Here is a 60,948-nt window from a genome sequence, read left to right as displayed (position 1 = left end):
TGCCCAACCACGCTGTGGGTGAAGAACCTTTGCCTAATACTCAACCTAAACATCTTTAAGAAGGGAAGTTCCACTTGTCTGGGCACCTGCTTTTGTGTTTCCCATCAGAATTTCCTGTGTTGCAATCTGTGTCTGTCGTCTCTTGCCTTATCACTACGTATCTCTGAAAAGAGTCTGTGGTTGAAAGCAGCAGTAAAATCTTCCTTTATCCTTCTCTCCTTACAGCTGAGCAAAGGATCTCTAAGTCTCTCTCCATCTGGGTAGCTCTCCACTGCACTTTCTCCAGTATGTTGAAGAATTTACCCAGGAAAGGTAACGGGAGACTGCTTACAGAGCTTTGATTGAAATACCTGTGTCCAGTATCTTGCCTGTTGCTGTGACATATAAAGTGATTTTTAACATCATTACAGATCTCAGCTATGGAAAACAAACCATTACTGTCTTTTGTGACAGTCCTGAACCTCTCTGGGTTGACACCCGTGCTACCATACATTTCTGCCTGATTCTGGGCAGTGCAGGAAACATTTTTAGGTGTTAGTATTAGTTAGAGCAGTCTTAGAGCTCCTTTTTTTTTTTGGTTTTGGATAGCAGAAAGGAACTGCTGGAGTAGCAGGTGCACCAAACTCCCCCTCTCCCAATGCCAGCACGTCCCGTCCTTCACCTGATCAGGAAAGCGTTGTGCTCCAGTTCATTTCTCTGACACCCAGGGACTTCCCCAGAAGAATAATTAGATCAGCTCTCTCTTTTATTGTGCTGCTGGAATGGAAGCTAATATTTAGCCACTGTATTTCCTTACCTTTTCATCTCCTTAAAATATGTACAGTCTGAGCAGGAATACTGCCTATGGCTTTTGTTAGCTGAGATACACAAAACCCCCCAATCTCCAGTGGCTTCTAGAGCTTACATAATATCTTCATTAAAATGCCAATCACAGGGTGATGCTAAGAGCCAGATCAGACTGGGATCAGCTTTTTGGGCCATGCTCACTTTTGGACTTTTTGCCTGAGAAATTCCACAGGTTCACATGCTTGATTATGCAATTATTTTCTTGAATTAATTTAAAAATCTTCCCCCATGCCGAGTTCACAGCCCCAAAGCTGATCTTCCTTATGATTTATATTCTGATAGAAAAAGGTTTAGAAAGAGAAATCTGGATTTTTCTCTTAAAAATCTTGGTTGGTAATGAAAAATCTCTGGTATTTTGTGTTTTGCTTTGAGAAGACCAGCAGAGGGGGCCTGAGCCAGAGAGCAAACCCCGTCCCACATTTGTGCTGGAATTGTGAACAATAAGAGTTTAAAACATGCAAAACAAAATCCACTTTAATTTAGTTCTCTGTTAAAACCAAAGAGGAAAACATTGATGAAAATGAAGGGAAAGTAGCTGTCTTAGGGAAACTGCACTATTAAGAGGCTGTCCAAAAAGTAGTACTAATTATTAAAGGGAAAAAGATAATTTGGGGATTAGGAAAGGAATTTTAGTTATCTGATTCTGTCACTGGATAACAGTTACTAAAGGACTGGTTCCCTGAAGTATCTTTTCATGGGTTTTGGGAGACATTCCCTCCGTAAGTTGCTCCATAAATTACCTCTGTATAAGGAGATGAAGGAAAAGAAAATATTTCAGGGCGGGATTCAGAGCAGGCTCCTAATTCATGTTCCTTGGCCACCCCCACGGTGGAGTTTGTTTCTGCTGACAGGTGATCAGGGAGACAAAGCTCTGCAGAATCAGCCTCCGGGAAACCACCTTCCTTTCCTCCTCCTCTGTCTCACAATATTGAAAGCTGCAAGATAGAAAGTTTTCCCTGTTCCGTGTGAGCAGTCCTTTCAGTACTAGTGCACTGAGAGAGTCCACACAGGAAGAAACCCTTCTGGATTCATCACAACAGGTTGAAGTGGAATAAATATTGTATATATTCATACAGAGAAAGAGAGAATTCCAAATGTGGAAAGGGGATGCAAATCTTTCCATTGGATTTGGTGACCTTGAAAACCACCCTAAGATGATGGATGCAAAACAGGGATCTAAGAATCAGAATTTAAAGATCAATGATAATGTCTATCTCTTCTTCACCAGCAGAAGATGATTTGTTCTGTACCAAGAAAGCAAGAAAGCTGTTCTTTTAAAGCAAAATATAGAATCACGGAATGGTTTGGGTTGGAAGGGACATTAAAGGCCATGTAGTCTGTCAGGGACTAGATGCAGGGGCAAGGACACCCAGATCAGGTTGCTCAGAGCTCCACCCAGCCTGGCCTTGAACACTTCCAGGGATGGAACAGCCACAGCTTCTCTGGAAACCTGTGTCAGTGTCTCACCACCCTCACAGGGAAGAAGTTTTTCCTAATGTCTAATCTAACCCTGCCCTCTGTCAGTGTGAAGCCATTCCCCCTTGTCCTGTCACTCCAGGCCCTTGTCCAAAGTCCCTCTCCATCCCTCCTGTAGCCCATTTAGGCACTGGAAGGGGCTCTAATGTCTTCCCAGAGCCTTCTCTTCTCTCTTCTCCAGGCTGAACAGCCCCAACTCTCTCAGCCTGTCTCCATAGCAGAGGTGCTCCAGCCCTCTGATGAAATATTGGCTTTCCCTCACTCTCCAGATATGATTTATTCATATGGCATGGTACATTCAGGTATGTTCTACCCTTACCCATAGCCCTTCCTCTGAGGAAAAATCCTTCATATATTTCTGTCTTGACTTCTTCTAATGTTTCATTCCAATAATCATGAGGAATTATGTAGAAATAATGTCACACAAACAAAGTGCCATTATTGTCAATTCACCTGACCACGTTCCATATTTCTGATATTTATATAAACACAGGTGATTTAGTCACACCTCTTAATGTAAACTAAAGAAAGTACATTATGAAAAGGAAATGGATAATATGACTCAAGGACTCTGGGTTCCATCACTGTCCCATCATAATAAACAAACCTTATCTTCATATAAAGAGAGGCCCATCTCCTGCAGAAAAAGTTGCTTTTTTTTCCTGGATCTCTTGTTTTATTACTTCTCTGAGTAAAAGTGCTTTTAATGTCAATACATAGAAAGAGAAGTCAAAGTAATGGGGTCTAGATGAACATGCAGAGCTCAGGCAGAGCTGAATAGAGTTGACCCTTATGTGAAGGACACATCTGGGTCTCTTAAGTCACATTTGAATATCCAGTTAGGCCGGGGAGAGAGACTTGATGTGCAGGAGCTCTTTGTCTGGAGGCAAACGTTGTCCTTTAAAAGCAGTGTGCCCCCTATTAAACAGATACAGTTAATGCAGGTGCCAGTGAAGGCTCACGGAGCACTTTGCAAACAAAAACCAAAGCCAAGCAGTTTATAATCAAATTGAAAAATCATGGATGTGAAATTGGGAAGAAGGGCAGGGCCAAGCGTAGCTGCAGGTGGCAGGGATCACTGCAGAGTGATCCAGTTTTACAGCTCCAAACAAAAGGGTCACCCCAGGTACAAAGTGGAAAATGGCTCTTGCTTCTTATTTTGAGGAAATCCTGTCTAGGGAATGCCACAAGAAGTCACCAACAACCAGGAATCATCTACTTCTGTGTCTGAAGATGCTCCTATTTTTGTTCTGGCTGTCTGAATAAGCCTTGTTTTGCCACTGTGTATTTTTATATTATTATCATTATTTTGCATTTTTCTATGATGCTCTGTTGTAATCAGATGTTTTCCTATATATTTTTTTTTCTGAAGGAGGAAACAGTGAGGTGTAGGGAGGAGAGAGGAGGAGAGAATGATTTACTCACAGTTACATCACTTTAACTTATGGTTTGCATAACTAAACAGTCACAAAGACTTGTATAACCATCTTTGCTATGCCTTTGCTAGTAAGTAAAATGATCTATGGACTTTCTAGTCCTGAGACCAACTGGACTGACCTGGCTTGTGTGTGTAGCTGATGTCCCTCAGACATACCCCACATTCCTTGGGCTGGTGTTTGTGTGCAAAGCCATACCATGAACCACGATGACAGATCGAAAGCATGGATGATCAGATGCCAGTGTTCGACTCCATGCCTTGGCCCTGTTTGACTGACTGGTATAGATGCAGCTTATTCTAGCAAAAAAAGAGCAATTTCTCTGGCTTACCTTCTATTGCTTGGGAACAGGTTGTAGTAAACTGTAAAGCAGTGGCCAGGGAGCAGTGCTGACAGTTATATTTACTGCTGTAAAAATGGATAGAAGGCACAGTAGTTCAGCTTGTTCTATTTGTTCAAACTGGAGAAGGGAAGGCTTCAGGGAGGCCTTAGAGCACCTTCCAGTGCCTAAAGGGGCTCCAAGAGAGCTGGAGAGGGACTTTGGACAAGGGCCTGGAGTGACAGGACAAGGAGGAATGGCTTTAAGCTGACAGAAGGCAGAGTTAGATTAGGTCTTAGGAAGAAATTCTTTACTCTGAGGGTGGTGAGGCCCTGCCACAGGTTGTCCAGAGAAGCCATGGATGACTCATCCCTGAGAGTGTTCAAGGCCAGGCTGGATGTGGCTCTGAGAAACTTGGTCTAGTGGAAGGTCTCCCTGTCCATGGCAGGGGGGTTGGAACTGGGTGGTTTTGAAAGTCCCTTCCAACCCAAACCATTGTGTGATTCTATGATAATTGGAATTAGACTTCGAGTTTTAACTTGATGGGAGCTCACACAGAAAAGTTTAACTAAACAAACTGAAATGAAATGGATGCAAGTCATAAGTAACAATAAAGAATGATTTGAAGGAAGAAAAGATGGAAGTTATTTCCTTCAAGTCTCTGAATTGCCTGAGAAAGGCAGCAGGCAGAAGGGGCTATGTGTGAAACAACATGGAGATGGAACAACATACTAAAAGCAACAGGAACAATTTCACTGACATAGTGTCAACAGAATTGTACCTCAAATCAGTGTCAGATCACAATGATTGCCACATTTAAAAGGCACAAATGGATGTCCCTTAACTAAGATACACTTTTAGGTTTTCAGTAAATGCTATTACAAAAGAGACAACACTTCCTTAAATAAGAATTTGCAGTTAAACCAGGTATAAAATAAAAACTACAGAAAGAAGGTACATACCCACTGTCTGATCAGACAGATGGATGTAAGAAGTATTTTTGGCACTCTGTTACATTTACATGGGTCTGTCTTTGCCTGGATGTGTGTTTATGTCTCCTCTTCTAGAAACATGAAACCATATGGCACAGGTAATGTTCTGAAGCTGAGAGCCTGGAGGCATGGCCTTACTTTACTCATCATTCATTTTATGACAGATTCTCCCAAAAGTTTTGTTTTCATAAACTAAGCAAAGAGCTTTTCTCCTTATAAACTATTCTGTTGTGCTCACAGTGAAAGAGAAAATACAGGAACAGGGAATACAGTGCTGCTCTACTTACTGCAATTCATTTTAGTGTTATTGTACCCTCATAAATAATTTAGTGAAGTAAGAGCATTTATCAAATCTATGTTTTACACAGACACTGAAATAATCTCAGATAATTGCACTGGAGCTTTATTTGCTCTAACATGGATCAAAGAAATTGCAGCACAGTACTGTGGAAAATACTTACACCCAATGCTCTCACAATACTATTAGCAGGGCTGGCAGCAAGTCATGTGAGGCCCACTTTGTGAACATTCCAAGAGGAAGCACCTCACCCATAAATCTGTGAAAATGTACTCATTTTATAGAATCATAGGATCACAGAATGGTTTGGGTTGGATCTTAAAGATCTTCTCTTTCCAACCCCCCCTGCCATGGCCATCTACCTTTCACTAGACCAAGTTGATCCAAGCCCCATCCAAGCTGGCCTTGAACACTTCCAGGGATGGGGCAGCCACAGCTTCTCTGGGCAACCTGTGCCAGGGCCTCACCACCCTCACAGTCAAGAATTTCTTCCCAATATCTAATCTAAACCTGCCTTCTGTCAGTTTAATACTGTTGTCCTTTGTCCTGTCACTACTTGTCTTGTAACATGTCTGACTTCATGTTTCTTAAAAGCCCCTTTACATATTAAAAGACCACAATAAAGTCTCCCCGGAGCCTTCTCTTCTCCAGGCTGAACAACTGCAACTGTCTCAGCCTTTTGCCATAGCAGAGGTGCTCCAGCCCTCTGTTCATTTTCATGGCCCTCCTCTGAACTGCTCCAACAGTTCCACATCTTTTTTTCCCAGGAACTCTGTATCTGGACACAGTACTTCAGGTGGGGTCTCAGTAGTGCAGAGTAGAGGGGGAGTGTGGGCTGCAAGCTCACATTGCCAGCTCATGTCCAATTTTTCATCCATCAGTATCCCCAAATCTTTCTCTGCAGGACAGCTCTCAGTCCTTCCATCCTCCAGTTCCTCTTCTGCACAAGGTCTTCTCAATACCGCACAGCTGGAGCAAAATATAAATACAGAGAAAGAGCAATCCAATCAAATATTTATTTCTGCCATATTGCCTTAGAGACAGAAGGCAGCTTATCTTGCTTTTATTTACACTAATTGTGTCAATATAATTAGTGTAACTCTTGAGAATAAGGCACGTTATCATATTGTGTGCCGACTTTAATTGTTCTGTTATCTGCTGCCACCGAGGAAACACGGGAACCTCAGCAAGGGTCACAGCAGGGTGTGGAGCAAGACTGTGACCTCCCACATTAGCAACTGTTTGTGATTTTGTTTTCAGAGCCTTGTACTTCAGCTTTGCATTGGCTCTTGCACTTCCCAACCGCGGTTAAGTCCTTTGTGCAGATACTGGGATATGTTTGCTGAACTCCAAAGTGCTCTCTGCATCAGCCACAGGGCAAAGTGCAACAGAACTGTCATTCATTCTGCTGATGTTCAGGTTGACCTTGGTTGGCTTTTAAAAACTGTTAGCAGCAATGGCCTCTTCAGAAAGTGAAAATTAACTTCTCATGTGGAAACTAAGTTCAGGCATTAAAAGGAGAAATATTTTTTGTTTTCCTTGGGAATTCAGACATTAGTCAAATCCAAGGGCTTTGTTATGATGTGATCCTTTAAGAGGTCATAGGATCATAGAATCGTTAAGGTTGGAAAAGACCTCCAAGATCTTCAAGTCGAACCTTTGACTGATCACCACCTTGTCAACTAAACCACGGCACTGAGTGCCATGTCCAGTTGTTTCTTGAACACTTCCAGGGATGGTGACTCCACCACTTCCCTGGGCACCAGCTCCCCTGGTGCGGTTGAGTCCGTGTACTCTCGTCCTGTCACTTGTTATCTGGGAGAAGAGACTGACTCCCATCTGGCTACAACCTCCTATCTGGGAGTTGTAGAGAGTGATGAGGTCCCCCCTGAGCCTCCTTTTCTCCAGGCTAAATCCCCCAAGCTCTCTCAGCTGCTCCTCATACAACTTACTCTCTAGACTCTTCTCCACTGTTGCCCTTCTCTGGATTTGCTCCAGCACCTCAATGTCTTTCTTGCAGTGAAGGGCCCAGAACTGGACACAGCACTTGAGGTGTGGCCTCACCAGCACAGTACAAGGGGACAATCACTTCCCTGGTCCTGCTGGCTCCACTATTGCTGATAAAGGCCAGGATGCCATTGGCCTTCTTGGGCAGATGTTCCACTTTGCTTTGGTATTTCATGAAACAGCTCTTCTCTAAGTAGTTACTGTCCCTGAAGCAACAAAAAGAGTTTATATTACTGTCCACACTCAATGTTGAACTTCAGCAAGGAAGGCCAGAGCACTGCTGGCCATAAAGGTTGGACTGGAAGTGGCAGGAATGATTATGAGTTACCCTTTTCATAAAACCATGGAATCACAGAACGGTTTGGGTTAGAAGGGATCTTAAAGATCATCTCATTCCAAAACCCCTGGCATGGGCAGGGACACCTTCCACTAGACCAGGTTGCTCCATCCAACTTGGCCTTGAACACTTCCAGAGATGGGACATCCACAGCTCCTCTGGGCAACCTATGCCAGTGCCTCACTTACCCTCACAGGGAAGAATTTAATCCTAATACCTAATCTAAACCTACCTGCTTTCATTTTAAGGCAATTCGTCTTGTCCTATCACTGCAAGCCCTTGCAAAAAGTCCCTGTCCAGCCTCCTTTTTGCATCTGTACCTCCTGTTATGAAAGACTTTGGTACATCAAAGCAGTAAGAACGGCGTTTTTCCCCTCTGCACACAAGCACCGGTAAGTGAAGAGCTGTAGATGAGTGATGTGATGTCCACAGACGTCGCAGCCCATGTTTTTTAGCACTCGTGAGTATCCACCAACACGGATTTTTGAGCCTGGAGGTTAAATCCAAGGTGTGCAGTATTGGGTCCATGTGAGAACTAGGTTTGCGTTCACAGGTGGCAGAGCAGGAGGCACATCCAGGGGCGGCATTCCCGCAGGAACCTGGAAAGCCTGTGGTCTGTGACAGGGGCCAGGGGTGGCTGCAGGTGGGTTGGAAGCCCCCGTGGGGAGATTAATCGCCACGGGGTTCCTCAAGGGACAGCCACGGGGCTTTCCAGGAAAACGGCCAGTTTCTTTTATCTTCGAACATGGGTGTTTGAAACACCAGTGTCTGACCTCCGAGCACCAGTGTCTGATCCCCGAGCACCAGTGTCTGATCCCCGAACACCGGCGCCAAGCCCCGCAGGCCGCCCCGGTGCCCGGCGGGCAGCGCTGTTTACCCCGGGGGGAGGCCGGGCAGCCCCCGCTCGCCTGGGGGCACGGCGGGGAGGGGAAAACAGAGCGCCCCGCTCCCCAGAGCCCGACCTTCACCCCGCGGCCACACGCGCGGGCTCTGCCCTGCAAACCCCGCGCTTATGGCCGCAGCCTTGACCGCGCCAGCGGCCCGGCCGGCAGCGCCTCCCGCCTCTGAGGGAACACAGCGATGGTGGAAGGGAGGGCTCGGCAGTGGAAGGGAGGCGGGAGGCGGGCAGGAGGCCGGCGCTGGCGGCGGGCGGCGGGGGCGGCTCCCGATAAAGGGGCGCCCCGGGCGGGCGGGCTGTGGCCGCGGCTGAGGCGATGGCGTGCACGCTGTGCCTGGTGCTGGCGGGCGGGGCCCTCCTGGCGCTGCTGCTGCAGCTGCTGCGCTGGCTGCGGGCCGACGGGGACCTCACGCTGCTGTGGGCCGAGTGGCGGGGGAAGAAGCCAGGTAATGCCGCCCCCGCCTGCAGCCTCCGGGGCGCGGGGGAGAGCGGGGCGGCCGCGCCGCGGTGTGGCCGGGGCCGGGCGGGCGGGCGGCGCTGCTGCTCTGAGGTGGCGGCAGCGTGTGGGGAGTCCCCAGAGAGCTGCCGCTGCTCGGTGGCACCAACCCTCGCCGGCTGTCCCGTGGGCTTATCCAGAAAAATACCACAAATTTACCTGCCCCTATGCCTGGATAAGACCTCCCGTGGCGATAAAGCAGCTTCCCTAAAAGCCGCGCCGCGGCGTCCGTGGCGTCCCCGCGGGTCCGTGGCGGGGGCTGGAGAGTTTGCCCCAAAAGTTGCTTGTTTTGGACAGTTTCTGGGCAGGTTCCCAGTCCCGGCACGGGCCCGCGGGGAGCCCGTGGAGCGGGGGTGGTGTCGAGGGGAGGGTTGGGAAGGGGACGGGCGTGCCCGGGGCGTGCGGCGGCTTCGTCGTCTGTTTTAGCTTCTGCTTCGTCTTGTCCTGACATCTCCAAGCAAGCAGGTCTCGGTTTCGCAGGGGTGTTGAAAGTGTTTACTGCGAAGTAAACATGAATATTAATGTTGGGTTTAAAGGGGTTTCCTCTTCCGAGGATTGTGCCCTGAGCGGTGCCAGGGACCAGCCCCACGCGATGCTCTCGGGGGCTGTACATGTTTCTGTACGGTGCTGCCTTTGTCACCCGTGGGTACGAAAGTTCGATGAAATGCTGCCAAAACAGGGACTTTCAATTCTCGCTCTTGAGGAATTATGTTCTTCAAGTGTTGATCTTTCTAATCCGACTGCAACTCTTCCCACTTCTGCACAAAAATCTTCGGAAATCATAGGCTTTGTTTGCTTAATAGAGGCTTTTTTTCAGAAAAGCCATAAATTTCTGGATATCCCCCCTCAGCCTAGCCAGCAGTGGTGATTTGGGGCTGCTGTGAGCTGCTGGGTGTGGGTGGTTGAGGTGGAAGCAGGGAGTGGAGGCAGAAGCTGATCCAAAAGAGGGACGCTATAAGATGTCCCACGTGGAAGTTGAAACTGGTTGTTGGGTTGAGATAGGGAGATAGGACTGCATCAAATGAAGGTGGATCGGGAATGATGGAGTAAGGTTTGGCTTGGGACTGCGATTTGGTGGTGGGTGGTGGTGCAGGTGAAATTTGGCATTAGGAATGGCTTGAGAGAGGAGAAGGACAAACTCGTTGAAACATCCCTGTGTTTTGCTTTCAGTAGAAGGCTACTGCAAATGTGCATGCTTTTCTGTTCTCATTATGTGGACTAGCACAAGTAATAAAGCTCTAAAAATTACTAAATTTAAATCAGTGTGAACAATCTTGTGTAACTTTGGATATGCATCCCAAGGTTTTATACGAACTCCATCAGGAAGATAGTTCCCTTGCTGTAAGAAAACTACAAAAAATCTTCATGTGTGGACTTTGCCATGAGTCTTTCCATGACCTTTACAGAGAAACAAGATAAATCCTGACTAGTACAACCAGAATTGAAGCTCCATCCTGAGGGATCTACGTGCAGTGCACATCAAGGTGTAGGAGCTCTCAGGTAGACAGCATTACTGAATGTAGCCTTGAGAATTATTGGAAGCCTGGAAAGCTTTTAAGTAGTGTCTAAAAGTTACCATATAAAGAGCAATGTAGTCATTTTTTGATGGAGTTGTTTCAACATGTAATACAAGAAGAATCAGGCAGAAATTTGACTACGTAAGAGGTGAGCTGTGCTTTGGCACCCCACCCTACCCCCAGCCTCAGTGCTTGTAAGTAAGTAAAATACACAGCTGAAATGGTACCATTTGGGAAATCAGGCAGGAGAACAGAAGTGACAAACACTGGAAAAGATGTTAATTTAAATAAATTTCTCTTACTCATCCCGATATTGTGCATGTAATGTAGTGTGTCTACATAAATTACGTGTGGATCCCATAAAAAACCCCTTGATTTTTAGTTAAAACTGTTGTTAGAGCTGTCACTCTTGCAGTCATTATATTGTGTTATCACTTCTACAATATTATTATAGATGTTGAAGTTTTTGGACATGAAAATATTTGGCAGAAAGCAGACTGATCTCTTATATTTCTTGTGCTGTAAACTGTAATTACAGAGAAAGGCTTCAAAGTAGGTAGGACTGGTTCCATTTCAGTGATTCAATTCTATAGAGAAAATCGACTTCTGGATTTTTTTTATTGGCAGATGCTGGATTGCTTCCCACCTTCTGAGTATGTTTGTGGTCAGGAGAGAAGGATTTCTGGGTACCTTTCCTTGTGTGTTGTGTTTCCTTAGCTGGACAACAGTCACTCTAAACCCTGTGCTTTTTACAGGCAGCCCTGTGTTATCAAGTTAAGGGGGATCCGTTTATGTATGAAAGCCTACTCCTAAATTTGGGGATAATGGTGTGGTTCTTTAGGTCTGTGGGGAGGATGTTCTGCTGTAAACTTCCCCACCTCAAATATTTTTCCTGAATGAAATGACATGGCAGCCTTGTGCTATAAGTGCTATACAATGTTTGAAAAAAAACCTCTAAATAGAGCTACAGACCCACCTTTTGGATTACTTGCAGTGTGACTCTGTCTGACCTTTCATTTGTTATGCCTGGTAACACAGTAGTTAATGGTTAGTAATAGTATAATCTGCTTTTATTTTTTAATTTCGCACGGTTAATTTTTAAACTTACTTCCAGTAACAACAGGACACTTACTCTGGAGCAATCTGATGGTTTGATACTTGTTCTGCACCAGGATTTGAGGTTTTCCATTATGGTAACTCTCAGTAGCTCAGTGCTGGGTAACTCAGCGCTGGGGAATTGGTGGAAAACTTGCCTTATCTCAGTTAATTATTCTGTTCACAGAACAAGATCCTGAATAACTGCTGTGAAGCTGCCCAAGACAGGTTGGGAACTGGGAAACTAAGGGGTAGGAGGAAGCGGATTTGTTTTCAGTAGCAAGAGGAATGAGTGTGGTAAGCAGGGCTGAAAGTATGTCCATGTGTTGTTTTGTTCATGTAGTGTTTGTCTACTTGTGTTTTCTTGTCATTAGTTCAATGAATTGGGAATATATTGGAATAAAACTGTAGCAAAAGGGTGTGAATAAGCTTTACAGGCAGCAGCCATTTGGTATAATGATGAATACAGTGGATATTCCTACAACTTCAGCAATATCTCTTTCCATAACCTTAGAATACATCTCTCCTTTGGGAAGTGACTGTTGTTGCTGTTGTTAGTGTTTTTAGAAACAAACAAAAAACCAAACCACAAAAGCTTGTTTTTCCAAGGGATTTTTCTTTGGCTAAAATACAGTCAGCTTAAAAAAAAGACAAATACTGCCAGTCCCACAAAGTCAAGCTGAGCTCTGACAGTCAGTCTTGAGTGCTCTTGTCAAAAGAGCAGAAGGTTTTGGTGCTGATGTCTTCGTGGGTTTTTTGTCACTAAGACTCCAAAAGTAGAAATTTGAAATGCAGTGTGGTGTAGAGAAAACCAGGAAATGAATCCCTGGAGTAAGCAGGAAGTAAAAGCAGTGCCAGCCACCAGCTGCAGTGAAAAAGAAGTACTTTTGCTAAATTAAGTGATGGGTGAGTTTCAGCTTAAAAAGCTGAATAATGCTACTGTGGCCCTTTTCAGAGTGGAACTGGCCTAAGGTCTCAGGAACTGCTTTTGGCTCTGCTGTTTGAATTATGCCATGACATCTTATTGGTTGGCAAGATGTTGAAATACTCCAAGAACTTGAGAAAGAGAAGGAGGAGCTCCTGTCAGCAGTGCTCTGAGTGAGACAGATCTTCCCCAAGACTACTATTCACTAAAACTGATCTTGGAGAACACAAGTGTCAGGCAATGGTACATTCTGGAAAGTGCTGTGATATTAGTGAGTGATCATTCATCCTTAAATCATGTTCTAGAATTAAATGGGTGATTTTCAGCCATCTGTTGTATTTGATGGTTTTGGATATATGTCTGGAAAGCTAAGCCTTTTCCCAGTACCCAGGTGTACCATGGAGTGGGAATGATTGTAAACAAGGGGGAACAGGCCTATCAGCAAAGGAGTAAGAGGAGTAAGATGTTCTTATTTTTACTGCAGGTTAAAAAAGCATGTCAGGGCAGGAACTGTGACTACATGGGGAATTCACACATGAACTTACACCTCAGGAACTCTGTGTGCTGTGCTTTGGCCAGTGCAGGAACTAACCTGCATCAGATACAAAACAAAGTGAATTAACACCCATTTGGGTTTTTATGATCTGCTGTCTTTGTTCAGAGGATTCTGTTCTGTCAGCAGTTACTTAGGAACGTTATTGGGATGAAACATTATTTGGAAGGGTTTGCTTAGGCTTTTCTTTGGATTTGCAATACAGTAACTGTTTCCTGTCACTTCCAAGAATTCTCTTTTCCCTTTTCCTCTGAAGCTCTGTTTGATGAGGTTAGTGGAGCTGCTATGTGTGGATGGCTTGCAGAAATGCAATCAAATTTCTTCCATCAGGTAAATAATCCATGTTTATTCAGATTACCCTTGGGACAAAGTTCAAATGGCAACAGGACAACTATGAACAATTTCACAACTTCATGTGACTAAAAAATAAAGAAGTCAGGATTTTGTAATGCCCTCAAACTGGAGCATATCTCTTAAAAACAGTATCAGAATTCTTGAAAACAGTATCAGATTGTACTCCTGCAGTGAGTTAGATGTTTATCCTGGCATTGGCAATGTGTAAACTGCTGTCTTGATTCCTTTGACAGAAAATGAGCTGCGTGGCAAAGTTGTCTGGGTGACAGGAGCTTCAAGTGGAATTGGAGAAGAACTGACTTACCAGCTGGCAAAGATAGGAGCCCTGCTTGCCATCTCTGCAAGAAGGGAGGATGAGCTGGAGAGAGTGAAAAAGAAATGCCTTGGTAAGTACAACTTACTACTTTATGCAAACAGCTCCACTCTTGCTGTGGTGGAATTGCCACAGAAACACTAACCCACATGTCACAGGAATAAATTTAATGGTGAAAGTCAGCTTTGTACAGAGCTTCACTGTACCTTTGAAGCTGGTATTTTCTTTTTTTGAGTGAGAAGCCTTTATGTGGACTTGCATTACAAGTTCCTTCATAAGCCTCTAAAAATCTCCTTATCAACTGCAAGTGGTCTTGCAAGACACTAGATTAAGAAATGCAGTAAGTACTGTGGGGAATGGAGGAAACAATCTCAGGGGTATCATCCTGTAAAGAACCAAACCATGTGGGTGCACCCTGCTGAGAAATCTTTCTTCAGGTTTGTGTGTGTTACAGGCAGAGCAATGACTGAGTTTGCTCTTTAGAACAGGAACGAGTAGAAATGTTCAGTAGAAGTTGTTCTAAGAATGTGCAAGAAAAAGGATCTCCTGTGGATCAAAAGGGACAAATGTGAAGTGGAATGTTTAACTATTCCATTTATCTTTCATATGCCTGTGGAGTCAGTAGTCTGGTTTCATTTCTCCTGTTTCTCTTTTTCCCTCCTGTTTTCTGTTTTGGCAGCGAGAGGGATATACAGTTAATTCACACTGACAGAGGTTTTGAACATGGTTAATGTTACACCTCTTTCAGGCTGTTTATCCTCTACAGCTCAGGATGGAGTGTTTTATAGGGAATCTGTTATCACACCAGCAGTTCCTTCCTAGTAATGTTGATAGAATGTCTACAGTCTACTTGGAACGTGTGCTAAGGAACACTGAAATGTTTTTCTTGGGTTAGCACCTAAACATTTCTAGAAAGCTAAAAGCTGCAGCAGCCTACTCAGAAAATCTCTCAAGGAACTTTCAAAAATGCACAACTCCTTAGTTTTGTTTACTGATGGTTCCAAAAAGCAGCCACTTAGAGGTTTACATTTAAAAAGAATCAGAGGAGGTGTGATGACAGGGTGTCAGTCGTGACAGAATGTCAGTGCTGTGTTTAGTGGTCAGGAGAAGTCTGCAACTACATCTGCATCTGTGGCTGTTTGTTATCATTGCAAAACTGATAACACAAGATAGGCTGGCAGGAGCTCTAATCCTGGATAGGCATTTTCAGGAAATACTTGTATGAGAGGGTTATGTATCAAGGGAATATTCAGAAATATTATTTCAATTCACGAGCACCAAGAGTACAGACTTATCTGAGATGATTTCTGCTTCTGCCAACTTTTAAGTGACCCCGTGAATGTCTGAGCTGTGCTGTGTATGAGCTTTAAAGTCTTGTGTAGCCCTGTGCTTTGCAAATATTTGCTGCTAAACTTTTAACTAAAGGTCTGATTAGTAGGAATACTGGAAACTCTTCAGTAACACAGAAACAAAACAAGAGCATGAAGTGATAGAACAAGGGGGGATGGCTTTAATTTGACAGAGGACATGTTTAGATTAGATATTTGGAAGAAATTATTCCCTGGCACAGGTTGCCCAGAGAAACTGTGGCTGCCCCATCCCTGGAAGTGTTCAAGGCCAGGTTTGGTGGGGCTTGGAGCAACCTGATCTGGTGGAAGGTGTCCCTGCCAGTGGCAGAGGATTGGAACTGGATGGTCTTTAAGGTCCCTTCCAACCCAAATCATTCTCTACAATTCTATGACAGTTACTTCATGTTTTCTATCTCCAGCCTTCCAGTAGTGGAAGAGAGTAATTGAACACACTTCACTCTCATCCTTTGCTTCTCAAGGCCACATAAATCCAGCTACTACCCCTTTCCTTGACCATCTTAGTGGCCCTATTCTACACTATCTCCGGTGTATGTGTATTTGTTTTGAACTAGGGGGGGTCCAAAACTGGACACAGTGCTTCAGATACAGTCTGAGAATGCTGTGTAGAGGCTCTTAAAAATCACTTTCCCTCAGTCTGCTTTTGTTTGTGCAGTCCATTAGCATTTGTAATTGCCAGAACCAATTGCTGACTTACTCTCAGCTTGCTCAGGACCTCAGGTCTTGTTTGGGGAGCTGATCTGTAACCAGCTGGATGTTGGCCTGCAGTACTGCAGAGCATTGTGCTGACCCAGGTGGGAAGTTTGGCATTTGACTTTATTGAGCTTAATGAAGTTTGTCAGACTGTTCTTAGGGCTTGTAAGATGCCTCTCCATGGCAATCCTGCTCTGCAGCAGAGCAACTGCTCCTCTGACCTTGATGTTAACTGAAAATTTTCTCAAAACCTGTGTTTTGTCCCATCATCTGGTTCATTAATGAAGATGCTAAAATATATTGATCAGGGAGAGATACCACAGATCACAAAAAGCAATTAAGTTGATCAGGCAGCATGTGGCCATGCTAGATCCATGCAGATTTTCCCATGTACCTACTTCTCCTTCATGTACTTGGAAATTGCTTTCAGGAGGAATTGCCACATAACTTTCCCAAGGGCTGGGGTTAGGCTGCGTGACACTTCATTTTCTCCAGTCACTGGGGAGTTACTGCACTGACCAAGGACCTTCCAAAGACGAGTGATATCAGTCAGCTCTTGTAACTCTCAGATGTATATATTGTCCTGCTTATATGTTCAGTTTGTCCCTAATTTGTCTTCCTCTGACTCTGTTAGTATTTATTTCCCCCAGAGTTTAGCCTCAGGAGTGTGGGAGACTTGAGAGGAGATCTTGCCAGAGAAGACTAAGGCAAAGAAGGCAATAAGTACCTGACATTTTTCTGTGCCCCTCCTCACTTCCCCCTCCCCATCCCTGCTCAGCAGTGAGCTCAGTGTCTTTGGTTTCCTTTCTGTTGCTGCTGTGCCTGTGAAGCCTTTGTTGCCTTTCAGTTCCTCGCCAGTTGCAACTCCACCTGGTTGTTGATCTTCCTGATTCCATCCCTGCATGCTTGGGCAGTGGGTCCATGTGCTTCCTGGGTGGCTTGTCCCTGCTTCCACCTGTGTGTTTTCTCTTTGCAGTTGAGTTTAAGACCGTTCTGCAAGGTTTGAGCAGCGTGGGGTGGATTATTCACATGTAACATCAACGTGAATTTGGCTGAATTATGGGGCATAATTGGAGCTAATGGGCTGTGACATGGCTGCTGGAGAGGCTGTACACAGCAGCAACTGAACTGGGTGTCAGAAACAAGCACATATGTCTTGTTCAAAATGTAGTGACACCACCCTGTGATACAGGTTTATGCATTCTACACTGCCTAAAAGCTGAGGGACAGAGAGAAGGAAAGCCCTGTAAGAGCTATGGTAATACCTGTTGAGTCATGCATATGCCAACTCACCACTTCATTGCACTTGTGCAGGAGGGAGAGAAAACAACTTGTATAACTTACAAGGCTCCTGCAAATGGCTCCTCTGTTTCCCCCAACCACTCTCTGCAACATGAGCTGAATTTTATCAGAAATGTTGGAGGCTGCTTTCTCTCAAAACCCCTAAAAAGAATACAAGTAACTGGGATGTTTCCTGACTTGACAAAGCTCAAATATGATTTAAATATGGATAGGCCAAATGGGTGACAGGCAATCTGTAAGTTCAAGAATTGTGCAGTAATGGAGGTTGGGGAATGGACCCCAGGAGATCACATGGATCAGCCTCTGCTAAAAGCTCAACTTCTGTGTAATGGCATCACACAAGGGAGAAATAAAAGAAGAGGAAATGCTGAAGAGCTGGAAAACACTACACTGAGCAATAGTGTTTATCATGTTATGAGAAACTGAGGTCTGGGGTTCACATGTATGGAAAAGAGTCGTTGATCTGAAACCTGAACAATGAACTCTGAACTAAGGTCTCCCACTTGGGACCAAGTGTTTTTCTGGGTGTCATTATTGTTCCCTTAAACACATCAGTTTGGTAGCAGGCAAAAAAAGGCAGTGGAATGTTGGGGGTTATTAGTAAAAGCAACGAAGAACATCATTCTGGCAGTGTATAAACTGGGACGTGCCCATGCCTTTGGCACTGAGCACAGTGCTGTGCCCAGCCAGAAAAAAAAATGGGATGAGTGTCTCTTCCTCTGCTCTTTTCTTTCTCCTCTGTGCAGTTTTTGTGGCTGGGTTGAGTGTGTGGTCTTGTTAATCCAAGGCAGAAACACTCCACACCCCGACAGGTTTCAGCCCTGCAAATCTGCTTGAGGCAGCGTGAGGTGAAGATGTGTCTCTGAGAGGGCAGCTTAAACTACATGGATTTTACTGCTGTATTTCTGGAAGAAACTGAAGGGAAAATACACATGGAGGGGTTGGAGGGAGCAATAAATGGAAATACTTGTAGCGTTAAACCAGACAGATGGGTTTGTTTTAACCAGTGGCTTAAGTACTAATGACCTTTGAACAGAGGCAACTGGTGGATTTAAGTAACCTCTTTATTTCTTCATCACTGTTAAGACAAAGTCTAACCTTCCTTGTGTGTGCAAGAAGTAGTAAATAAAAAATCAAGGCCTGAGGTTGTCTGTAGAGTTCAGCTGCTTAAAGGGGAGCAGGTACACTTAGCTGTGGCTGGGAAATAATTTAGAAACAAAAATGGCACTATCAAACTAATATAAATAAAACAAAAAAATCATGCTCTGTGTAGTTAAAAAAGGCGGAAGTGACGAAGATTTTGTTTTTGTGAGTCATCTGTCCTGAACCCCCAGGGTAACAAATCAGTGCTCAGGAAATGCTTTCTATGGAAAAGGTCAGTTGTTCTGAAGAGACAGTGGTAGAAGCACTCAACATGAGGGCTGGAACTTGGTGGCAGCTGACTTTTATTTCAGGAGACGGATATGTTAAAACTGCCAGTTAAACAAAACCCTCCTGCTTCCTCCAGTAATGCCCCAATAATCCAGCTCCTCTGGACTTTGCCTCATAGCTACTCAGGTATGCATGCTGTGTTTTGGCTCTAAATTGTAGTAGTCCTGTTATCAGGAATAAACGTGCTTGACCTGTTAACATCCAAGCAGAATGTCAGGGCTGCCAGTGTGCTGTGCTTCTGATTGGCTCAGAGAAAAATTTGGATGCACATTACTCCCAACTGTTGCAATTTATTTGGAGAATTGATTTGTCTGTGTGGAGCTGCACAAGCCTGTTTTGATAAAGTCCAAGCTTTTCATGTACAAAAGCATAATGATGAGAAAAGAAGGACCTGGTAGGAACAGGTTAGAAATGGATTCTTCGTGGAGATAAAAATGAAAACAAAGCAAGCATTTAGCTTCCAACTTGGTGTTACAGTTTCTTGGTGTCTTTTTCGTGAAAATGTGGTGTGTAAAAGCATGTTACATTTCCCACAGTTGTTACATTAGCAGTCTCTTACTGGTTCCCATTCACTCCATGGTTGTTTTTAGAGATCAGCAGCTTGAGTGAAAAAGATATTCTTGTTCTGCGTCTTGACCTGACTGACAGATCCTCTCATGAAGCTGCAACCAACAGTGTTCTTAAGCATTTTGGCAAGGTAAGGCATGCTTCTGGGGTTAAACTGCTTTTTCTTCTCTACCTCCTAGACCTGCATTTGTGTTCTTATTCTACTTTTATTTTATTATATGATAAGTTCACTGGTGTCTACATCTTTATTCAGTATCAATGTTAAACTTGCCAAAAAGTCCTTGAATTTTTATCCCTTCTGTTGCTTGCTTCTGGGTTTCAGCAGGCTTTGCAGAGATGCGACAACAAACAAATAATCCCTGGGCATAACTAAAAACTAATTTGGTGTCACTGAGTTGGCTGAGGAAGCACGAGAGCCAAAGGAAATAAGTTATATTAATTTGTCTTTATCTTTCCCAAGATTGATGTTTTGGTCAACAATGGAGGACGCTCCCAGCGCTCCTTGTTTGTGGATACAAACCTGGATGTCTACAATGCCATCATAGAACTCAATTACCTAGGTACAATCTCTTTAACAAAGTATGTCCTGAATCACATGATCCAGAGGAAAAGAGGAAAGATTGTTACTGTGAGCAGTGTGATGGGTATCATGGGAGCTCCTCTTGCCACTGGGTACTGTGCCAGCAAGCACGCTCTGCAGGTAAGTTAAATTTTGGAAGTTAATTAAGTCTTGCTGTGTAATAGACCAGCATCAGTGCTATGGCAAAGGACTATTCTGTGCAGAAAACACAAATCTCCCAAGAAATTAAACACAGCATCCTCAGGTATTGAAAGTCCTGAAATTAATTTGCTCTGAAATGCAAAATAGCTCCCAGTATAGATCTATTTTCTGACTAGAATTCAAGTGCCATCTTAGTTGGTTCTTAACCACTACCTGGGTAAAATTCCACTGTGAAACACAAGACCTTGGCCCTCAGATGAGGGAATACCTAAAGAGGAGGATTATTCTGTATAGAAGTTCTCCACTCAGTGAAGGAGGAAAAATCACCAGTGAGAGTTTTAAGACTACAGGAAATCTTTAGGACAGTAAAGTGAGAAGAGTGAGTGGTAAAGCAAACTACTCAGGGAAAGGAGAATTTTTGATCCATCTGGGAATATCTGAACAAATCTTCCCAACAGTTCTAAATGTTGTTCTGGTGTGAAGAACTGGCAGCTCACAGTGTCCTAGGAAGCTTCTTCTGCCTAACACTTAACTTTCAGTATTGCTTGGAAGGGGTTTTTGAAAGTAGCGTCACTTGAGTGGAAAAACATAAAAGAGGAGCTCAGAAGAGTATCTGCCTGTATAGTTGAGGAATCATTTGTTTAACTGGTAAATTTGTTTAGACATATTTGTCTTTCACCACTGTTTGTCTTCCTGCTAATGTACATTTTGGCCTCAGTAAAACAAACTTCAGCTGTGCTCAGTGGTGGTTTAAATAAGTGGCACCTTCGCCCTCCCTGCTGCATTTAAGCACGTCAACAGAGTAAATAACTGCTTAAGCTGGGGGATCAATATCTTTTTGATGATTTGACTAACAACAACAAAAATGTAACAAGTGGCTGACGCTGCAAAGCCAGGTGAAAGAATGAAGGTGTAGGCAATGGTGACAGGTCTCTGCTGACAAAAAGTTTTCACTTAGTGGTGGGGAGGGATCTGCTGCTCTTCACTGGTGTAGCAGTGCTGAAATTGCCCATTAGAGACCAACTTTTGGGTTAAGCCTAGTAGATTTAAATTAGAAGAATGCAGTGATCAGAAGCCTGGATCCCCTTCATGCTCCTTTATTTATTAAATGTTCTTTTGGTTGAATTCTCTCTGGGTGTGGTGCAGTAGGGCTAAGCATGGCTAATTAATTGCAGAGCACAAGGAATTCATGTGCTGCTTTAAAAATACTTGGAATTCTGAATCTCATGTTAAGATTGAGAGCGTGGACAGAGCTTTAAAGAGAGAGATTTCTAAAATTAATTAAAATACGCTCTCTGAACTGCTTATATCTTCATTAGCTTCTTCCTCTGCTCAATAACCAGACCAGGCTTTAACCTCCATTCTTGTTTTTTTCACAGTAATTCTACAAATACCAATTGCAGGTTTTGAAACTTGTTATTTGCAGCATAGATTTCAAAAAGACACTGTCTGAGAGTCTCTCCTGGTCTGGAGCTAAGGCTAAGTGTGGGCAGGAAGCCCCCAAAAACTAGGAAAAGCTTTTTTTTTGAATATTGAACTTCACCAGTACAGTTCAGGTAAGGGAAGTCTGCAAGAGTGGCAGCCCTCTTCAGATAGCACTGTAGCCCATTTCTGATGGTCACCAAGAAGATATCACAGAATATTCTGAGTTGGAAGGGACCCACAAAGCTGGAGAGAAGGGAGGGGAAAAATAAGACAAAGCCTAAAGTGATGCTTTTCCTGTTGTGTTTTCCCAGCATGTATCCACCTGTATTTTAAGACCTTCTTGAAATGAAGGTTGCATTTTGGTCACCAGTTATTAAGTATGTGAGCCTGTCTGACGTGAATTCATCTGTTCTGGTTTATTGGTTTGGTTTTGGTCTTTTTAATTCATGCCTTGGAGTCCGTCACAGCTGACACCCTTAATGCTGCAATCTTAATCATACTTTTTGTGGAAAAGTCCCTCCTTTTGCTGGTTTTGTTTTGTTTTTGTTTTTGTTTTTTTTTAAATTCTTTTAAATGGCAGCTGGAGGAGGAAGGAAGGAAGGAATTCTGCTTAGAATTAGAATTTGTTCTTGAAACAATCACGCTTTGATTCATGCCAACTGGAATTCTTCATAACAATGTTCTAGTGATGAAATTATCCTTTGTTTCAATGCTGTAAGAGTGTGAGTTGAGTCCATGGGAGTCTGCATCTGACTGAAGCAGTTTCTCTCTTGGTGAGATGATGCTCATGGAGATCCCGTGCCATTCATCCAGTTGTAATTTGTCTAATTGGTGGCACGTGGAGTGGATCAGAGTGGCCTTCAAAGTGTCCCTTCATCAGGAACTTGCCTAATAAGTCCATGGACTGCACTGAGCAGCAAAAACTCCTCTTTTTGTTCAGTTCTCTGGTCATTAGTGGAATTTGTAAATGTTTCTGTCATAGGAGTCATTTCAGCCTTGCCTTCTTCAGCATCTTCTGGGATTTGTTCACCAAGCTGGAAAGGCCCAGGGGTGGCTGGGAGCAGCTCCTGTCCCACACACCCTGTGTCTGTGTGGCAGAGCTGGCTGCAGTCTGGGCTTGGTGGAGACACTCAGGTTCTTCCTCTTGCACTTGAGTTCCTTTACAGCTCCCAAATCTGGGTCTGTCCCTGCCTGAATTCAAAGAGGGCAACTGCTTTTCTTTCTTAGGAATTTAAAGCTTGTCTTCTGGGAGGAAGTGGAGGAATTTCTTACCAGCTATCTTTGGATATCAAAGATAAGTGTTGGAATTAGAGAGCATGTGCAAACTGTATATAGAGCCTCCAGAGGGGACTGAGTACATGTAAGATTCTGGTTTTCACAGCTGTGTTGGTGCCACATCTGAAGGTGCTCAGTGGGCTGGAGGAGGCTCCTCTCAGGGCAGGAGGTAATCCAAGGGAGGGCCTGGCTTTTTAATCCAAAAAATCTGGGTGGCTGGCAGATTCCTGTGGTCCAGCAGCAGATTTCTGGGCACATAAGTGTCTTTAACTTTAGAACTTGGTCCTCTCCAGGCTTTGCTACCATGCTGTGAAGGAAGGTCTGACACCAGCTCTGGGGCCTGCAGGTACTTACGACTTTAAATATGCTGTCAGGGTTTTTAGGGAACTGAACTGCAAAGCCTGTGTGCAATCCATAAACTGGAATTAGCCACCAGCAATTGGGAAATTGGAGCTCATGTTCTTGGTCAGAGTGTGCAAGAGCTTCTGTGCCTTGTCCCAGCTGATGCTTCTGTGTCATCACAGCCTCGTATCTGGCTGGTTTTAGCCCTGTATTGCTACTCAGTGAGGAGCTCTGGGTCAGCCAGCCCTCTTCCCAAGCTGGAGGGGAGTACAAGTGATAACATTTTACTACAGTGGGAGTTTATCAGCCTGTGCTCACTCTCTGTCTCTCTTGTGACACAAAATTTCATGTTGGAATAAATACAGGGAACTGCTACTAAGCAGGCCAAAGATAAGACATGATGGGGTGTTGACTAAATCATCATTACTTGACCAGTGCCTGACCAGTGCCCTCCAGAATTGCTCGTGTTTCCCATAACAGTTGCCATGTAAATGTGAAATGCTACCCAGATTCAGAAAACTTGTATCCTGTTAGCTTAAAGAAAAGAAGTACTTGCAGTTTTTGTAATTACAGTTTAACTTGGATACACTGGTGTCATATTCCTGAGCTGAAATAAGATTTATGTCTGTGTGGATGCAGATTTCAAAGTTTGCAGTGAATTCAGTGGTGCAGAACTGCCCCCTCTAAATTTGTCAGGGTGCACCTTTGACTTGCTGTGCTGAAAAGTTTTCCTCCTCCTCTTACATAAAACCAGCCACTTACTCAGTAAAGCCACTTAACCGATAGAAACCATATAAAACCTTTAATCTCACCACAAAGAGCAAATCATCTAGAAAAGGTAATTTCCATGATATTGTAGTTCTTAGAATTGGTGGCATTTCCACTATTGAATAGCAAAGCTCGTCCTCAGTACAGGGACAGCAGAATCCAGATGTAGTTCAGCAAAATTGTCCTTGTCTTCCCAAATACACAATGCACTGCACACTGGTTTGTATGTCAATGTCTGTAATTGCTGATAAAATGTTAAATTAGCCATTGGTAGTGGAAAGTCAAAGAAAGTAGTAGGAATTTTAGTGGAATACTGTTAAATTTTTACAGCATGAATTAGTATGAAAAGATGTAGTCAGTTAAACCTTGCAAAAACATGGTAAAAGGAAGATTTCATTATATTCTTTTCTTCTAGGGATTTTTTAATTCCCTACGGACTGAGCTGACTGACTACCCTGAGATCAGTATCATCAACATCTGCCCAGGGCCTGTGCAGTCCAAGATTATCCAAAATGTCTTTACAGAGAATCTTGCAAAGGTAAGAACTCAGTTCTGTTGTTATAAATCCAACTTTTGCTGCAGGGGCAGTGATCCTCTCATGGTTTTCTTTTCTTTTTCTCCTCCCAGCAAACACTGACCTCATCTTTTTACCAAGAAGTGCTTTGAGTGGTACAGAACTGTCAAGTCTGTATGATAAAAAAAAAAAAATTGAGTTTGATAATTGTTTTATGCCTTCTCTCTTCCAACACATACAACCCAAGTCTGGTAAAATTTACTGTACAGCCACTGTGCTGCAGTTCTGGGGGAAAGTCCAGGCTTTTCTGGACACAGCTCTGCCTGCAGAACACTGTCCTTGGGCACAGGTAGGGTTTTGTTTGCCCTGGTCACGCTGTGCCCTGGTGGGTGACGCTGCTGCTGGCACAGCCCCAGCTCAGCTGACAGGAGCTGTGCATTCCTTTCCTGTTAGGGATTGTTCCAGGAGGAAAAGCAAAACCTTCCAACTGCACAATGGCTTTTAATAAAGGCTGTCCTAACAAAGCAGCTGGCAAAAAATTGCCACTGTGATACATCAAACTGTAATCTGCCCTAAATTCAATCACTCTGAAGCTCAGGATAACCCACCAGTGAGAGGGAGGGGTTCTCCCATTGCTGAATCCAGTTCTGGAAGGATTTTTGGCTTGCAAAGCTTGATAATTGCGTGAAAGAAAAGATGTACTCTTTGAGCAATGGGGAAGGCTTGCAAAACACATTCCTCAGATTTCAGCGTGGCAGAAGACCAGGGAGGAAGAGCAAATCTAGACCAGAACTGCTTTTGCCCTGGGAAACAAGAACAGATTGCTAGAGCAGTGTGTTTGTGCTGCAGTGAAATGTGTGTAAGGTCACAGGGGTGGTTTATGTTCACTAAGTGATACATGGGGACAAGACCTGGGGTAGACATCCCTGCTCCAAGGCAGCCTCCTGCTTTTCCCTTGGCTGAGATTGCCCATGGAGGGAGAGTTGGCAGGAATATTTAAGTTAATGGGGAATGTGTCCTCATCAACCAACTTGATTACTGAGTAACTTGTAGCATAGCAGGGGGCAGAAAGCTGGGAATGCTCCCATTTCCCACGGGGTGTTCCCATTTCCTGGAGCTGCAGGAATGGGGGTAACCTGTTCCAATATTCTGTGTCACCATCCAGTAGAAGCTGTGCTGAAGCAGGGCAGAACTTGGAGATCCATTTTTTTTTTTTTTTTTAAACCTTTGACCCATCAATCAAGGCATTAATTAAAAGGGTGCTTTAATTAAGCCAAAGGAAGGTGGGAAGTGTTCCCACAGTGAAGACCAGCCCCAGCCTCTGCCGTGCTGGCTGGGGAGGCTGGGAGGAGTATGCCTGTCACACAGAGCTTGGCCTGTGTCATTCCCTGGGATCCAGCTCTAATCCCTGCTCGCCCTCTCTCCCGCCCAGTCCCTGGAGAGCAGCGGTGACCAGTCCCACAAGATGCCCACGGACCGGTGTGCGCGGCTCACCCTGGTGAGCACGGCCAACGACCTGAAGGAGGCCTGGATCAGCGACCACCCCTACCTGGCCGTGTGCTACCTGTGGCAGTACGCGCCCACCTGGGCCTGGTGGCTCATGAACAGGATGGGCAAGAGGAGGATACAGAACTTCAAGAGTGGAGTGGTAAGTGCTGACTGACTCTTTTCACCAAGGGAACGTTGGGATTGCATTTTGGATCCGTTCCTGGTTGGTTTGTTTGTTTGTTTTTTTTCCTCCTCGCTTCCATAGCAGCTGATGCCTGGGCAGAGTCCATCCCTGCAGCCTGCTGGTGTAGAGTTACACGGTGTGGTCACAGCACAGCAAAGTCAGCACATCTTGTAGTGCCCCAGGCCTTGCTCTGATCTCCATCACGTGGGCTGCAAGTTCAGGACTCACCATTAACGCAGAGTTATAAGTCACTGGCGTTAATTGTTTAATGCAGCTTGGAATTAGGACTGTGGAAAAAATCTCCCTTGAGTTGTGTCTAGTTTTTGTGTCAGGCACGTAACCTGAGCACCTCCCAGGAGGGTGTTACACAGTGCTATTGTCTGTCAGGGCTCTTCACCCACACTGGCAGCCCCGGGGTACAGATGTGCTGCCTTCTGTCCCTGCAGTACTGCTTGGGAGATGCTATTTATTATTACTCTGTTTTTGTTGAACTTAGCACAAAACCCCCCCGCATTAAAAGTACTCCAAAAGCAGGAAATGCAAAAATGAAACTTCCTACTTCCACAGTGTAACTGCCCCCTGTCACAAGCTCTTTCAAAGAAAAAAACACTGTGAGTGAAGAACTTTAACACAGCAGAAGGTGGGGGGTGAAATACTGATTTAATGTCTTCTCCCTTCAGGATGCTGATGCCTCTTACACAAGAAAGAAGAAATAAGGATGGGCCTGTACGACATTGTGCTGTTCTTGTGCTAAGGCTGAGAAACTTTTCATACTGTGTGACTGCAAGCACCAGCTTTTTTTTTTTTTTTGTTATATCTTTATCATCCTGTATCTTGACAAATCTATCAAGCTGATGCCACACTTGACTAAATAAAAATCTCTTTCTAAACACACCTGTTTCATGTCAAAATTCCCACGGGCTGAATTTTTAAGCTTACAAGCATTGAGACACATGAGAGGCTGGGCTGCTGTGATGCTGTTTTTCTGCTGCTATGACATTGGCAAATACCTGGTGAGCAGCCTAAAAATTATATACCCCAGGCTCCTGTTTCCCTCACTTTCATTCCTAATTCTTGTTGAGCAAAAAACCAAATGTCTAGTCTGTGCTTGTAAAGTGTTCCTTGAGGAAAATGTGTATTGAAGTTCTGAAACAATGTTTAGAAGTTACCTAATCTTTGGGTCTTGGCACCCCTCCAGGGTCCACAGGCCTCAGTCCTGTGGCTTTTGGTGAAGACAAACAGTGGATGGGGCAGTGGGGAAGGGAGGGAGCAATGCTGTTCTTGCAACCCATTTTAGGCAGTGCTTAGCCCTGTGCTAAACCTGGCACTTGTTAAAACTACAGAGCAGCAGGAGAGAGGAGCGGGGAATGTTCCTGCAGCAGGACAGCCTCTGGCACTTACAGTGTGAAAGAGAAGCTGGATTCTAGTTCCTGTACAGAGCAGAGGCCAATCTCAGCAGCACTGGTGGTGCATTGGGCAGCGGCAGCAGCCATGCGGAAGCAAGAACTGCACTTTTAAAATGCACTGACACCTAATTCAGCCCTTGGCTAAGTTACCACTCTTCTGCATTGGTTAACTCACCTGCACTTATACCCTTGGTGACCTTGCTGTTGACAAACTCCTCAGTAATCTCTGGATGTACCTCTGGCCACACACTATCCAGGTAAGAAAAATCCTTACTTCACTGAGTGATAATAAAAGACTAACAACCCATTTGTAAATTATGGGAGGTTTCCAACCAGAGCAAATCATGTTTATGCCATGACAAAGATGGAAAGTACTGTCTAGGAAGAAAAACCAAAACCCCTAATCAAACGGCAAATGTCTTGAGTGGAGGGTCCACTCCACTTGACAACACACCAGCTCCCACCTCACAGGCTCAGAAAAGGGGATGAGAAGCCTCTACAAAGGATGTAAAACTGATGTCATTTAAATAAAGGTTCTCCAAAGCCACGATGAAGGTGTCTTACACTTACCTTTGTGTGCTGAACATCACAGCCTGTAAAGCAAGGAGGTGTTGGTAAGAGTTGAGTACAGCTGGTGCACACACGTGGTTACAAAGCAGAGCAGCTCTCAGGGGTCACAGGGGGAAGTGGTGGGGTGGCCTGTGCCAAGCCCAGTCCTGCATCCTGAGTGCAGTACAGTGGTAACCCCAACAGGAGCCTGTGCACACAGACAGGGCCAGGCTGGAAGGTGCCCTGATTCCTGAATTCCTGGTAAATCAAAGAAATGCTCCAACCCAAACAGGACACGGTTCAAGAGCACGCAAACAAACCAACATGCTGAACAGGGGCAGTCAGCTGCACAGAACAAGAGGCTGTAACTTTTGTTTCTGCCAAAAAAGAATATAAAAGAGTGTAACAGGAAAGGGCATTGGGAACTGGGATCACACTGCAGCAAAAAATGCTGGGATGTGCCGATGGCTCCGTGCAGCAGTGAGTGAGGGGCGTGGGACACACTGCCTGTGATAGCAGGGGACAGGATGTTGCAGGGCATTACAGCCCAGCCCCACATTCCTGTGCACAAACAGGAATTCTGCCCATCACTAATTGTGCTCCTCCATCTGGTACCAATCAGGATCTCTGCTGAACTCCGGGGCCGGTTACCAGCAACACTCCTCAAGAAGGCTGGGTACCACATGGAGAGAACCCGAGGAAACCAAGGGAAAAGCATCACAGCTCTCATTTTTCTTCTCAACTACTTTATTCAGTTTACAAAAGACAAAGAATGAGGGCAGAAATCACAGCTATCTCTGAATAAAAGACTGCTGCTGCAAAAAAAAAGGTCATTAAATTTTCTGTGACCGTATGGAAGACAAGTATTAAGAGGTTTACAATGAGGCAGGGAGGGTTAACTGGATTCAGGAAATAACTCCCAACTTTCCAATTGCTGCAAGAATAGCAAAGAACTGGAGTGAACTACTTGAGGGGTTCGTGACACGCCTGGTATTGGAAGTTTTACATCAGAGTAAACATTTGCCAGGGTAGTTCCTTCTGAGGGAGCTGAAATAGGTTCTCTCTACAAGCCCCTTCCAGATCTCTTCCATGACTCTGAATTTCCACATGCAGCTCAGGGCCAAGCATGGCATCAAACAGGTGTCTCCTGACTGCTTTGGAATTCCACTACACCACGTGCATAGTTTTTAAAAATCATTTATAGTGACTGATCAGAAGAAATAGCCAGCACCCAAGTACACTGCTTTGTGACAATGAGGAGTAAAAGTAATAAACATGCTCCAAATCAGACTAGGCTGGGTGTTCTAAACCAGTTCTACTTCAGTTAAGGAGCAGGTCTCATTTAAATTCATTCTATAGGTTAAGGAAATATAATTACCTGCTCCCTGCTCAGCATTTGCCAGCAGTACATACATTGTAACTACTGACCTACAGAGAAACCACATTTATGTACTAAGTGGTGGTAGTGAACAGGATCAATGAGCCACTGGAGACTGGACCCAGACCTGCTTTTGAGGAGACTAATATTGCAAACCAGCTGCCAAAGTCTGTTCCAACCTGTGGTAAGGTTAAAAAAAAATAAATTACTTCTGGCATAGACAGTTGGATTTCCACCTCCCCCCCTCCATCATCAAGCTCTCACTGTATTTGTGGAAGACTGGTTAGTGAGGTGGATATAGGTTGCAAATAACATAATATATATAATATATATCATACATATGGATACTGGAAGAAGGAGATGAAATTATTCCATTTGTACTCTCCAAATTATACACATTTACTTCTTTCATCAGTAGGTCACACAGGTTATCAGTGTGTCAGAGCACACACTGTTTTATATAAACTCTCTTTACCAAAACAAATACTTTTGTAAAAATTGTCCCTTGGAACTCACTTTTGTTAAAGCATGGCTGAGAACTTAAAACAACTACAGAATATCAGTTTAAGTCATATAACAAGTGCTAGAACTGAACTCAGTCCAATAAAAAATGGCCAGAATAAAAAACCCCTCATATAAATAGTCCTATGTACACTTTGGTTGCCAACTCTGGGGTAGACAGTACTACAGGGAGCTGTAACCTGACTGGCAGTGCAAGTCACCTGTCCAAGAAAAAAAAAAAGTAAAAATGCACCAAAAATAGTTAATGATCAGAATCGTGCTGCTCCTCTCTAAACTGGAGAAGAGAATTTCAGCATCTGGCTCGTCAGCCACACAGGCAATGGTGTCTCACATTCCAGCAACAGGAAAACAATTCCAAGCTTCCTGCCTGCTGAAGGTTCTGGCCAGCACCATCTCTGTGCCAAGGACATGCGCCGGCCTGGCACCGCCACCGAGAGAAAAACCTGATCTGTAGTGCACAAATGGAGCACGAGCATTTGATTCCCAACATGCAGGTGAAAAATACAAAATAACCACAGTCGTAATAAAAAAGAGAAGGACATTCTAGAGCAGAGGGAGCTGCAGGAGCTCTGAGGAGTACACGGGGTAGCCCAGGGGCGGGTCGGCAGCCTGCACCGTCAGGTTGCGCAGCAGCACCGGGTGTGCCTGGATGCTGTACCGCTCCTCGTCGTCGTTGGTGGCATAGAGCAGCTCCCAGGACAGGTTGGCCCACTGACCTCGGACAGCCTCAGCATTCAGCTTTCCCACTTGCACCAGCAATTCCTGAAGAGTGAGGACTCGCCCGGTGTAAATTCCCTGTGAGAACAAAAAGATCACGGTGTCCAGTGCGTTCTCCGAGACGAGACACGAGCAGTTTGGTTACAAAGCTCAATGAAACCTTGGGGCTACATGCCACGAATATCATCCCTTTAAACACAGTAAAGTATATAAACCAGTCTCCTGGTTTTGACTCTTCCATCTAGGGAGATAATCAGGAAATGCTGCTGCATCTGTGGTGTGATTTTCAACAACAGTAGCGTCAGTTCCTCTCTAGTACAAACATAAACTTTGCACAGCCGTCAGGGAACACAATTACAAAGGGAAAAGAAAGAACAGTGGAAAGGAAAACCAAATTTAGACCTTTCTCACTAGTAATTCTTCTTCTTACCATGCTTGGGTCATGCCCCAGTGAGAAAAGGTATGGCTTTTCCTGCAGAACTGCCTGCTGCCACTCCAGGTCTGACACCAGCCCAATGTACCAGTCGCTGTCATATTCCTCCAGATAATTCACCAGCTCTTCAAAGTTCTCCACCGGACCCAGGCTGGCTTTGTCCACCATAAGTTTAAAAGTGTATCTGAAAGGTGCAGAACACCACATGGTCACTTGTGCAGCAAAGACAGGAGGGAGAAAGACTCTCCGGGCCACAGAAGGTGGAAAAAGGCTCCACCAAACCCTGTCAGTTACTGCTTGTCAGCTGAGCCACGGCCAGTTGGTCTGGCTGTGCTTTTAGCTCACCCAGATCTAAAACACATCAGCTTAAGCTTCTCTCATTCCCCTCCAACACCGTTCCTGCTGCCTGATAATGGAAAATGCCAAAATCCAAATCCATCACAATTCTCTTAGATATGGGGACAATGAAAATGGGTTGTTTTTTCCCCACTTAACACAGCAGATTGGAGACAGCTGCTGTTGGGAAGGGAGGAAAGAAGAAAACTCCATACCACAGGCTTCACTGCCAGGGGTCACAGGCAATGGTTATGTAGGAAGAAGCTACAAATACATTTAAATGACACGGGTTAAACATAACTTCAATGAAGTGGTATTCACTTCCAAAGCACAGGACTCTCTAATTTTTTCATATATATGAGGGAATGTTTTTCTTTTACCTGAATGCTTTTAATGCCAGCTGGAATAGCTCTGGTTTGCCTGTTAGCCAGTCCAAACCCACGGACCAGGGAATGCCCCCAGTGTAGGCCCTGAACACGTGGCTCGGGGCAGGTACAGCGTTATCCAGGCCAAACAGACCAAAGCAACACGACAGCACTCCCTGGATGTACAAGTCCTTCAAAGCTTTATCTTCCATGAGGTCTGCAAGTAAATTGGAAGGCTTTTCTTTCAGATGGAAAAAGTCCAGCTGACTCAGAACGAAGTGGTACCATTCCTCTGGAAACCTCTGCCTCATCTCACTGACTTTGGAAGGCGGTACCGGTGCTGTTCTCCATTCCTCAGGGATGCTCAACAGCTCTGAGTAAGAGCAACTAAATTCAACCCGAGGCAACACTTCTGGCTGTTTCCCTTTGTCTACAGCAGGCAGCCCAAGCACCACAGCCTTGTACAATTTATCTTCTGGTGACATTTCTTCTGTGAAGTCTTGGCTCTGTGTTTCCACAGACCCTGGAATAGACAGGTGCACTTTTGGTGTCAGTCCCAACTGCCCAGGTTCTTTTCTATCTTTTGTTCTGCCACTGGGTTCAAAATCAAAAATGTCACTATCATCAGTCCAGTCCTCCACTGTATCCACACTAAAGCTGTCTTCTTCCCTTGGAGCCCTGGACCTTCCTACTGCACCGCTGCGCTGATTTTCTGGAAATGATCCTTGTTTGTTCTTGTTGGCACTGCCTGGGCTTTCCCACATCTTTGATTTTTTATAACAATACTGGACAAGCATCCACACAAGCACTTTAATGAAATCATCTTTCAGGTGCTTTAAATTCTCATGAGAGTCAATGATTCCAGATAACACATTCCTGGCGTCGGAGTACAGCCGCACAGGTACCACAGTACAAGGAGTCAGGATGTGTCCAAAATGGGGATTGGGAGAGAGAATCTTCGTGCGCTCCTGATGTTCAAAAGCCATTTCAAAAATTTCGTCAACTCTGTGAGCTTCAGCAGCATGACAGGATGTTTCCTGCAGTTCTAGCCCCTAAAGCACACATGAAAACAACTTCCTCTTAGTCTTCACCAGGACATGTCTTTATATGCTAGCAAGCTGTTTGCTTCCAATAACATTTTTTCTGAACTAAAAGATATGTTCCATTGTCAATACTTTCCACCACTGAACCTATAAATCTAACTGGAGAGAACAGCTAGATGAGCAGATGCAATAACAGAGCACTCACTGCAATACTAGACACAGATCAATGTCTTAAATGAATCTTTGCCCCATGCAGATCTTATCTTATTGAAGATACTGTGTCACAAGCTGGATGATAAATTCCACATCTGCTACACATGACTGGCTAGTATAACCCTCATCTTAAAAAATTAACTATAGCATCAAGTAAATCAGTTACACTGATGAAATGCTACACAGCAAAATGTTTTCATGATTTCCAAACATGAATATCTCAGTGCTCAGCATACAGTTACCTTAATGTTAACACCACAGTACGTGAAGCCTTTTTCCAGCACCAATATCCACATCAGCCTGTCCTGAAAGCGGCACAAGTAATGTGATCCAGGTAGAGAGAGACCTAGACAAGGGAAAAAAACCAATAAAAACTATGTATTACTTTGGTATCATAGTGATGAAAACCTTTTCTCCCTGCCAATGAAAGGATTCAACTGCAAACACAAAATATTTCTGCATCAGCATCACAACCAGTTAAAACTGGCTAACTAGGACCTTAGAATCCTAAAGAAACCAGCTGCAAAGCTGGATCTTGAAACTGCAGTGTTAACTTTGAGAAAAGCTGTGGAAAAGTGGGAAACCCTCACTGCAGGCTACAATATTAATACTGCACTAGGGTTAAGAATTCCCTTAATTCCCTTTGTAGAGATGATTTTCATGATTAAAGATCATCTTTGGCTGCGTTTCCAACCACTCGGTTCCCACTGATGTTCTCTGGAGACCTAAAATTCTTATGACTGAATGCATTAAAGAATCATGATATAGCACATGAGTACCCCAATGGCCCAATTTGCTGTGGAGTAAGAAGTTTATTTGTTATGGGAGAAATAAATACATAACTAATCAGGATTTGTTACCTACAGCACCAGTTCCTAAACTGATTGTCTGTGTTCCAGCTTTATTAGGAAATCACAGAATCACAGAATGGTTTGGGTTGGAAGGGACCTTAAAGATCATCCAGTTCCAACCCCCTGCCATGGGCAGGGACACCTTCCACTAGACCAGGTTGCTCCAAGCCCCAGCCAACCTGACCTTGAACACTTCCAGGGATGGGGCAACCAGAGCTTCTCTGGGCAACCTGTGCCAGGTCCTCACCACCCTCACAGGCGAGAATTTCTTCCTAATATCCTGAAGTATCTTCTATATTTCTTCCTAAAATATCCCCTACAATGTGAAATCCAGAGTGTAAATGATTCTACCAAGTGTCAGCTCACCAGTGACACAACAGCACACCCATTTTACCGACACATAAATAGAGACAGGGCAAGAGCACCTGCTCATCCTTAAATATTTGTGAATCAACATCAGACACACTGAGCACGAACAGCAGATACAGAGGAAATCATCTGTAGTCAATCTGAAACACCTCTGTGTGTCTGTGCATAAATCAATCTGATCCCACTGTAGTAAGCTTGACATTGCCAAAAATACAGCCACACAAAATAAATTGGAATTTGAAAATAGGGTTCTGAATGACATTAAAGTAGTTAGTACTCAAAAATCCCACTGCAAAAATTAATGACACTCGTGTCCAAAAAAGCCACACAAAAGGTACCTTTTCTCTTTTCTACCTATTTCAATAAAAAGTGCAAGGCCAAACTTTTTAAGAACTGGTGGTTATACTGTACTTGAATTATAGCCTAATGTCAACTTCCCTAAAACAATGGTTCTATCCTTAAGCATGACTTTGCTGCCAGTTTATGACCTGCTTCTGCTGTCACTCATGTCCAGTGACCACTCACTTGCACAGAGAATTTTAGTTTTAGAACACTGTAAGATGAAATGAGTGAAACCAACCATTAAGCTGTAGTTAAAATTTAAGTAACCTTTTCTATCCCACTGAGCTAATGAAGTGCATTTTCTTGCTAACATTTTGCAAAGATTTTAATTCCTTTCTTGCTAGCTGTTAAAGCTACTAAAACTCCTTTACACAGAGAAAAAGTACGGGTTTAAATTAGTGACACACAAAGTGGTACTGCTTCATTTTGAACTCATCTGAGAACACCACATTTTTTCTTGCTTGAAGACATTCATTCACAGATTTTCCCATTAAAGAAGAGACTTTTTCTCCCCCCTCAAGACTAGTCTTTTAAATTATTTATTCTGAGGCAGACATGCCATCACAGTCATTATGGCAAAGGGGAAAAAAACCCTATAAAAATATGTATAGACATAACACAGAAGAGAGATATAAATATATATATATTATATATATATTGTATATATAAAACACAGATGGGCTGATGCTGTAGGCAAACTGAAGTATCTCTCTCTAGAGGAAAAACACTTCCTAGTTTAATACCTCCCTCTAATCAGTACTAACAGTGCAGCAAATGTAAAAGTAAAGCACTTGGTTATATTCTTCAAAAAAGCATGATTAAGGCTAACTTTCACTGCCTTCAAATATTAGTCCATTTTGTCTAATCATAAGCCATTTTCTAAGAGGCTCATGTAAATACTTGCCTCTTGTCTAAGGGCAGCAATCTTCTGATTATTTAGGTTACACAAAGGCTGTTCCTCGAGACAACGAGCTTGCAATTTTAACAGTTATCCTGTCTCCAGCTGGGAAAAAGACCAGGCATTTCTTCACCTCTGTTTCTGTAATTCTGTGAAATCCCCCTCACGATGCCTTTCACAGGCTGTAAACCCACAAGTGCTGTTACAATCCTACCCTGACTGCCTGCAAAAGATATGACATTAAGTCTTATCAACCAGTTCTGTTCTCAACCGAATACTTCTAGTTGTGCTACATCATGTATTTTACAAACATCCAGTCCATATTCACCATAACCAAGTAACAGAACCAAATCAGCAAAGCCAGCTTCTGGATCCTGAGCAATGGGATCGATGCAGAGATAGACACAGCCACAGGGAGCAGTCTGACACACATCTTCCTCTGTGCTGTCTGGCAGGAGAACTCAATTTATTGCCTCCAGTTAGGTGGGATGAACGCATTCCATCCTTTTTGTTCAGTATAAAAACATTAGGACTGAGACTGTTTCATCACCATTTAATTTCTCCTTAAAGGGAACAAACCACAGTTATTTTTTTTATGGGAATGTAAGAAGTAGAGGTCATAGAACCGTTAGGGTTGGAAGAGACCTCCAAGATCATCAGAGGCCAACCTTTGGCTGAACACCACTATGTCCACTAAAACCAGGGCACCAAGTGCCACATCTACTCGTTTTCTGAACGCCCCCAGGGATGGTGACTCCACCACTTCCCCAGGCAGCCTGTTCCAATGCTTGACAATCTTTACAGTGAACAAATTTTTCCTAATATCCAACTTAAACCTCCCCTGGTGCAACCTGAGGCCGTTTCCCTTCATCCTATCACTGGCTGACTACAAGAAGGATCAAAGTACCCACTTTTTCCTCAACTGAACAATCTCTGAGCATCAGATTTAACCCACGCCGTGAAACGCGGTTTAAACCACGGTTCTCCCACTCTCCAGCAAAATCACCTTTCCTAAGGTATTAGCTTCATCAGTGTTGCTGTGCACCTACCCAGGCTCCCAGTGGCCAGTGCAGACTGCAGGGCCACTGCCAGGCTGGGCACCAGCTGCTGGTAGTACACGGTGTCGGGGCACACGCAGGCCGTGGCACCCACAGGTCCCGGCCAGCTCCGGACAGGCCTGGGAAACCCGACCAGGAACACGGGCAGCGTGAAGAGCGGCAGCAACGGGGAGGAAAGGAGGGCGGAGATGGCGATGAGGGTCAGCAGGATGGGGAAGAAAACCACGTTGAGGGTGATCAAGGCGGCGGTGGATTTCCGGCGCTGTTTCTTCTCTGTCCACGATGTCAAGAGAATGGCCAAGGCAAACTGCAGCTTGGACACAAACTGGAGCAGGCGATCCCGGAGGAGACCAACCTGTGGGATACAGACAACAAGCATGTCATTTGTAGCCCCTGTCATATTCAGCACTGCCAGAGCTGCCTTGGCTACAATGATTTTATGAAAATTAAGCATGGCTATCATTGATGGGTGTTACTATTTATCTTAGTACACAGTTCTTAGCTTCTGGACTCTGTAATTCTCTAACAGGAGAAAGCAAGGAAATAAGGACTTTCTTATTCTCAAGAAAATAAGTGACAACTACCTGCTTAAATTTACATTATGACAATTACCAGCAAGAGTCTGATTCCTGTATCAAGGCTTCTGTTCCACCAGAGGTCTGGATTAAACACCAACATTTGTGCTATTGACACAATCACAATGTCCAGTAAGGCATTTTCTGTATTCTGCCAGACCTAAAACAGAGATATGTTAGACACACATTTAAAAATGTATCTATTTATCTCTGCTTTCATGACCTGGAACGTTTCTTCCAAGCCACCTTAATACTTAAATCACGCAGAAGAGCATTTCTTAGGCTAACAGATTTAAAATTCAAATTACCATCCTAAATATTCTCGTGAATCCAATGCAAACAGACACAGAATGAAGGTTTTGTAGCGAACGGTCTAGTGACAGGAACGCTATCATAGCAAACGGAGACACTGGAATTGAAATAAAACAATCATTGATTTCCTTTCAAAAACATAATAAAAGTCTACAGAGGTAAGCAGTCTTATTGCAGAATGGAAATCTTATTAAAAAAACTCTTCCCTTCATTATCAAACTCCTCTTTGTGTTACACTCCCAGGATATCGAACGGCTTGTTTGCACTAATGGCCCAGGACAGCAAACATTTACATCAGTGCTCAGTTGTTACTTGCTATTACGGTTTTTCTGGCCTTTATTTGTTTCTCCAAGAGAATGGGAATACTCAAATAAGTAAAAATAAACATGGAATAGCAGTCATCAATCCACTTTCCCAAATTAATGCTTCTTTATGAAATAGTTTAAATCAAATTTTTATTCCCTCAAGCCAGATGCATTTCTCCCTGACCTGCCAGAAAGGAGGTTCCCTTTCCTAGCAAGTTGTAAGAACCAAATGTTTAGTCATTTGAAAACTCTTAGATCACTTTGTTGTGAGAACCTTTTAAAAAATCTGCAAGTGCCATTTTTTTCAAAAGTGAGTACTTAAGTCATAACTAAAATCCTTTAAAAGGCCTTGCTTTCTGAGCTGGGCTTTTAAAAAGCTGAACTTTTTAGGTTCACCCCTAAAAAAAAAATAAATAAAATCACTTTCAAATATTCTGGACCAGTAACTTTGACCTCAATGCACAATTTACCAAGACATCAACAAGTATTTCAAGCTATTTGTTTTTTTAGTTCATTTATAGAATCTTGCACATACAGCAGTTTTAGTGTTGTTTCAATCTCCCTACAAGCATCATCTAACAAACAACAGACAGTGTGTATTCCTACCTAGAGTTAGTAAAATCCTCCTGACAACACCAACTTTCATTAGCCTTCTTTGCTTCTCCATGAACACAGTCACAGTCCTGACATCCTTTGGGTAAAAGGGGTTTCGGAAGACTCCAAACAAGTACACTCTCTGAATCTCTCTAAGAATCCACATAATTATAAGTAATAGGATCAGAATGTAACTTGCTATGGCCTGAGGACTGGCCTGGGAGAATGATGAAGAGCCTGCAAATCGGTGCAGCAGACTCGCTTCCGTGAGGGCAGATGTCAACACAGTCAAATAGAAAATAAATTCCCTCCACCCAAATTGCATCCTAAGACCTCTGTGCATATTTTTAGGTTTGCTGGAGGCTAAATGGCTGATCATGGTGTGATTGAAGGCAAAACCAATCTCGCTTAGGTTAAGACTCAGTATGAACCCAAATCCAGTCATGAAGAGGATCACACCGAGAGTGCTGGGAATGAAATACGATGCTATTGCTGTTCCAGCAGAAATGAGAAACATTACTAATAACCTGTGAAGGAGAAAATAAAAAAGATTTGCTTGAAAAGAAAAAGGTTATGAACAATACTGATATATTTTACAATCATATAAACATTTACTTTGTGTTACTTGACATAGGTGAACCTCCTAGTCCAAACTCCAACAGTTGTTCCATTCCCCACAGAAAAAGTGCGTCAAGCGGGGGCAGAATTCCCATTGCCCACAAGAATGGCAGGAAAAGAAATAGGATGTGCAAAATCTGGTTTGTCTGTTCTAGAATGGGTGCGTTGACAGCAAACCTGGATAAAAGAAGAAATGGATTTGACTTCTGTGAAGGAAAGGGTAACTTATGTGTGGGATTTTCGTTTAAATACACAGCAAAGTCCAAAGTAAAACCATTACGTATTCAACCTACAAAACCTCAATTACGATGTTTTAAAAGGAAAAATAAGGACATACATTAATGCTTGGGGCAGTAACACATTAATTAGAACATCAGAACACAGCCCAATTTTCCATTTAAGAGATCTGAAGTCTGGATTATGCAGATGAATCCAGTCATGCAATTATCCCAGTTGTTTTGATACTGCTGTGATAATACACTGAAGAAATACTTGTGCAAAAAGAAAGGTCCACAGGCTCCAAAACCTCAATAGTTTAACAAAAAAAATGCAAAATATTTTTTTCAGAATCACAAAAGCAAAACTTTATGCCAGTCCAAGACCCAAGAGGTAAGTCTTAACACTGGAAGAACTGGCATGTTGCCTGTACACCTAAACTCTCTTTAGGAATATAAAATATTATTTTCTATATAAAAGTGTCAAAATCGTCCTGTAAAAATACAAAGATCAGTGTCAGAAACCTGCATAAATTCTATGTCATATGTAGTTCACCAGCTAGCTAATTCAGTTAAAGGTGGACTGCCAAGATATTTGGTTTCTCTCTACTTTTTAATAAATAAGCAAGTAAGCCTCAAAGGAATTTTATCAGGAATTTAGACAATGTCTGAATTTTCTCCTCAGGAAATTAAAAGAATTTGGAGTATAATTCTCCTAACTTAACTGAAGTGGAAATGAGGGTAAATCTTTAACACAGACATCTCCAAGTGCAAAACTAGTAAAATCAAACGTGCTTTTTTTTTTTTAATGCATCTGAAGTACCCCAACCATAAAATATGTACATGTGACAAAGTGATATAAATATCACTCGACAGGGAGAATGAATGCATAAAGTAAATCTAAAAGCATCTTGCTTTAAGAGATTCTGCAAATACTTGTTAAGAAAAACCCATCTGAAAAACAGAAATATAGAAGTCTCCTATTTGTAGCTCTTTTGTATTACAAGAGCATTTAAAAATTCAAGTTCAAAATCCATACAACCAAGATATAGCAATGCTCACATTTGCTTATCCACTCATTAAAACCAAATTTAGAGTCCTTTTTTTTTTTTGCCTGTTGTTTAAAACACTCTGCAATTGTTTTGCAGAGATTAAATGAGAATATATTCCAGGATGAAATCTGGACATAAATCCAGTATTCCTGAAGTCCGCAGTGTTTAGATCTACAATTCCAGGTGAGGAACATGTGTTTTCAAAACACATTTTTCAAAAGGATAGTGATGGAAATGCTCTGGTACAAAAATACTAAAAATTACATGGTAGAAGACAATTTTACCTGTATCATATGTACAAACTGCTTTAACTGTTCTTCCTAATTTACATGGAATGCTATAAAAATTTAGGAACCTTTTATACACAGCACAGAGCCTCAATTTTCACCATACACATATCTGGTTTCTTTCTTCGAAGTCCCTACAGTTGATTAAAATCCCAAAATAAATTTTCCTCAGAAGAATAATTTCATCTCTCTCATCAAAAAGACACAGAATAACCACTACTTAAATTAGCTAAATGCATTATTAGGTTTACCTGTGTGCAAGATCCACTGCAATAAAGACAAAGATGTAGAAAGGTCTCATCAGAGCAGTGATTTCATAAGTATCCAGTGCTTGGAAAGTGGCTGTTTCAGTAGCTGTGTTTATGATTAATGAATACTCTCCTATACATATGGTCACCCATCCAAATACAAAGATCACAACAGTTCCTCCAATGTTGCTATATAACAAGGTTATTCTGTTTGGCAGCAAATACCAAGTTCCCAGCCCACACAATACCCCTGCCAGAAGGGAATGAAATACAGTGTTGATTATATACTTCTTGCCAGGAATAATAAATTTTACTGTCTCTGAACCTACACAGCTGGAAAATTCAAACTCATCTTCATCTGTCAGGGTATTCTGAATTTGCATTCTCTCTACTGTCACTGTTTTCTGCTTTGCATGTAGATTTGTCATCTGGAGAGCAAGTGCAGTGACAAACATCAGTCCTCCTGACAGTGCTGCAGTGCAGTAGTCCTTCATGACTCCCAGCTGGTACAAGAGTGTTCCTACTCCTCCCCAAACCCATGGTGTCAGAAAGAGAATGATCTGGTTCACATATATGTAGGGAGGGGCACAATAGCCTAATCTGAGCCGGGGACCTCCCAGCACAGTCTGAGGAAAGCGCTTCAAGAAGAACTCCTGTTTGTAATCGTTGAGCAGAGGTACATCTGGCCCCATCCTTGTGACTCAGGAATGCTGGCTGAGTGCCATCTTTCCTGTGAGAGAACAGAAAGGAAAATACGGAAACATTACTGATTCTGCAGCTCAGGACCCAGGGGATTCTCGTGTCTAATTTTTATTTACCGAGTTACAGTGGAATTCCGACACGTCAGGGTTAGAATCTGCCAGAATACAACTACTAAGCAAACACCTATTTTAAAACGTGAACATATTCTTTAATCTGAAGCTTTAGGCACCGAATAAAACAAATAACCTGTTCTTGGGAGATGATAAAACTAGCTCATTTCCACACCAGAACACCTTCCTAAAAGTGACACTTTTCCCCACCTGGTCTAATTCCAATTGCATCTTGCCACAGAGCTCTAATTCCAAATAATCCTGTTAAAGATCTCCTTATACAAACAGAAGAGTCAGGGATTTCAGTGAGTAGCCACATAAGTGCAAGGCTACAGGCACACAGAGGTCCCTGTAAAAATCAAAGCCTTATGTAATAAACTCAATGCAGGAAAATATTAGTAGAAGCATTAAAAATTACTTTCCACATCAGCATTGTTAGTGTCCTCCCTACACAGCCCAGTTGCAGAACAGGATCTCACTGTACTCAGCAGTACAATGAACTAAGAGTTCGCTTTCTGCTTCCTAAAACACATAAAATTAAAAAAATAAATACAGTACTTGTGGTTTGTAGCAGAGTCAGCATATATTCTTCTGTATGTCAGTGGAGAAAGCTGGAAAAAAGGAAACAAAAGATAACCTGTAAACACTTACAATGACCCATCAAACTGGAATCGGGTACAAATACTCATTTAGAGGGGATCAGGCAGTGTAGAAATAATGAATGTAAGGTGGTACCAATGATATTAAAATATAATTCTGTGCTACTAGTCATGAAAGCAAGAGTCTATGAATGACAGGTAGAAATACTCAAACTAAGAAATAGGGTGAAAAAAGCAGCACAGAAATGCAGTGCCAAAGCACTTCATTAATAATAATTCTAAAAAAGAGATGTTGGTGTGCATTAGGAGATGTGCAAGTTCTGAAATTCTGACTTTCTTCCGCTGGACCTGTACAGTCTGATGAACACCCACTGCCATCCTGGCACTAAAAATTAAACACCCTGCTGCCATGGAGTTGCCAAACTGCTGTGATCCCTTCTTTCTAAAATACCAAATGCTTCTGGGCTCTTCTAAGAACAATTTACCCCTTTCATTTAAACAGGTATCAATCATTTGACTGTAGGCAGATGTTGGTCATCATGGAATGAAGTCAGAAACAGCACAACTGAGAGATTAAAGGTCATTCACGGGCATTATCACGACTGGAAATTTGCATTCAGGGTCCACTAATTCAATACACTCCACCATGAAAAGCAGGACCCCACGGGCTCTGTAACTACTCTCCATGTAGGACGTGGAACTTATTTTTTTTTTAAATATAAAATATTTAAAACACAGGGATTTTTTGATCACAGTATTTCAAGCCACTGAAAGCTTCTTAAAGTAGGGAGAAGGCAGCAAGTCCTAATGGAAAAGACACATGCTGACAATGGAGAGGGGAATTCATCCCAGTCAGCTCAGGAATTTGAAAACGTAACAGTGACACACCCAACTAAAAACAAATTTCAAATGTAATTTAAAAAAAAAAAATCACAATTCAGCCAATCTTCTTTAGAAAAATAAGCATTGTTTAGAGGGTACATGGGTATGAGACTAAGCTGCTGTGAAAGTTACAGGCAACTGAAGTTTTATAGGCACATAAATGACAGAACCTGAGTTTTAAAACAAACATGGAACCAATAGGTGCATAGTTTTCCTTGAAAAACAGTTTTCAGGCAGCTGTGTTTTTCTGTTCCAAGAAGGGCTATTTTTGTTTTGATTTCTGGTCTGCGCTTGTGTTTGTCAGTTTATATTGCTAACTAAATGTTAACAAAACATTCCTCTTACAGTTTCTGGGTAAACAATAGGCATCTTTGTGTGAGACACAAAAATCTACACACATAAACAATATAGTTCTGCTTGGCTCCACTCCAAAACGAGCTATGGAAAGACGTGAATTTATTTATAAATGAAAATCCTGAGACTGAAGCTCACAAACTACGGAAACTCTATCCGCAACCATCCTCCTGGCTTCCAAGTAGTCAGGTAGCACATGAGGACTTCAAAGAGGGACTCATATGTGTCTCTTAATTCCAGTGCAAAGCCCTAGCAACAAGACTCCATAGATCAGTGAGTGTTTACAGGACCTGGCTTCAATATACATTCCTGACATACAGGCCTGGTCCCACTTTGACAACTTGCCTGGTTACCCAAACAATTGACACAACAGCCTGTCATCACCAGCGGGGATCCATGTGACTTGGATACTGCCACAACAAGGATGGCAAAAGGGCTTCAACACCATACAGTCACTTAACCAGTTCTCCCCTGCAATATCCTCTCTTTGTTCCTATTACAGAAGGAAACAAAGCAAATCTTGCCTCAAATTTAGGTAGAAATTCACAGGAGGGCACGAATTTTGGTCTAAATGAACATCATCCTTCATGTATGCTGGTGGTGGGTCAGTTCAGTTTGGTTTGGGTTTATTTCCAGCAGATTATAGAATATGTGTACAGCTGACTGCCACCTAGGCAGCTGAAACACATAAGTCTTAAAAATACTTACCTTGGTGGTCTTCCAGGTGTTTTCACGTGAGGGCAAGTGAGGACTACAAACCCCCTGCTAGCACAGGAGGGTGGACGGTGGTGGAAGATAAAGAAGAGTTTGTGGCATCCCCCGTCCAGGCAAACCCAGGCACACCTTGTGCCCACCTGTGTGCCCGGACACCTGCACCCCCAGTCAGAGATTCCACTGGTTAGACATCCCTGGTTAACGATTCCACAGGCCAACTTTCCAGCCAGGAGCCAGCCAGAGCAGGCTGGGGCCCTCTGCTCAGCTGATGCCACCCCCCACTGAGGCTGGGGACGCAGCATTTTGGGACAACACTCCCCATCCAGCTTTGGGATGAGCATCTCAGGACCACCTTCGGGAAAGGTCACAGGCCACCTCCTCCCGAAGCACCTCTGCCCCTGACCAGGCGGGCTCCCACCGGAGCCGCCACTCTTCCCACCAACCCACCTCGGTCTCACCTCATCTGCGGATGGCACATAAATTAAAAGACCCAACCAAGCGACCGCAAAAAACACCTCTGTGATCTCAGCTCCGGAGAGGATGGGTCGCCGGGCAGCACGGCCGGGGGGGGCAAACCCGCGACAAAGAGCCTCAGCGAGGCCGGCACCTACCTGTGGCCGGGGCTCGGAGCGGGGCAGGGGGATCAGGGACCGGGCCGAGCCGGCGGCGGGAGGAGGAGGATGAGGAGGAGGATGGCGGAGCGCGGCCGTGCTCTCCCCGCCCCTTCTCCCTCCCCTCAGCTGCCGCCGCCATTTTGCCCGCCTGAGGCACCCGGCGCGGACCCGCTGCCTGCGGGAAATGGCTCCGGTTCGCGGGGCCGTCGGGGCTGCCCCGAGCGGCTCCTCGGCGGGGTCGGCCCGGGGGCGGTGAGGGGCGATCGCCTTCCTGCCCCCTCACAGCGGGCTGTGCCCCGAGCCCGCGTCCCGCGGCGGCATCACAGAATTAATTAGGTTGGCAAAGACCACTGAGATCATGCAGTCCAACCTGTGACCCAACACCACCGTGCCAACCAGACCATGGCACTGAGTGCCACATCCAGTCTTTCCTTAAACACCTCCAGGGACCGCGGCTCCGCCACCTCCCTTGAACGGCAGCCCGTTCAAGTGTCCGATCGCCCTTTTTGTGAAGAAATTCCTCCTAATGTCCAACCTAAACCTCCCCTAGCTCAGCTTAAGACGATGTCCTCTGTTCCTGTCACTGTTCCCTGGGAGCAGAGCCCGACCCGCACCTGGCTACAACCTCCTGTCAGGGAGCTGCAGAGAGCGACGAGATCCCCCCCGAGCCTCCTTTTCTCCGGGCTGAGCCCCCCCGGCTCCCTCAGCCGCTCCTCACAGAATTTGCGCTCCAGCCCCTCCAGGTGGGGCGTTCGCAGCTCGGCTTCCACACACAACCATCGTCCTTGTGCTGTAAAATGCGGTGAGAGGCGTCTCCGTAGCTGTGCCGGAGCAGCAGCTCCCGAAGTGGAGAGAAGGGCGAGGGAACCCCCTCAGTGAATAATTTGTCACCCAGGCAGCTTGGGTTTCCTCAAGTGTCTTTCCGACCCGCTGAAAGTTGGTGTGGAAGTGTTGGAGCCTTTACTTTTCATCGCCTTTTTGATCCTATTCATAATCTTCCCACATTAACAAAAGTGCAAACCCAACCACATTAGTTTTTTCTTTAATTATTGCAACATTTAACATTAAGGTCCAATACGCAACATTCTAATATGATACTAAAACATTAATCACACATACTCAATCCACAGCATTCTGACATAAAACCAAAATACTTAACAGTTCCCTTAATCTTGGCTATTAACGACGTTCCTTTATGTCTAACTAGTTCAAGATAAGGACACTGGTTTTAGCCTCAGGTAGAACAAAATGCATTCTCAGTTTTCTTCTAGGTTAATTAAAACATGAGCACTCTCTGGGAAATTGAAATATAAATCCCAGTACTGCAATGCTACTTACTACTTCAAATTATGCCTATTAAACATTGGGAATATTTAATGGAGTCATCATGCTTAATATAATTTACATCCAATAATACTAAAATGTATAACTCGCTGTACTCATTAGAACACCAGGGCATTCATGTCTACCTTAATACTTGTTAAAAAATCACCATATAAATTGTTATAAAAGTTATATCCATTTTAATGTGAATCCCTAATTTAACACACAAGGCATGTGCTTGGAATTTTAGACAGACAAAGGATTCACTGTAATCAGGTCTTATCAGAAGCATCATGACCTTTTTGTAGGTCTATATATCTTTATTCTTCAGAGATAATAAAAAGGCAGTTAGATTGGGATATTCAGTGTAAGACCTTGGAAACACCACGAAAGGAAAATGCTCATTTATCTCTACTGAATTTCTTTTAAATGAAGTTCAGTGATACCAATGACTCCTTTTGGAAGACAAATAAAGGTATCTGAAAAAAATGCAAGTTTTTTCAGTATTTTTGATCTAATATTTATTCACCCTGTCTTTCAAATGTGTCTGTTGCTATCCTATTAAAATTATTTGTACATCTCACAGGTATTCCAAGCATTACATAGCATCTCTGTGCAATTCCCTAAAGGCTGGTAGCAGGTATTTACTTTTTGGTTGGCAAGTTTCATCCTGTCCCAGTTTCCCAGTTCAGTTACAGTTTTGTAAAGATGATGATTCCTTTCTGGAATATGTAAAGCCTAAATAACATTGCATCAGGGGGAGGCAGACACTGTATTGGTTTCTTTGCCAGTTCTGTCACTTGTGCTTCAGAACTCAGAGAAAGCTTCTTCAAAACTCTGAGAAATTATTTTCTGTGATTTCGCTCTTGCTCAAAAGAATAAATCAGAATTTCAGTCAGTGCAAACTCCAAGATATTTACTGGAGAATGGAGCATAGTAATTTATTTCTCTTAAGATTTCTAAGAATTTTCTTGGTCATAGAAAATAAGATAAAACCTGCTAAAACAGAGTAAACTGTTTTAGATGAATTTTGCCAACCTCCAGCTGTCCTTTGCTGGTTATAATGCAATTATTTCCGGATTTGGGACTTGGATTTTGGCTTGCTTATTTTTAGTTTGTGAAAAAGCTATTAGTCCTGACTCCCCAAATAATAATAATATGCACATTTCTATATTTTTAATGTTTACTTTGTTGAGAGTGATGAGTGCAGGTGTAAATATTTTTCTTGCTGACCTCTCTTCTCTTTAAAGGTAAACAGAAAAAGTGATTCCTGTTTGGAATGCATCTTTGTGTGCAGTTATAGGCATAAGAGAAACAGATGCTTTCTTGCTTTTATTGATTATTAAGGAAGAGAGAGCTTGTAGGAAATTATTTTTTAAAGATAATTAGTGCTAGGTAAAAAAAAAGTTTACTTTCAAATTAGATCATGGAATTGTTTATTCTCTTTTTCCTGATGCCCAAAGTTAATTACTGTTGTACTGCAATCTGTAGGCTGGCATTCCCAAACAGAAGATGTCAGAGTGAAGTCTGACTCAATGTTTTACTCAATCTATTTGTCCCGCATCCTACAGGGATGTATCTGTCTGTGTAGCTGTGGAAAGCTGCATGTGCTGGATGTATGTTATCCATGACTACTTTCCTCTGGCTCCCTTGGAAGTAATGCCTTTTGACACATGGCCTTAGGCTGGCAGAAAAACATGCAAAGGAGCTCGCTTCTTTCTGGGTGACTTTATCCCTTTAAAATAAACTTTATGGAAAGGTACTCCTTTCCTACACGTGGAAGATACCTGTGTTTTCCCAAAGGCAAAGGCTTTTGGTGACTTTCAAGAGTGACCACTAAGAGTTCAAGGGGAACATCCATGTAATGAGTTTCGTCAACTGAAGTGTCAGCTCCCATTCAGCTGCCCTCCCTGTTTGGCAGCTAAGCATATGCTTCAAGTCATTTCAGACTTGCTATCTAGCTATTTTTTACAATATTAAAATATGAATGTGTTTCTTATAAATTTAATTTTGTGTATAACGTGGTTTGGATTTTATGAGAACTGTATTCTTCCCGGGGAAGGATAAAGCACTCTGAGTTTGCAGATTTCCTTTCAGTTTGTGTAGGATATTCTTAAAATCAGGATCTGGGAGTGGAATTCTTTTTGTTGTTTAACACGGCAAGGTTTTCCTTTTTTTCCCCTTTTTGCATCTAGTGCCGAAAACATCTCGATTCTGGAAGCAATCTAGTTAAATATTTTATGTTTTGGGAAAGACTCGCTTCCCGTGGAAGTCTCTTTCAATTGCTGTGTTTTGAGAATCTGTCACTGATCTGAGGAGAAAGGGACAGAGAGAGAATTACAAATTGCAGATTTGTGGTACTACTGGAATCGTAAGTGACAGCCCAGGATTGACTATGGGATATTCTGCATCTTTAGTTTGACAGGGTGCAACAGTCCTGTGGCCATGCAGCCTTCACAGTTGTCATTTACACCACAGTCCGTGGCCACATGGATGTTGTGGTTATAAACGGAGACAGATCGTGTGTGAGACACTCCGCCCCAGCGACACACAACCCTTTACTGCTGGAGCTCCAGGACAGTCTGTAGCTTCCATTGCAGTAGGAATGTTTGTATCACCTACGAGGCAGCGTGTCCTGTGTCCTTGAGCACTTCACCCAATTAAAAATGGTCATACACACACGTGCTACTTGTTAAAGACCAGGTTTGGGTCACCACCGTAAGGCATCCAACTTCGCAACAACTTAAAAATATTCTTGACCAAGAAAATTCAGAGATCCCAGTAAGACATTTGGGCTTTGTGCAGTGTTGGGAATGGAGTGAAGGAGGTGTCTCTGGAGGGAGCTGGATGCCCACTGAGTGGAGAGCTGCCATGTGGGTCACTAGGGAACATCTCTGCAGGAGCAGGTCTGAGCTGCTGTCTTAGTGCAGCTGGTTTGTGATGGTGCATAAAGTGCCTTGATCCACTCAGAGCAGGGATGCTCCTGGTAGGGCTGGTACCTGCTTAACAAATACTAAAAAGCAGTGGTGTGGTGCTAGGAACTGCTTTGTGTGAGGGGGGCTGGTGTCTGCCCACCCCAAGAGGAAGGAGGCCAAGGACCTTCTTAGCTCACTGTGCTGTTCCTGAAAGATGTCCTAACCATGAAGCTACGGACGAGACTATGGAAGAGCCATTATCTCCTTTTCTAGTCAATCAAACTAGAGAAGGAGTCTGATCCCATCAACCAAGGACAAGCATTTCCCTTGTGTGCCTGACTCAAAGTATTAATTAGTCCTTACCTGTTGCTTCTAATTATGTCTTCAAGAAAGCAGGGCAGCAAGGGAAGATCTCAGTGTGAGGATTCTCAGGTGAAATTCCCACAATATCAAGGAGTTCAGCCCTGATGCCTTGGTATACACCAGGATCATCTCTTGTCCCTACAGCATTACAGACTCTTAGGATCCATGTGGAGAAAGGATTCACTGCCAACCATCCCAATACTTCCCAGGAGCAGAACTGGCCCTTCACAGCTCTCTCAGGTGGCGGTATTGTACAGCATGCTTAGACAGGAGAGCAACATTTTGGGTGAACTGGTTGCTCTTGAGAAGAGCTCAGCCTCTGATTAAGGCTATCCAGGTCTGTCCTAAGTAGTAAAACAATATACAGAGAGACAAGCGGTAAAGTCCTGTGCCGTGCTGGTGCTTAGCACACTGCAATACTGTTAATTAAGCTTCGTTAGTTTGATGTCCGGTTTTTCTGACATGGGGTTTTGATCTAATCTTGCAGAATTCTAAAACCCTGCCTTTTTTCTTTTTATGTGCAAGTACATCTAGAAAAGATTTTCATAATTTCTTTGTGTCCAGCTTCTCTAATAAGGTTGGACAGATTCTCACAGTTTCTGTTGCTAATATGATTCCTGGCAAATAGAGCAGAAGGTTCAGGAGAACAAAAGAAGTGATCTAATTTTAGTAATGGTGCAGACTGAGTCTGTCATTTTTCTCTCTCTTTTATCCTCCTACCCTTTCTGAATGTCAGAACCTCTTCCAGCACTGCCTCTTTTCAGTTTGAATTGAATTCTTGTTCCTCGTCAAGGACTGGGCATGATGAGTTTTAAGATACTCCTCTGAACAGACACTGAATATTTGAGAGGTTGATCAGTGAAATCCTGACTTGTCACAGGTAATTTGCTGAGAACAAACCACTTCCAGTGAAGCTTTTTGCAGATTAGAAACCCTTATATCTGAAATTTCACTTAACATGTATGTCATATTTCTATTCTCCACTTCAAAACTTAAATTGGAGTTTGAGTCTATTACAACGTAAAGACGATAAAGGAATTTAATTTCTGTGCAAGTAGGTCTGCTCAGTTTGTGAGGTGCTCAGACCTCAATCCACTGAAGGTCTTTAAGCCTGTGTGTAATTCAAGTGTGAGAATTTCTACAGAGAAGCCTTAACAAAAAACATATTCTTTCAAAGGCAATGGAAATACTAACATGTTTTAAATTAAATATATGCTTACAAACTTTGCTAGGTTTGCATCTCGGTGGATTGTTCTAGTGAACAACAGTTATAGTTGTGTTAGTCAACCTTTATTCTTGTGCTTGTGTTTTGGATGTGAGAAATAAACAGGCTGTGTTTGCAATTTGGGGGATGGCAATTATAGACATCTGATGTGCAGAACTGGACAAGAAAGCAAAGACTAAAGAATAACATGGTTTGAAGTGAAAATTGCTTGAGCAGTAAGAAAATGCAGAGGACGTGCTTTGTTGGGTGTTTATCGTGTGCACTACAAAAACACCACCGTGGTTAGAAATAAATTATAGTTCAACATTTAGAGACATAGTATATTACAAAATGAAAAATAAAGCCAGCCTTAAAATTAATTTTGTTCCTGAACAAGTCCACTTAACTAACCATGGCAAACATGATTAAAAATGTGCAGTCATTTTTCGAAACAAATAATTCCTTAGTATCTATCTCCAGTTTGTTTCATTTCACGTCATCATTATAGAAGGGGGCAGACAAGCATTGCAATTGAATCTATGGAACCTACAGCCAATATGATGATTGATGTAACAGACCACACTATTAGACCTAAAATTGGACTTTGGAATACACTCCACGTACTTTAGAATAGTATTTTCATCTGTCTTTGCAGATGAAATAATTAGGTAGACCTCCTCCCCTAACTTACATGATGGATTTAAAAGCTAGGCTGAACGATTTTGAGATGTGAAGAGTTTTGCTTCTCAGCTCTGTGTCTTTAGGAATTATATTTAGATTGCTTTTTCTGAAATCATTAGGCTTGAAAAAAAAATAGAAGCTTAAATGTATTCCAGGAACTGCAGCTTTAAAAAGCCCTCTGCCAAACAAGTAAAGCTGGCAACAGAATCTCCCTTATTGTGACCAAACAGCTCATCGTTTAACCAGGAAATGGAAGGGAGGGACCGTTCTTTCTCCATTCCTGTTTTCCATCTGTGAAGAGGTTTGGATGGTTCCACCCTGACGGTGGTGGGAATGGCTGCACCACAGTGTGGATGTCCCCAGGACGCTGTCCCCCACGCCCATGGCACCACGTGGTGCTAACAAGAGCCAACTCTTCATCCTCTCCCTCTCCTGCCACAGCAAATATACATGTGACTGCCAGCCCACCCCTTCTAGAACTGTTCAGTCTTGCTTATCCCTCTTCCTGCTCTGGTGCCTGGCCATTGCTCCCACTCCACCGACAGTCACCGAATAGCACGATATTTCTGCTGAAATGAAGGGTCATGAAATGCTTCTCATCCAGGGGCTGGGTGGAAGACTAGAAATGAACAGGAGGGTCTGGGGGCTGCTGGCAGTTTTCCCCAGGGTACAAGAAGGCCAGCTCTGCCAGGTGTCTCTGTTGGGTGCTCTGGAACCATCTCCGTAGTTCTTTCCCGTGTCTGGCACTTGTTTGCCACGGGGTGATTTTCTGGCTGGGCTGAGGCATCTGTACCCCTTTTGGTGCAGGAGAACTGGTGGCACGGGCTCAATCCCCATTTCAGCCTCTCCCATTGCTATCCCATGCAGCTCTTATCAGGGAGCTGATACTGTGGCTCACAATGTTGATGTTCAGGAGACACATCAAGAAATCTGGCATACATCCCACGGCTACAGCTCGGATTCTGCAACAATAATGTTTATGTTGGCAGGCCATGGAACAGAAACTTGCGTTCTCTCCAGCTGACTGGTGTGATTCTAGCAATTAATTCAGCTTTTCCAGGCGCAAAAGTTTGTTTATACAGCTTGTGGCTCTTCCTATTTCAAAACACATCAATAACTTGGGAAAAAAAAACTGGCTAGGCAGTCACAGAATCACAGAAGTCTTGAGGCTGGAAGGGACCTTTGAAGGTTGTCTAGTCCAAGTACTGCTCAGAGCAGAGTCAACTACAGCAGGTTTCTCAGGGCTGTGTCCAGTCAGATTTTGAGTATCATCAAGGAGGGAGATTCCACAACCTCTCTGGGCAACCTTTTCCAGTGTTTGACTTCCCTCTCAGGATAAACTTCTCATATTTAAATGGAGTTTCCTCTATTGCAATGTGTGTCCATTGCATTTCCATTGTCCTCTCGCTGGGCACCACAGAGGAGAGTTTGTCTCTTCTTACTCCTTCACATCATGTGTTTATATACATCGATATGATTCTCTTGTCTTTCTCCAGACCAAGCAGTCCCAGCTCCTTCAGTCTCTCCTTATATAACAGATTCTCCAGTCCCTTAACCATCATCATGGCCCTTTGCTGGACTCATTCCAGTATGTCTATGTATCTTTTGTACTGGAAAGCTCAGGACTGGACCCAGCTCTGGAGATGTGACCCCCACTAGTGTTGGGGAGAGGAGAAGGATCACTTCCCTTGATCTGCTGTAGGTATTTTTCCTAATGCTGCCTTGGAGGCTGTTGTCCCTCTTTTCTACCAGGTCACATTGCTGGCTCGTGGGCAGCTTGTTCAACACCAGGATCCCCAGAGCCTTCCTTGCGAAGCTCCTTTTCAACTAGTTGGCCTCATCCTCTACTGGTACTTGGGGTTATTAATCTCTGTGTGCAGGACTTTGCAATTCTCTGAGTTGCCCTTGATGAGATTGCTGTTTGCCATTTGGAAATCTTTATAAAGAACTGCTTGGGACAGAGGTGGAGGGATAGAGGTTGAAGTATCTGAGGTCCCCACAAAATGCACACATCATTAGTTGTCTAGTTTTTTAACTTCATAACCCTCACATCTGTAAGACCATATCATCATCCAGAGCTCTGGAGGATGTCAGAAATCTGAAACGAGGACAAAAGCAATCCATACAAGTATTACCTGTGTAAATCTATACAGAAATGAGCAACTGCAGTTATTTAATTCTCTGTGTTGTAATTTGAGTCTTAAAATGTGGTATTTATAGCACTTCTGTTTCAATCACAGTAATTCTGCCCCAAAAGAAACATGTGTGAATGGAATCCTCGTGGTTATGAATGAACTACTTATTTTCTCTTTATTTATATGACTGAAATCCACGGTTTCCTCTGTATCCTGTTTTTTTTTCTGCATGGTTGTTCTTTCCAACAACAAAGCCTCACTGCCTCTGCCCTCAGCTCCCCAATGGTGAGAAGTAGTGTCCATGTGGTGTCCTGAGTACAGAGGATACAGCAAAATCCTGGCTGTGAAATGTCACCAACTGGAATCGCCATCAGATTGCCAAATGTCCTAAATATGTCCAATTTTTTTCTTTGTCTTTATCCTGTTGCATGTTATTTTGGGGATAGAAGGGACCTGGAGCCTAATGGAGCTGTCTGAGAACTCCTATTTTTTTCCTTTACTTTTGCCATTCTCACGGGACAGTCATTGATTCACGACAGGGATTTACACCCAACTGTGAAATTTGTTACTTTGAGCTTTACCTTGAATCCAAACTTTCCAGTCTATATTGGATGTCTCAGACAATGAACTAAGGACATTAAGAGAACAATCCTGGTTTCTTGGAAGTGAGTAAGGAAAATGCCCTTGTGTTGGAGGCAGCCTTTATTTTCAAATGTTTGGAGATAGGAGAATCCAGGCTTGTTCTTTCATCCACATGGAGAAATTTAAGCACATGCAAAACCTTCTAGCTACCTTTCTTTACCCAGACTCACAGAGTAACTAACACAGTTTACTTACTTTATTTAATTTACTTCCTTTGGTTTGAAATTTCTTTGTTTTCTTTCAGGTTTTATGCTGCAAATTTATCAATAGCACCAAAAATTAGATTTGTCAAGAGGGTGTGCAACTAGAATAACTTTATAAAGGGATGTAGCAAAGAAAAAGTAGAAATGCTGAAATTCATTTAGGGTATTTATGATATGCTCACTCCTAACTTCACTGTTGAAGCAAATCAGGGCAGAAAGTCTTCATGGCATGGTCGTATGACTCACTTTGGGTTCATGGAGATCTGGGCTGCAGATTTGAACCCCTCAGCTCCATTCCTTGTGTGTCTGGACACAGCCCAGCCTTGCCTGGGGCTGCCTTTCTGTCTTTATTCCCTGCAAGTTCCTGCACCTCCCCATCGGGACATTTTGATTTGGAGGATGGAAGAATGGCCTGGAGTTTAAGATGCTGGATTGAGGTGCGCCCAGGCTAAAAAAGTCAAAAATTCCTTTCTTTAAACATATGTGGTTTCATGTGACCTTCAGTGAATCTGCCAAAACTTCAGCTTTCCCCCTGCAAATTAGGTACTGTCCAGCTGAGTTGGTTGGATACCAGGTGGTAGGAAGGAAAACACAAAATTATTTATAAAAAAAACCCAAATCCTGCTTCACAGACAGAGCTCATCTCTTGTAAGTGGGTCAGAGTCGTTGCAGAAAGAGTTGCCGCAATCCCACGGTGTGTTTGAAAGGTCTTGTTAATGTTCAACACTTTTCCCCCTCTTAAAGCTTCCATTTTGAAGTCAGATGATTCTTAAGACTTTTTTTTTTTCCCCATTTGCAGTTAACACACTGACCCGGCGTCTTGGCAGCAGCACTGGGAAGCTGCGTTGGTGAATCCAGGTCCTCCGGTTTTCTTTCCTTCCTTCCTTCCTTCCTTCTGAAGGAAGCCCCCATGAACGGGTCCCTGGGATTAAGGGGGAAGCGGAGGTTTTAATGAAGCAGACTCCATTCTTCCGAGGGGTGAAGGGAGGTAAGGGAAGATCCTGTTGCTTATGTGATTATTGCTAATTACTGTAATTGAACGTCCTCATGACAGGAATATTTGGTGCCTGAGGTAAAGCTTGTTTGCTTCCATTCCTTTTTTCAACTGTCTCGTGGTGCCCTCTCGAGGTAGGAGAGCAGCCCCTTTCATTCCCTGTTTTACAGCAGCTGGAACACAAGCTGGAAGCACAGACCTCGGTGAAGAAGCTGAGAAATTGCTATTTGCTTTGAAAAAAAAATTAAATTTGCTAAAAATCCTTGCAAAATAAGTGGGATTTTTTTGATTCCCATTTAAAAAAGCACACCAATCTCTTTGTTTCCATCTTTTCAGTGAGATCAAGCACTCAAAAGGACGCAAAAAGCACAGGGGATGCTTCTTCACAGTGCCCTGAGGCCACAAAGGTGCATTTCCTTGGAGCATGAACAAGGTTAAAGGCTGTTTCCATGAAGGAAGGGAACACATTTCCCACAACATGCTTTTGTGCCCTTGAAGCAAAGCACAAAATGCATCAGGAAATGCTGACGTGTTTGGATATTAAAGTGGATTAGGAAACCTTGACACATGAGAAAGGCTGACCTTAGGGCTCGAGTCAAACAGAGGGTATTGTGCTTGTGAGGGAGGTCTGAATGCCTTGGATGTCATCACCACCTCACTGTGAAGGACTGCAAACTGCAAGATTCTCTGTAAAAGTGACTATTAGATGCTCAGTCTTGAAATACCTCTTGCCAGGTGACAGCAGATTATCCTTCCAAAAATGCCTCATCTTAAATCCAGCAAGGAGCAAGGACTGGCAATATGGTGGGCCCTCAAGAGGCAGTGAATTAATCAGTTTGGGTTTGGACTGGGATAGGGTTGATGCTCAGAGTCTGGGGCAAGGACATCCAGTTTTAGAGAAGAGCACGCTATGGGTACACGGTGATTTATTTAAAAATACAGATTTTAAAAAAAATCTCTGCTTCTCATAGATAACTTTTGAAGGGGATAAATGTAAGCAAATGCTGAACAACATGCCGATTCTGAAGGCACAAATCCCCTCCACAGAACTGCAAATTGAAGACTCAAGGCTCCTGTTTTGTTGAAAAGAGACTTTTGAGCCCAACAAGGGGTAAGATGTTAATAAAACCTTTGTTCACTGTTACAAAAGGGAACAGCTAAGTGTGGGTTGGGGTTTCTGCCAAGTTAACCCTGACTTCTTCCCATTGCCACCAATACTGCTAAGAAACACCTTAACATGTTATTTAAGACAAAGAACAAAAACCAGTTAATACTTTTCATTTTGAATACTGTATTTAAAGCAAAAGCTTTCATTTTAAACACATATATTCGCTTTCCTTGTTGCTAGACTAGGGGCTTTAAAGAAAATTCACATTTTATGTGGCATTAACTTTCTTTTTGTGGGGAAAAAACAAAGTTAGCTTAAGTGATCTGAAACTGGCACTGTCTTTAATACTAATGGAGTTTTATTTTCTTTAAGGTGAAAGTGCAGGTGTTGAGTCTCCCCAAACACGTGCTAACCAGGCTTATTTTATTATTTCCTTCCCTGTGGTCTGCTGGGCTTTGCCCATCTGTAGTTGTTGTCAGCTCCTTCAGAGCCATGATCAGACAGAATTGCTATGGTAGTTGGAATAATAATAACAAAAAGCCATGGAAAAATAAGGCGACATTGAATCACTATTTCCACTTTTTAATTCTCCAGCAAAGAAGGACAAAAAGGAGATGGCTTCTGTCTGCAATGTTGCCTTTCATTTGCAACTGTGCTGTTATGGAATCAGAGGCTACTTAATACATGGTTTTGGAAACCCTTTGGATTAGTATGAGGTGGTAGGAGTTGCTGGATAAGATGCATCTCCATGAGATGCTGACAGTGGTGTGATGACATTGTAGTATTATCTGAGAGCAAGGGAAGAAGTGAAGGAGGGAGGTGGCAGGTGTGCCTGGGTACTCTCTGGTCAGGATTTGAGCATCAGGGTCACAGAGGTCCTGTGGTGTCATGTTTAAAAGCAGGCTGGCAGAATATGTTGGGGTGACAGCCACATTTCCTCCTGCCCTCATACCCTCCTCTGCTCTCCTTTGTGCCACCCCCTCATCTAAGGAAAGGTGGCATCTTTATTCTGGTAGAATTAACTAATCAAAGTATGCTGTTGGTGATTTCAATTATAAATGTTTCCTCCCATTCTTAAAATGTTTTCACTTGTTTTCTTGGCAGGACCTTTAGGAGCTCTCCTGAGAGTCCCTTTCACATAGATATGCACAGAATGAATAGTTTATCTCCAGCTCCTGCTGACTTTCATGAATAATTTGATGTAAAAAGCTAAGTTGCATTTCTGCTGTGTTGGTTAACTTGGAAGTACCAGCTTCTAATATTCCAGCCACAGACTGAAACAGACTTTCCAGTTTTAGAGGCCAAAGTGGCCTCTCTGGCTTCCACTCATTGTGAATACCTTACCTTTTTTCCTCCTTTAACTACCTGGCTGCTTCAGGCTCCCCAAAACATGAAAGAGGCTCTAGAGCTTCCAGCTGACAGAACATCTCTTGTGAATGAAAGCTCTTTACTTAAACACAGAAGATTTGGTGGGACATACAACTGTGATTTTTACTGTTTCTCGTTTTCATTCCCAGGTGTACGCCAGAAAATCCTGTGGTCAGCCCTGAAGGTAAGCAGCTCATTTTACAGAGTGTATTCATCTGCCCACTCTCATTGAAGGCAAACAGAATTGCTTATCTGAGTAATGTCACATGTGTGCCTAAATGATTGCAAGAGACTGAAAGGAGCTGGGAGTAGAAATAATAGCACTACTTCATCTCTCACAGAGCAGAGCCAACAAAATAATGAAGCCGTGTGAATAAAGAACCAACATAATAATCAAGGTCTAACCATTTTGGGAAAATTAGCACTTCTTCCATAACAGTAACAGGCTGCTGGGAAAATGGTACAAAGTATTAACTGTCAGGTTAAGCACACCTTAATCAACATGTGCCGAGTCCCACTGATGTGTCCTCAAACCTGTTACTTAAGTACTTGTTAAGGCCAATTAAATAAACAAAATTTTAAAGCCTAATAGCATAAACCACACAAATAACATAAAAGAGGCATAATGGTTGAATGGGTGGGCGTTTAGCCCTTCTTGATTTAAAACAGTGAAGTGAAAAATGTTGGAGCCCTTGAAGGTGATTTTGAAGATGAGGAAGTGACTGTGCTACACAAACAGCAATCAGAGACAATTAAGAGAACTGGGACAAGTGCCTCATTCTCCCAGCAGACTGCATGGGAAATTGCACTTTACATTTCAGTCTCATTGCATTTTCAAATAAGGCCCCCAGCTATGTCATTTTTTCAAGTCCAACTCAAATCAAAAGATATTGCTTAAAATCTTCCTATTACTCCAGAAGTGAAAGGAATGATTGTCTATGCTGATGAGCCTGGAAGATTGTCTTGGAAAGAATTTGACAGTTTTGTCTCCGGGTCCCATTATAACGTTATTACTGCCCCTGAAGGAGACTGACAGAGCCTGAATGCCAGCGTGAGGATGAGGGTGGTTGAGGATGGCTCTGTGCCGCTGCAGGTTTTGTGTTGTTTCTCTACAGAAAGAGCAGAGAAACTGTGAGCTACGCTGTGCATGTGTTTTCTCTTAAAGCTTAATCTGATGAAGAATCTCAGCGAGACCCTGTGCTAACAAAAGAGCAGAGCATACAAGCAAGCTAAAAATAAAAACAAAGACATAAAAATGGAAAGAATGAAAATAGGGAAATTTGGAAATAGTTATCCAGGTCTAATTATAACCCTGTCCCTCTGCAGAAAGCACAGCTCACCAGTGATACTTTTTAAAGAACTTTCTGTTAGGCTCGAGAAGGTTTCAGTACATGACTCAGAAATTTCCTGAAGTGCTGAAGTGGTCTCACTTTTGTAGCCTTCTTCCCACAGACAGGAGTACAGTGAGCTTGTAGAGCTCTTGTAGCTGGTTTGGTTTGCCAGAGTAAGTAATGGTGCCTGGGAATGAGCCCTGCCCTTATCTCTGGCTCCTGCCAGGATAGAGAACACTGGCCCTGCTGCTGCTGTTCCCCGGTACAGGTTGGAGTGCAGAGGGACAGAGGGGGACCCAGCACTCCATCTGACTGCCCGTGTAGTGCCCAACAAACCTTCCCTGAACCAGCCCTGACTCCTCTGCTCAGTGTCATGAAAGCTGTAAGATGGGGGAGCTGTGGTACATCCACAGAATTGATGCAAGCCTTCCCTGACAGCAATTTTCCCATGGAATTGTCTTATCTTACTGTTTTCTTTCCATGGGGCACTTTTTCCTTTTAAAGATTTTTATTTTAATGAAAAAGGCTCTAAATGTAAATGTTCAATTATAATGCTAATTGATAGAAAGTTAGTGTAAGATCTCTCCACTCAGATACAATTAACTCTGCATAAACCAGGTCGTCATAGCAAACAAGGACCTAAATCAATTATTTTCAGATTAAAGATTTAAACTTCTATGTTTCACTGTATAACAATTGTCTGAGAGATAAATTACGGTTACAGTGACAATCTGGTACATGCTCTCCTTAACCCAAGTCATAAACTGCTCAGACCTCAGACAAAAAAAGCAGTGCCTTGTTGCTTTGTGAGGGTTGCAGAGCAAATATGCCCACTGAAATTAAGAGGAATTTGTAAAGAAAACAAGCTGCTTCTGAGCCAGGGATTTTAGAAGTTATTTATAAATTGTGATGGTCCCAACAAGAAGCCTTTTGCAACTCCAACAAGATCATTCACATATTGAACTATACAGAAGAAAGAAAAATACTGCAAAACCACACTCACTGCACTCAGAACCTTAACCCGGTTCCCAGAACCACAATGGATAATGTCTCTATTAGAAATTAATTTATTTTGCTGGGACTTCCTTGGAGCGTGGTACTACTCAACTAATGACTGCAAATTTGGGTCCTAACCTGCTTGATTTAAAACAGCTTTAGCAAAATTACCCTTAGGGGCAAATTCTTGTCGCAATAAGACCGATGGGAGTTTTGTGACTGAGTTTTGATATTATATAATAATTGAATTTTCTTACGTGTCTGTGTACCTCAAATATGTAACTCCTAAGTGTAAGAAACACATTTATATATGTAAAAATAATGTATATAAAAATGCAGGGTCTATTATTTTATATTCACTAGTAGCTCTATGGCTCTGCATCCACATCTCTCTGCCGTTTTCTGAAACAGAGCAGAAAGGCCAACGGGAGCGAAATACCAACCTGAGATAGCAGTCTAGCAAGGAAGGCAGTGCTGTCACTGCAGAGGGACTTTGAGCACAAGAAGTGACACTTGCAGTTACTGAGGCTGTCAGTCCAAATCCGTGTTGCTTTGGTACCCTGGATAAAGATCGGGCCAACTTAAGAGCTGGCGACACGCCACGCAGACAGATGGACAGATGGGTGAGCAACACAGAGACCGTGCTGGAGCATCAAGTGTGGGTTCTGAAGGCAGCATTCCTAGCTGGGAGACTCCAAACAGCTGGCCAGCCTGAATTTTTTTAAAAACAGTTTATTGTTTTAGGAAATGCCGCAGTTTGTTTGGTTCTGGTAACGTACTGAAAAAACCAGTGATGGGAAGGGGGTATTGTTATTTATTCTTGGTAAATGTGGCTTGAGCTGCACAAAAGAAAGGAAGTGAGGAAGGGGCATTCCCTCTGAGCTCTGGAGAGAGTGAGGATGAGAAATGATAATAGAATTTCCCTGTGTTTTTCTGTGTCAGGGCAAAACAGATCTCTGCTGAGCAGAGCAGCAGAGGGAGTGTCAAAGCTGCATGTTGGAGATGGGGAAGAAAAATCTCACCTTGGATTCAGGAGCTGGAATTCATCCTAAACTCACACTTCAGCCTTCTTCTCCCAGGAGGAT

At 43.2% G+C, this 60,948-nt stretch overlaps 2 protein-coding genes and 1 long non-coding RNA gene across 5 annotated transcripts in view; 2 read left to right on the top strand and 1 right to left on the bottom strand.

The window, feature by feature from the left end:
- Nucleotides 1-8,899: 8,899 nt before the first annotated feature.
- DHRS7 (dehydrogenase/reductase 7) lies at nt 8,900-26,831 on the top strand. Its single transcript, XM_027711771.2, has 7 exons — nt 8,900-9,055; nt 13,783-13,935; nt 19,246-19,352; nt 19,683-19,922; nt 24,169-24,291; nt 25,700-25,915; nt 26,620-26,831. The coding sequence occupies exons 1-7, from the start codon at nt 8,926-8,928 to the stop codon at nt 26,653-26,655; spliced, it is 1,005 nt and encodes a 334-aa protein (XP_027567572.1). The 5' UTR covers nt 8,900-8,925; the 3' UTR covers nt 26,656-26,831.
- A 1,789-nt stretch (nt 26,832-28,620) lies between these two features.
- Nucleotides 28,621-45,223, bottom strand: PCNX4 (pecanex 4). 3 transcript variants are annotated; one of them, XM_027711761.2, is made up of 12 exons: nt 44,598-45,223; nt 41,996-42,048; nt 40,629-41,355; nt 38,821-39,000; nt 38,218-38,732; nt 37,303-37,403; nt 37,032-37,154; nt 36,411-36,774; nt 33,144-33,247; nt 31,661-32,697; nt 30,942-31,128; nt 28,621-30,589 (listed from the first exon to the last, which is right to left on the bottom strand). In XM_027711761.2, the coding sequence occupies exons 3-12, from the start codon at nt 41,315-41,317 to the stop codon at nt 30,338-30,340; spliced, it is 3,552 nt and encodes a 1,183-aa protein (XP_027567562.1). In that variant the 5' UTR covers nt 41,318-41,355; nt 41,996-42,048; nt 44,598-45,223; the 3' UTR covers nt 28,621-30,337. The 3 variants fall into 3 exon arrangements, with proteins under 3 accessions (XP_027567562.1, XP_027567564.1, XP_027567571.1); XM_027711763.2 differs by lacking the exon at nt 44,598-45,223 and adding an exon at nt 43,981-44,572; XM_027711770.2 differs by lacking the exon at nt 38,821-39,000.
- A 9,483-nt stretch (nt 45,224-54,706) lies between these two features.
- Nucleotides 54,707-60,948, top strand: part of LOC113983029 — a 6,358-nt gene continuing 116 nt past the window's right edge. Inside the window, exons 1-4 of the long non-coding RNA XR_003538971.2 lie at nt 54,707-55,054; nt 56,032-56,171; nt 57,686-57,720; nt 60,806-60,948. The exon at nt 60,806-60,948 is cut by the window's right edge and continues 116 nt beyond it. This is a non-coding gene — a long non-coding RNA (uncharacterized LOC113983029). The remainder of the gene's footprint in view (nt 55,055-56,031; nt 56,172-57,685; nt 57,721-60,805) is intronic.

The sequence above is a fragment of the Pipra filicauda genome, unplaced genomic scaffold (genome assembly GCF_003945595.2).
Source record: "Pipra filicauda isolate LSUMZ 115617 unplaced genomic scaffold, ASM394559v2 scaffold304_size882533_pilon, whole genome shotgun sequence".
Lineage (NCBI taxonomy): Eukaryota > Metazoa > Chordata > Aves > Passeriformes > Pipridae > Pipra > Pipra filicauda.
The sequence above is the reverse complement of the archived record's forward strand: the minus strand, read 5'-3'. Positions and strand labels throughout refer to the sequence as shown.

Bases quoted from the DNA above. Each gene is read 5' to 3' on its own strand.
- DHRS7 (XM_027711771.2), top strand. From the start codon at position 8,926: ATGGCGTGCACGCTGTGCCTGGTGCTGGCGGGCGGGGCCCTCCTGGCG. The intron at 13,936-19,245 runs GTAAGTACAACT...GGTTGTTTTTAG, and splicing joins AGTGAAAAAGAAATGCCTTG to AGATCAGCAGCTTGAGTGAA. The intron at 19,353-19,682 runs GTAAGGCATGCT...ATCTTTCCCAAG, and splicing joins TTCTTAAGCATTTTGGCAAG to ATTGATGTTTTGGTCAACAA.
- PCNX4 (XM_027711761.2), bottom strand. From the start codon at position 41,317: ATGGGGCCAGATGTACCTCTGCTCAACGATTACAAACAGGAGTTCTTC. The intron at 39,001-40,628 runs GTAAACCTAATA...TCTTTTATCCAG, and splicing joins GCAGTGGATCTTGCACACAG to GTTTGCTGTCAACGCACCCA. The intron at 32,698-33,143 runs GTAACTGTATGC...TGTGTGCTTTAG, and splicing joins ACTGTGGTGTTAACATTAAG to GGGCTAGAACTGCAGGAAAC.